At 37.2% G+C, this 72,089-nt stretch overlaps 3 protein-coding genes and 1 pseudogene across 3 annotated transcripts; 1 reads left to right on the top strand and 3 right to left on the bottom strand.

The window, feature by feature from the left end:
• The first annotated feature begins 28,421 nt into the window (after positions 1-28,421).
• Positions 28,422-29,387, top strand: LOC147525534 (uncharacterized). Its single transcript, XM_086579685.1, has 2 exons — positions 28,422-28,521; positions 28,654-29,387. The coding sequence occupies exons 1-2, from the start codon at positions 28,422-28,424 to the stop codon at positions 29,385-29,387; spliced, it is 834 nt and encodes a 277-aa protein (XP_086435811.1).
• Positions 29,388-32,579: 3,192 nt separating this feature from the next.
• LOC147525535 (uncharacterized) lies at positions 32,580-34,363 on the bottom strand. Its single transcript, XM_086579698.1, has 3 exons — positions 34,057-34,363; positions 32,907-33,076; positions 32,580-32,840 (listed from the first exon to the last, which is right to left on the bottom strand). Exons 1-3 carry the CDS (start codon positions 34,361-34,363, stop codon positions 32,580-32,582), a joined length of 738 nt encoding a protein of 245 aa, XP_086435824.1.
• A 139-nt stretch (positions 34,364-34,502) lies between these two features.
• LOC147525536 (uncharacterized) lies at positions 34,503-35,210 on the bottom strand (annotated as a pseudogene).
• Positions 35,211-36,662: 1,452 nt separating this feature from the next.
• LOC147525537 (secreted RxLR effector protein 161-like) lies at positions 36,663-37,247 on the bottom strand. Its single transcript, XM_086579709.1, has 2 exons — positions 36,974-37,247; positions 36,663-36,886 (listed from the first exon to the last, which is right to left on the bottom strand). Exons 1-2 carry the CDS (start codon positions 37,245-37,247, stop codon positions 36,663-36,665), a joined length of 498 nt encoding a protein of 165 aa, XP_086435835.1.
• Between the last annotated feature and the right edge of the window lie 34,842 nt (positions 37,248-72,089).

A 72,089-nucleotide genomic window follows, 5' to 3' on the forward strand; every position in this document is an offset into this window, starting at 1 on the left:
TTTATTTCCTCTTGTCTTTACTCACATGCTTTAACCAGGCCCAACCAGATTAGGGGAACTCATGCCACTGACATCCCGAATCTCGACAGTTTCCACACTTTTAATCATGTTAAGTCCAATTCCTGTAAAACCACCAAAAATACACTAACTAAATCAAACGAATAAATTAAACGAACTAACTAATATAAAATTGAGCGTGAATAATGTAATATTTATGCGCTTATCAGATGCCAGGCTGGTTCTTCGGTATCTGTCCTTTGTGATGTCGAGGCTAAGGAAGAAGAACTGGTTCTATCGTCAGACTCGATACCTTCACTTGACATATCGGTATCACTAGAAACAATAAATTTTTTATTAGAATAATATCCCTTATCGGTACTGCTATCATTATATTCTGTACAATTATATAGTATATTATTTATTTCACACATATCGGGATTTCGAGGTGACGGTGACGATGTTCGAGGTGATGTGTTTTGTCTCAAAAGCATATGTTCTTGACATCGAATCCAAGATTGTTTCGAAACGGTTTGCCTAAAATTTACACAAGTTTTTCTCCTAGGCATACTGAAAAAGATCAAAATATATATTCAAAAGTCTAACTAATACAATAGTAGTGAATATAAAATGTTTGAGTTCTAACCCTGGCCCTTTTATTTTAAAGAGAAGAGAAACAGACGCGATATTAGGGATGAACTGATAAAGTAAAAAGAAGTTTATAATAATGCATGACTAACCTGTTAATTTTGCAGGAGTTCTCAGGTACTTTGAGATTTCTCAGCGAGTAAATACAACCCAAAGCTTTTGGAAGATTAGTTAATGGCGGTGGGGTTTGGATGTTTTTAGGATTTGCAAATAATGGAAGAGAGAGAAAGGGACAGCGAGTTTTTATACTTACGATTTGGTCCCGATTTTTCATTATGTACAGTAATCATTTTGAGTTTTTGAATTTCAAAATTCAAATTTTGATTTTATCGCTATTGATTCTTGAAACATTCAAATTTTCGTGTTTGAAATTTGAAAGTTTCGAGAGGGGGCGACGTCGTGGGAAAATATCTTCAAACTGATATTTCAGCCCATGATTTCATAACTAATTCAAAATGTCTCTGTGATAGTTTCATATGTTGCAAGTTTGAGCGGGAGGAAAAGGAGGAAGAAGAAGATGGACATGCGCCATGATTTGATTGGGTAAAAGCTAACTAACAGCACTATATAAAGACTGGATGAGGAAGAAATGATTCATTCGAACATTTCGACAAAAATTATTGTAAATTGGAGAGAGAAAGAGAGAAAACAGAGCAATTGTAAAACACCATTGTTATCCAATAAAAAGCTTCAGTTTACTTCATCAATTCAATTTCATTCAAATCATAATCCAATCTCATCAATCCTAGTTAGTATCCACAGATCACTACTTAGAATACCACAAGAACACCATTAGATGTCAACTGAATTGTCGCTCCTCGCTCCACGAGCTTACCTTGGTTAGCAGTCCAAACAAAGGTTTTGATAGGTATTTTTGCATACCATATTGCTAACAAGAAGAGATCTTCTTGGGGATGGAAACCGAAGGAGAATTCACCGGAAGGTGATGTCTAGTATGGGTTTTTATCAAGGTTAGATAGAGAAGAACCCAAGGTTATGTTTCTATATGGTTGGGCTGGAATGAGAAGAGGGAGGCTCAGAACAAAAACACAAAAAAGATGGTGAAACGTAGAAGCCATGGCTTCTACTAGTTTAGCTAGGGTGCTATATATATATTAGCTTTAGTGTTTTTTGGGGGAAAAAAAAGCAATGACTTGTTTTTCAACATAAAGAGTATTCAAGGAGCCAATAGGGCATCCAGGAAATGGAAGGGTGCTGTAGTGTTGACTTAGTGTTTCACTAATTTTGTTGTTGAATGTAAATCAGTGGTCTTAGGCTCTTTGCAGTGGAAATAGCAGTTGGATAAAAAAAACTGGATTGAACGTGACTCCATGCAAGTGGTTCTAGCAGTAAAAGAGGGGAAGCTAGAACAATGGAGGATTTCCCATACGTTGAGGGAAGGAAACTTCAGTGCAGATGCTGCAACAAAGAAGGGTTCACACTTGAGTCCTGGGCAGGGCGGATGCAGGATTCTCCACAGGAGGAGGGGGGCTGCAAGCCTTAATTACCACTACTATTTGGTATTTGACTTTTTGTTTTTTTTGGGTAGGGGTGGGGGTGTATAATTCATGAATGTTGACCACGTACTATATATTATATTTTTGGGCAAAGTTACGGGGGCTATTGCCCCAGACAACCAACTCATAGATCTGCCTTTGAGTCCTGGTTCTATAATATTGAACAACACAAGGCCTTCCTTTTTCAATTGTTTAGAATGCCCATACAAGGCATACTATAGATTTGATTAGGATCACATGGTACTCCTATTGTTTTATATTTGAATTCTACTGAATGTAGAACTCATATCTTGCTATAGCATTCCTTATTCTTAATACAAAATCCGTACTTTTGTGCGGAAGGTCAATAAAGTGCGATTTTTTTTTTCGTTGTTGGAATTTATGTTTGAGATCATTTTGAAGGGAAAAACTTCGGTCCTCAGTGCTTAGGACCGAAGTGCATCCAAAGCGGTTTCGGATCATAAATTTGTTTTCCACACCAACAACTTCACAAAAAAAGTCTTCATCAAAATTTAAAAAAAAACAAAAAAAACCCAAATGTGTAGTCCGAAGCCGCTTTGGACGCACTTCAATCCTATGCACTGAGGACCGAAGTCTTTTCCTCATTTTGAAGGTGTTTTAACGCGTATGCTATTTTAAAACATCTTCTGTTCCTCGGCCATATCATTTATTTCCTCGTAGTTCTGCAAAATGAATCTTATATTCTTATTAAGCACATCTTTGTATATGTTACGTTCAATTTGAGACAACCCACATACCAAATGGTTTTTTAGTTACCCCCCCCCCCTATTTAACCAACGGAAAAACATATTGTTCCTGACCCCTTTAACTCTTTTAAGGTTCAGTTGTCCACGTATGTTCAAGCGTCAATGCAAAACACTAGTGTGTAAGTGTATTCAATCTTGATTCAATTAAGGCCTGTTAAATCAAATGTATACTAGATACCTATTTCATGGCCTTTTGTTTAATTTTAGCCTGTGGTGAATTTCAATTGTAGGAAATTTCCATGGAGAAAATTCCATTTTAATAGGGGTTTGGAACTTGTCACCACTAAGCAACATTAATCGTGAATTCGTGTGATTGTGTAAGAACATTTTGTGTGCTATGTAAGTGACATCCCACCAAGCACGTGATGCGCACAAGGCCCACATACAACGACTCCTCCAATATACAACTCCTTCAGCATAATTTGACCCCAGACACAGGAGTACTCGTCACGCGCCTTTAGCATACGACTCCAGGCACTCGCCATGTTCAAAGACTTACATACATATCAACACCAGCAACTTGTCACTCGGCTCCACATCGTGACGTCATCACTTGCCACTGTCATCATTACTACCATTATCCTTAAGCATCCTTCCTGCCGTAATACATGAACTATTACGGCCATCAACCATCATTATGGAGGGATCACCATCATTACACCCTAGGCAAACTTAGACAAGCCTAAACACCTATGGCTACCACCCATGTGCCTCTTGTAGAAATATACCCCTCATCTCGACTGCACATCTATACTCATCAGTGCACGTGTCGCATCCGATGTACACCCTCAATGACTATAAAAGCCATCCTCAAGAACTACGTGTGACTTGATTCCAGTCTAGTGATTGATCCTAATTTGAGTTACTAACTCATACTTCACTACTATTTTTTCAATATACAGACTGGATACGTATACATCTTCATCCTCATGAAGAGCAACCATTAACAACAATCAAAACCATCCCCTTTCTTCATATTAATTTAAGAGCTAAATCTTAACTTGGTGTAATGTCCTAATAATCCATCAGGATAATTTAGACATTTCCATTTGGCATCGTCTGTGGTTGATTCCTTGAGAATCCGATCACTCATCTAGCTTTACCTCCCCAGTGATCAACTTCTTCCCCCCACTTTCACATTGGAAGTTGAGCCACCTCCCCTCACCAACGCTGAGCTTGCTGATAAGCTACAATCACTACAGGAATACGATGCCTTTAGGGCTGCTCACCTTGATCCACCTGCCAATGGTTCTAAAGCAGATAATCAGGCTGAAGCTGCCACCTTAGCTGTAGCTCTGTGACTCCCCGCCATCACTGACCTGCATGGGAGTAAGGACATGTCTTAGGCCATTATGCAAACCTTTCAGAAATTTGACGATTCTCCCCTTACTAAAGAAATTCAAGAGACTGCTACCCCCTTACATTTCCAGCAACCCAAGTTCACGATGTACGATAGTTCCACTTGTCCCTTTGAGCATATCAAAACCTGCTTCCTTCAGCGTTTGACGATGTACACTCACATGGATTGATTAGTATGTCGCCTCTTCCCAACCACCTTCAAAGGTCCAGCTCTTAAATGGTTCTTTGACCTACCCCCCACCTCCATCGCCAATTTTTGCACCTTCAAAACCCTTTTCACCCAAGAATTCTATCACAACCAAGCCAAATAACCCACAATGGCTACCATCTTCAAAGCTCATCAGCGACCCTCTGAACCACTCGAATCCTACCTCCACCCCTTCAAGAAAGTTGTTTTGTCACTCGACCACTTGATCATACCCCAAACGTGTTTTTTATCCCTTTACATTACTGCATTACAACCATTCTTACGCATAATAAATAGACAACTCATAACTTTTACTACCTTTTGCAGGTTACATTACTTTTTAGACTACTTATCGTAAAAGATGCACTTTAGTGCCAAAAGGAGCTTTATTAACGCTACTTAGGAAGACTTGAGCTTATATGAGAAAGTGCTAAAAAGTCAAAGTCAACGGTTAAGGACTCAAACTTAAAAGACTGAAGATTATGTTCTTAGCTCAAAAGACTGAAAATGATGTCCTTATCTCAAAAGTAGTCTTGCTTAACCTTAGCTTGCTCAAGAAGAAAGCAAAAGGAAAAGTAAAAAGCAAACACCATGAGGTGTCCTACATCTAGAGGAGGAGGCCAAATCAGTAATTTGTAAAAGGAAAACTATATAACCTAAAAGTGTAGAGAGAGAGAAGAAACCTAGAGCTAGTCTAGTGTCATTAAGAGTAGAGTAATTTTCATTCAAGTCATTTTATTTAAAGTCTTTTATTTGCTTTATTTTAATTTCTAGTTCTTTTCCAATTAAGTCTTTTAAATTAAGTTATTTTATCAATCAAGTCTTCAATCAAGTTCATCTTACAATCTTCACTTACTCTTCAAGTCATTTAATGGGGTATTTACGTTTTGGTCCTATTTATAGTAACGATATTAGGCTTTGGTCAATTTATAGTTGGAAATTAGACTTTAGTCCAACTTTTGTTAGTCAAACTCATTGATTGTCTGTTGACTAATAGAAGTTGGACTAAAGTATAATTTCCAACTATAAATGGACCAAAGCCTAATATCGCTACTATAAATAGGACCAAAACCTAAATACCCCTTGATTGAATGAATGCATCTATGTGTGAGCTTGGATTAGAATAAATGCAAAATACTTGATTGATTGAATGAACACATCTACAACCGAGCTTGAATTAGAATGAATGCAAAATTGTTGATTCAATACATCTACGTGTGAGCTTGCATTAAAATGAATGCAAAACACTTGATTGATTGAATGAACGAATCTACAAGGGAGCTTGCATTAGAATGAATGCAGAACACTTGATTAAATATATCTACGTGTGAGCTTGCATTAGAATGAATACAAAACACTTGATTGATTGAATGAATACAGACCACTTGATTGATTGAATGAATGCATCTACAAGTGAGCTTGCATTAGAATGAATGCAAAACACTTAATATGTGTGAGCTTGCATTAGAATGAATGCAAAACATTTGATTGATTGAATGAATACAAAACACTTGATTGAATGCATTTACGTGTAATCTTGCATTACAATGAATGCAAAATACTTAATTAATTGAATGAACGCATCTACAACCGAGCTTGAATTAGAATGAATGAAAAACCGTTGATTCAATGCATCTACGTGTGAGCTTGCATTAGAATGAATACAAAATACTTGATGGATTGAATGAATGCAAAACACTTGATTGATTGAATGAACACATCTACAAGAAAGCTTGCATTAGAATGAATGCAGAACACTTGATTGAATGCATTTACATGTGAGCCTGCATTAAAATGAATGCAAAATACTTGATTGATTGAATGAATGCAGACCACTTGATTGATTGAATAAACATATCTACAAGCGAGCTTGCATTAGAATGAATGCAAAACACTTGATTGAATGCATCTATGTGTGAGCTTACATTAGAATGAATGAAAAACACTTGATTGATTGAATGAACGCAAAACACTTGATTGAATGCATCTACGAGTGAGCTTGCATTACAATGAATGCAAAACACTTGATTGATTGAATGAACGCATCTACAAGTAAGCTTGCGTTATAATGAATGCAAAACCGTTGATTCAATGCATCTACATGTGAGCTTTCATTAGAATGAATGCAAAACACTTAATTGATTGAATGAATGCAAAATTGTTGATTTAATGCATATGCATGTGAGCTTGCATTAGAATGAATGCAAAACACTTGATTGAATATATATTTAGGTTTTGATCCTATTTATAGTAGCGATATTAGGCTTTGGTCCATTTATAGTTGGAAATTAGACTTTAGCCCAACTTCTGTTAGTCAACAGACAATCAATGAGTTTGACTAACAGAAGTTGGACTAAAGTATAATTTCCAACTATAAATGGACCAAAGCCTAATATTGCTACTATAAATAGGACCGAAACCTAAATACCCCTCATTTAATTCTTCAACAAGTCCCTTTTTCATTTACACTTTAGGAAATTAGAAAAACATCAAACTTAAAAACTACACCTTCTCTTCTTCCTCTACCTCTTCCATTCAACCTTCTTATCATTCCAACGCGAACTTCAATACATACTCATCACTTACAATACTTCAAATGGCGCCGCCGTCATGGATTGATCAAGTTTTGATCAATGGTTGAGCACTCTAAGGATGGAAACATCCATATCCTACTTTCACTTTCTTTTTTCAATTTTTTGTCACTTTATTTTTGTGTTCTTCCTTACTGATATACTCTATTTCAAATCCAGGGCCATAGTTGAAGTGTTGGAAAGGAGTTGGACCTGTTGACGAAAACCAAAGCACGTTCGCCGAGACCCAAGGGTCGACCGCGCATCACCAAGCCCCCGCCCGCCCGTGCCATGTCATTAACAACAGTAAATCTTCCAGTCGGTCAAGTTGCCTCAACTTGGTTGTTCCAACTAAAGACTCCTATTTTGTAATATAGTAGTATAAATCAGTAGAGTTTAGTTTGAAATATCTTATATATAATGTGGATACTTGCTTTTTCAATTAGTTCCCGTATTCCCGGTTTTAGACCAAAGTTATTTTAAATCGAAAGGGTACCGAAAAGTTGGACAACCACTTTCTTTTTGCTCTTCGCTGAAAGGGTAAATTGGTAATTTAAAGCATTCCTAGGACTATAAAACTCAACGTCTTCAGAAAATAGAGACACCGCTTCCCGATTTCCCAATTAAAAAAAAAGTAAACCGTTCATTCGTCTTCTCCATTCCTGATATTCCTAATTAAAACCCGTTAAGTTCGAAAGTTCAAATGAAACACTTTGCAACCAACGAACATAAATTTAAACCCTGTTTTCCATTTTCAGAATCAAAGGTAATACTTTCTTTCATTTTCGTTTTCTAATATTCTTTAATCCTGTAATTTAAGTCTGCAATTTTCCTACAATTATGTCTAGCTTCTTGCCTTTTGATATGGTTGGAACAATTGCTTTGGGGATTGTTTTCGTTCTTTTTCGTTCAAAATTCAAAAGTATTTTTTTCTATCCCCTTTTGATTTTTTGGTGATCTCAACTTTTAGTTCCATGATACAATTGCATACAATTTGTTGATTTAGAGGAGATGTTTGATAGTGAGATGCTTATTAGAATAAGCACTTTCTGCCGTCACAACTTTACTGTCAAAATTGACCCAAGTTATTCAAGCATCTTAGTTCATTTCCTTTTTTTTTTGTTCTATCTGTGTTCTTCTCCACCCATTTTTTTTTTTTTTTAAGTACTCATACCTTTTTGCTTTCTATTCGAAGTTCCCTTGCAATTGAGGGAGTCATACAAAGCCATGGTTTGAAGGAACAAAGTATAATGAACATTCTAACACTTTGGTGTTATTATGTTAATCTACTTCAAACAATGACAAAAGGATTCTCTGTAGGGTCTAATTATCCTTTAACGTGCTATAAATGATTCTAAATGTGTTTGGCATGGGTTTCCTTAAGGATAACTTGAATATATTTTAGCCTTCTTCGAATGTGTTGGTTATTTTAGGAACCATTATTTCAGAATGACTATTTCTACAAACCGTGAATACCATGCGCAGCGAAATCAATGGGTGTCCACGATTTGTGATTGGAAAACATACCTTTGAGAATCGGTTTAGATAACTCTGAGAATCCAAGCTTTATGAAATACGAAATCAACCTCTTGATCTTCTGTTATATTCCTTTAGAATAGATTGGACGTTGTGTGGACAATGATCTACCAACCCCTTTCTTTCTCTCAAGATCATAAACGAATTCAGATATACTTTTCTTGCCTCTTTTTCAGAAAAATGAATAGTCAATTTTGGCCAGAGAGAGATTATTTTATTTATAGGCTACAATAGGGACCATGAGGAGAAATTAGGGTTGGGCCTCCTGACAGGCTTGGGTTTCCCATGTTCGCCCAGAACACACGCCCCAAGTCCGTCAACAAATGGCTTATTCCACTAAAGGCCATTGTTGCACTACCGCCCTAATCCCAAATTACGTGTCAGTGTTTATGGGCTCCGTATTATATGCTTGTGGATCTCCACGTGTTTAAGATATTGAATGTCTGTTGATTAAGTCAAGTTACTGACAACTACTTTAATCAACTTCTTATGTCCTTGAGTAGTACCACACAACCTCATTGTCATGTCAGAATAAATCCACCTGCAGGGTTTACATGACAATCTTTTTGAGCTTCTCAAGGGGACATCATCAACCCGACTTCCTGCGGGCCACAGATTCCTTCTATAATCAACAACACACCTTACATACAATGTCATTACCCAATTCATTGAGTTTGTTGATTCACAAATGAATCTCACTCATTGATGATTTAAAGTAATATACAATGCACATAAGTGCCCGTTATTATATCTAGATTAAGAGGACAAGCATCCATAATAACAGAGGTGTTTGTTCTCTTATATAGTCAATATAAGGAGAAACAACCTCACTTGGTCTTGTTCAATTCACACAAAGTGTACTAGTGTAATCCTATAGTCAAGATAGACTAATACCAGATTATACTACAACCGTACCAATGGTTTGTCCAAATCCATCTAGATTGTGAACGATTACTTATACTTTATAAGGTACCGATGATATGATCTTCTGTGTGTTCACACCATATCATCTACAACATAAAGTATTAGACACATGCATATAACTAATAACATATATAATATGCATAACAATTGCCCATATGATTCTCATTCAAAATATAAAAAATTAGAGTTAATACAAAAGTAATGCTTTTATTATATAACCCTATCAGTTTTAGTCAACATTTTTTGTTTATGGAAATGATTGTTGGCTTACTGTAACTTTACCTGATTCCAATGTATGTCTCTTGCAGGTAGCCTCACATTTTGAGACAATAGAGTTTCAACTACTACATTTGGGTACATCCCTTTCTCTTTCTCTCATATATTTATCGACTAATATCTTGGGCTCATCTATATGTTAGCTAAAACTATAAAAAAAAACTTTTAAATCATTCGTATACCCGATGTTAATCTATCAACTTTCATCTTCATTGATCAATGTTATAATTATTTTATATGAATTTCGTCAACAAAGTTATACTCTATCAGTTTATTCGTTTTGGTTTGGTGCTTGGTTTAATGTATTTACTACTCCCTTTTCCACAAGATCCCGTTAGTGATGGCAAACAAAGTTCAAGATATCACAAAAAAGGAATATGATATTAGCTTTGTCACTCTCAGGATTGCTATCTAAGGGGCTGTAACTTCTGCATGTAGGACTTATGCAAAGTTCAAGGTAATTATCTTGGATTCTTGGCAATTTTGTTGTATTTTATTTTGTACAACTTAGATACTCATGGCTGAAAGTTTCGTGCAAGATGACCTAGAATGCATACTCTGTCGTAGGCATTTAGAATTTTATTTATTGACTACATTTGCAATGCTTGCAAAGCCAAAAAGGTACAAAATTTTGGATTAGAACTTCTGTTCAAAGGACTATCTCATTGTTTTAGATTAGAAGGCCCCTTAACCAAATAGCGCCATCTTAGTGAAAATATTAATGAAAACTTTATATCTGGCCATTGCCATAGATTTTGACTACCATCATGATCTAAATTTATACTGAGCCGCTATCTGGATGTTTAAATAAGAAAACCCATTTATACTTGGTTGCCATTTGATAACCCGTAAAAACTCAATTAGATTGCTCTAACCTCATTCTTATGGTATCAATTATTTATTTCCTACTCTCACATATAGATTTATGCAATATATAGAGTACGAAATCGTTCCACTCCTAAACTACCAAGACATAATAGAAATCAATTGATCTACAGAAGGGAACAATGGTGAGAGCAATATTTATAGAGGTGAATTTATATTATGAAACTAAATATATGAATTTAACTTATACTAATTTAACTAAGCAATTGAATATGACTTGAATAAAATATGGAGAAGAATATGGAAAAGAGATTAGGGGGATTTGATTTCACTTAAATAAATTCATAATATGCTAGTGTAGATTATTGCAATCATAACCAATTAAGATTAATTGTGATCCCTAATTATTCATGACAATCTCTGCCAACTAATAATTAGCATGTGAGGAAGTTCAACCCATTCTCATGGCAAATCAACTAACCTACTAGAGTGAACTCTTAAATGCAATAATTCTAACTAACACATCAAGTTTTCATCAAGGCTTCATCAAACCCCTCTAATGGAGGTTTAGCCTTGATTCATTAAACTATCATTTCCATATGAATTAAAACCAGACATCATATAAAGATTCTAACTTTACTAATTTAACTAATCAATAGATTCAAATCTAAATTAACAACTAAGAAATGAAATTGATAACTAAATAATTAAAACTAGATTATGATTAACTAATTAGCAATTGAAGACAACTAATTTATGAAATTAACAATACTAAAACTAAATAAGAATTGAATCAATAAACTAAATCGGAATTAAAGATGAATACTTTATTATAAAACTAAATGTGATTCTAAATTAATCATTTACTTGTTCTAACTAATCTATTGCAAAGTAAAAACTAGATCTAAAACAATAATTGAAAACTAATTAATTGAATAAAACTCAAAACTAGATCTAGATTATTCTCTAATGGCTACCTTCTATCCTAAGCTAATTGATACTTAAGAGCTAAGTCTTGTGTATGGAAATGGAGGAGACCAGATCCACATTTTCGTGCATGGGCTGAGGGTCCATGTTTTGGGCCGGAAAATCGAGCCCAAAGCCCAATTTCTTCAGTACACAGGGCCTTTTTCAGCTGGCTTTAACTTCAATAGGCTTTTCATCCACTTTTGCTCCTCTGATTGGGTTAAGGTTTGGACCATTGGTAATCTCTTTCCGAGCCGGTCATTTTGACATAAGATGCATTGGTCGAGGGCACGAGTCCAAAGATACGGTCTCGGAAGGAAGTTAGTGACTTTTGTGTCTTTGTTTATGCCCGTCTTGGCCTTTAATCACAGAACTTCTTAGTAACCAACCCTTGCTCCTTTATATCACCAAAGTGGCACATTTCTACACATAATTGACTTCAATGCCTGAAATACATAAAAGCACGTAATTAATATTAACACTTATTTATTACTCGCATAATTGGTCTAAAAATATTATTGTTAAGGAGCTAAAACTACAGTTTTAGGCTCTTATCTGCTGGTTATTTGATGTTACTTATGTCCTCTATCCATATTTTATAGGCTAGGTAAGAGAATGCATGCATATTTTTAACCACATTCATTATCACATATCAGTGTTGATTGTTTGTGCCCATGAGTCTACGGTCACGCACACATTTTCCTTTAGCAGTACTTAATTGGTATGAGATGTGCATTAGATTATGTTAAGTTCTTCAGCAGCATGACATGTTTCCTTATCAAGATTTTACAACAAGTATCATGCTCTTTGCCCCTGCACTGCTTAGTGCATTAGACTACCAATGACAAGCCAATATGTTTCAATCCCTCAATCTCTTAATCATTGAAGCTCTCCCATCATCAATGAAATAGAGAATAAAACTTGGCATGAAAAGACCTCATCTGTTCCCACAAGTACACGGCTATGACTTATAGACTTACTACGACAAGCTAGAAAGGGAAGCACAAATGAACGACTTCTTGATGTTCCTCACGACCGCGTAAACTTAGGTGATATTTACTACTATCTTCATGGACATTTTTTTCTGAAAATTTTGGTTATTTATTATCACATTTAGCATGGAGAAGTTCTTAACTATATGTATGCATATGGTACAATATTTTACAATGGTAATCTATATAACACGTTAACATTCTTTACAAACTATTTGATGAACTATTCGACCAATTTATTTTTTAAGTACACCTTAACTTATTGTACATGTATCGATAAAGTACTGCGTGCCTGTGAATCTTTTTCATAGAAACCAGCATCAACGTTCTTCTCATTCTCAAAATTTATACGTAGTGAACTATAAGGTATGATGCATTCAGAGGAGATGAAGCATGTCTGACATGGAAATTTATTCATACAACTTTAACGAAACCATGCAAACTTCAGACAAGACTGTCGCATCTAAGAGAATCTGCAAACTTTACAAGGTTAGAAACTTTAGTTTAGTTACACTTACATATATTGTGATCTTTAGTTTTAATAAAAGTTTGATAAAAAAAAAATGTGGTTATAGGACTGGAGGTTGGAGATGGACTGGAGCATGTAGAAATTAGTAGGTATAGGTTCTTTTGCCTTTATCAATCTCTGAGCAAGGACTCGAATGAGTTCTTTAGTAATGAGGATCCTAGCAGTAGGCCCCTACCAGTATGTATTTTTAAGTTCTTTTTAACTTTAACTATGGTGAATTGTGTATTATTAATGATAGTGATAGGAGCTACTCATTTGGACTCTAACTTTATGATTATATTTGGTTATTAGATAATTTTTCATTGGCATAACTGTTAGAGCAGTATGTAGTGGGCAAATATCGTGCCCTTAAGTATTTTTATCTGATATTTCAAAACTCGAGATATTGACATGAGGGTCAATATCTCAGTATATTTCGTGGTTATTTCAAACATTTGCAGGTATTGAACGGGAAAAGAAGGAGGAAGACAATGGACACGTGTCATGAGTTGATTAAGTCAAAGCTAATTGAGGACACGATATAAAGACTGGATGAAGTGAAAGAAAGATTCATTCGATCATGATAGGGTTATATACTAAAAGCATTACTTTTGTATTAACTCTAATTCTTTATATTTTGAATGAGAATCATATGAGCAAATGTTATGCATATTATATATGTTATTAGTTATATGCATGTGTCTAATACTTTATGTTGTAGATGATATGGTGTGAACATACAGAAGATCATATCATCAGTACCTTATAAAGTATAAGTAATCGTTCACAACCTAGATGGATTTGGACAAACCATTGGTACGGTTGTAGTATAATCTGGTATTAGTTTATCTTGACTATAGGATTACACTAGTACACTTTGTGTGTATTGAATAGGACCAAGTGAGGTTGTTTCTCCTTATATTGACTATATAAGAGAACAAACACCTTTGTCATTATGGATGCGTGTTCTCTTAATCCGGATATAATAACGGGAACTTATGTGCATTGTATATTACTTGAAATCATCAATGAGTGAGATTCATTTGTGAATCAACAAACTCAATGAATTGGGTAATGACATTGTATGTAAGGTGTGTTGTTGATTATAGAAGGAATCGGTCCTTGAGAACTTCGGGTTGATGATGTCCCCTTGAGGAGCTCAAAAGGATTGTCATGTAAACCCTGCAGGTGGATTTATTCTGACATGACAATGAGGTTGAGTGGTACTACTCAAGAACATAAGAAGTTGATTAATGTAGTTGTTAGTAACTTGACTTAATCAACGGACATTCAATATCTTAAACATGGGGAGATCCACAAGCATATAATATGGAGCCTATAAACGCTGATACGTAATTTGGAATTAGGGCGGTAGTGCAACAATGGCCTTTAGTGGAATAAGCTATTTGTTGACGGACTTGGGCCGTGTGTTCTGGGCGAATATGGGAAGCCCAAGCCCATCAGGAGGCCCAACTCTAATCTATCCTCATGGTCCCTATTGTAGCCTATAAATAGAATAATCTCTCTCTGGCCGAAATTCACTATTCATTGTTCTGAAAAAGAGGCAAGAAAAATAGATCTGAATTCGTTTCTGATCTTGAGAGAAAAAAGGGGTTGGTAGATCGTTGTCCACACAACGTCCAATCTATTCTAAAGGAATACAACAGAAGATCAAGAGGTAGATTTCGGATTTCATAAAGCTTGGATTCTCAGAGTTATCTAAACTGATTCTCAAAGGTATATTTTCCAATCACAAATCATGGACACCCATTAATTCCGCTGCGTGTGGTGTTCACGGTTTGTAGAAATAGTCATTCTGAAATAATGGTTCCTATAGATCATTCCCACAAAAATTATTAGAAACAGGAGAGAGAAAGAGAGAATCAAAGTGATTGTAAAACCTTCATGAATATTAAATAAAAAAGCTTCATTTACTTCATATCTGATTCACAATCTCAATCAATTTCATTCAAATCATTCTTTAATCTTCGTGATCTTAGAACAATGAAGGAAGATTGTTCTTAGACATCACATTGGCGCCGTCTGTGCATCGAGAACAAGAAAATTTGAAGTTTTCTTCTTCTTCGATTTCGAATCCATAGTTTTGTTCTGAGTTTGAGTGAAAGAAGAGTGACAGAAGTTTAATAGTGAAGTGCGAATTGAATCATAATGGCTCTAAAGAAGAGAGCAAACAACAAGCGAGTGGATAATGATAATCAATCACAAACAAGAAATACAAGAGCTTCGGTAATTAGGAGATACCAGGAGGAAAACATTAAAGTAGAAGTTTCACTTCAAGAAGTCTTGATGAAGAGGTTAAGGGAATTGGAAAAGCAGAATGATATATTACTTAAGGAGAATCAAGAGATGAAGAAGGGAAGTCTGAGTCAGGTTGTAAAGGATCTCCATGGGGAAGAGGATTAGGCTTGTAGTTCAAAATCGGTTAGTCACTTTACGGAAAAGGCATCGGCAAGAAATGAAAGAATTGCAGAAGCATCGCCGATACCTGAAATTCCGATACCACAACCCATCACCAAAGAGATGATGCAAAAGCAGTTGGATAAACCAGCTTCTCATAAAAAATTCAGCTTCGATAAGAAGATTGGCAGACGATGTCAACAAAAATCCGATACATCAAAGTGTCGAGATGATGCCCATTCCACCGAAGTTCAAACTTCCTAAATACACTCAATACGATGGGATGTCGGATTCGATGGACCATCTATATGGATATCAACACTAGTTTTTGATATACAAAGGAACAGCCTATCTTGATTCATTATTATGCAAGTCCTTCTCTTCAAGCTTGAAGGGGAAGGTGTTGAAGTGGTTCTGTTCTTTACAGGAAGGGTCAATATCATGTTATAGAGAGTTTGAGGAGAAGTTTTTGACCAATTATGGTCATCAGTGAGTAAAACCAAAGCAAGTGTCAGTTCTGTTCTAGCTTAAGCAAAGAAAGAAGGAATCTCTGAAAACCTTCTTGTCGCGTTGTAAGGCAGAGGCACAGCTTGTAGAGCATTTAGATGAATCAGAAATGACAGTAGTGATGGCATTTCAGACAGGGCTTATTCCAGGTTCCGATATGCACAAGTATATGCTTTGAAAGTATATTAAAACTCTGAGAGAGTTGTATGATAAAACTGAAAAAGATGTGCAAGTTGAAGAAGGTATTTTGGCAGCATCGGTTCAACCAGTGTTACAGGTATTGGAATCAAATAAGTCTGCTAAGGAGGAGAACTATAGCAAATCCGATAAGAGGAAATCGGCTTATTCTTATCCAAAATTAGAAAACCAACCATCACAGAAAAAGAGGTTTGAAAGATCACTGAAAGAGGAGTTAGATCCAAGTAATTATATCGCCATTAATACCACAGTGGAGGACATTTTAAGAAGGGTGGGGAAAGAACCTTATTTCTAGCATTCGACTTACAAGCTTCGAGAAATAGCAGATAAACCCTTCTGCAATTTCCATAAGGTGAAGAATCATGAAACAAATAAGTGTCTGCAATTGCTCAGAGAAGTGGATAGATTAATGCGAGATGGAAAGCTTCAAGAGTTCAGAGCGGATGCTAGACCGGAAGTAACAGCTATGGTGAATATGATATATAATAGGGTTATCCCACAGAAAAAGATTATAAGGGATAAAATCCGAAAGATATCAACAGTGAAAGAGGTGCTAGAAGTGAACGTAGAGCCGATACCGGTGAACCCTTCATTAGTAGCGGCAAGCATACCTGGAGCTATTATGTTTGTTCCTGATGATCTATCAAAGGTAATGTTATCTCATGATAATGTTTTGTTGATTAAATTAAGGATATCAGGATATGATGTGCAAAAGGTACTGGTTGATTGTGGATGTTCAGTCAATATTCTATTTTGGAAAGCATATACGAGTATCAGGTTTGATGAGTCACATCTGAAAGAACCGCAGTTTAATCTGTTTGGTTTCAATGGAACTTCTACGAGGCTAGTTGGGGAAATTAAATTGCCAGTAAGGGCAGGTCCACAGTTAATTATGACTAAGTTTATAGTCATTAAGCATAATTCAAATCATAATGCTATTTTGGGAAGAAAGTGGATACATGCTATGAGAGCAGTTCCGAGTAATTTCTAACAGGTTATCAAATTTCGACTGCTTATGGGCCACATGAGATAAGAGGTGATCAGTCAGAATCCGAGAAATGCAATTTTGTTACTGTAAAGGGTATGATGAAAGAGAAAAAAGTAGACACTGGGGGTGTCTTGGAAGATACCAGATAGCAATTAGCAGAAGTTTTATATCCAAAGTCCGATACTAAGAAACATCAGGAGCATTTTAGGTTTACATCGGAAATGAAGACAAAGTTGGAAATGGTTCCAAGCAAAACAATGGAAGAAGTACAAAAAGTCAATATCGGTTAGGACAATGAAAGTTGCTTCACTTTTATCGGAACAGAGATGAGTGCAAATATCAGACAAGATTTGGTGGAATTCTTAAGGACAAATAAAGATGTATTCGCATGGTTGGTAGCTGATCTTTTAGGTATCGATCCTCTTATATGTTCTCATAAGCTGAATATACAAGAAGGAGCAATTCTAGTGCATCAGAAATATAGGAAGGTCAGGCCGATATACGCGAATGTGGTACAAAATGAAATTTAGAAGATGCTGAAATGTGGAATCATCAGGTAAATCGATAATTCAAAATGGGTAGCAAATATTGTTGTTGTCCCAATGAAGAATGGCAAGGTTATAATCTGTGTGGATTTCACAGATGTTAACAAGGAATGTCCCAAAGATTACTATCCGATGCCAAGAATTGATGAATTGGTTGATCGAATAGCTGGTTTCGAGTTGTTGAGTTTTTGTGATGGGCATTCAGGATATTTTCAAGTTATAATGGTAGTATTGGACCAACTGAAAACAACGTTCATTGTGGAAGGAGGTCTTTATTGTTTCATCAGAATGCCATTTGGTCTAAAAAATGCTAAAGCAACGTATCAGAGGTTGGTCGAGAAAATATTTAGACATTTAATTAAACAGATTATGGAAGTATATATCGATGATATGGTGATAAAATCGAAAAAAGCAGAGGATCATGTTAAAGACCTTGATATGGTGTTTCGAATATTCAGACAATTTAACATGAAGCTTAACCCTGAGAAATATACTTTTGGTGTAAGTTCAGGGAAATTTCTTGGGTATATAGTTACAAAGAGAGGTATCGATGTTAATCCAGACCAGATTCAAGCTATTCAGCAAATGCCTTCTCCAAGTTCTAGGAAGCATATACAAAAGCTAACAAGAAGAATTGCAGCTTTGAATAGGTTCATATCAAGAACTTCCGACCGATGTAAACCCTTATTCAAGTTGCTGAAAAAGAATACAAAGTTCATATGGGATGAAGAATGTGAATGGACATTCTCAAAATTAAAGAAGTATCTCCAAGAAGTGTCAACTTTGATAAAGCCAGAGGAAGGTGATACTTTATTTTTATATCTAGTAGTATCATAATTTTATATTAGTTCGATACTAGTAAAAGTGGAAAATGGAGTTAAGCGACCTATTTATTTTCAATCCAAAACCATGCTCGAGGCTGAAACTCGATATTCGATGCTAGAAAAATATGCATTAGCTCTACTTTATTCTACTCAAAGGTTGAAACCTTATTTCTAATCCCACTCAGTCATTGTCATGACGAATCTTTCGTTAAAGCAAACTTTAGCCAAGACAGCCAAGTCGGGAAGAATGGTGAAGTGGTCAGTACTTATTGATGAGTTTGGGATTAAATATAGGAATAGGGTTTCAGAAAAAAAATCAAGTATTGGCATATTTCTTAGCGAATTTTCCTGCTGAAGATGAAAATTGGAAGATTGAAGAAGATAGTTGCTTAAATTTGCAAGAACCTGATGATGTGATGGATGAAGATGATCCATGGGCTTGCACAAATGGGTGGAGGCTTTTTGTCGATGGATCATCAGGACAAAAGGTATCGGAGCTGTTCTGATAACCCCTAAAAATCAGAGATTGGAGTTAGCAATTACTTTTGGGTTTCATCCGTCCAATAATGAAGCAGAATATGAGGCATTGATTACAGGATTGGAAATGGCTAAATCGCTAAATGTCAAAGAATTATCTGTATTCAGTGATTCTCAATTAGTGGTAAGCCAAATCAATGGAGGATATTTAGCAAAATGCGATAACATGATTGATTATTTGAACTTCATTAGATTGAAGCTCAAAAACTTCAACAAAGTTAAATTTCAGCACCTCGATTGAGGAGAAAATCGACATGCAGATGCGCTGGCATATGTCGCAGCTATACTTGAAAATACAGAAGGAAGTCTGTTGCACGTTGGTGTTCAGCAAAACCCAAGTATCGATACGAAACATTTAGAGGTTATGGAAGTTGATATGCTGGGGGCGTCATGGTTAAGCAACTATGTTTCATTTTTGTCTGAAGGTGAATTACCAGAGGATAAAAACGAGGCTAGAAGGGTAAATGCAGGGGCGGAAAGATATCTATTAATTGATGATGAGTTGTATCAGAAAAATCTAGGTGGACCACATTTAAAATGTCTATCGCCGGCTGAGGCTATCCAAATTATTGCGGAGATGCATGAAGGGGAGTGTGGAAATCATTCAGCGGGGAGATCATTGGCTAACAAAATAGCGAGGCAAGGATACTTCTGGCCACAGATGTGAAGGGATTGTCTTCCATATACAAAGAAGTGTATCCAGTGTCAGAAGCATGGACATGCAATTCATGTTCCAGCAGAAGAGTTGCACTATGTATCAAACCCATGGCCATTTGCTTTATGGGGGATGGACATTGTTGGACCACTAATACAGGGAGAGGTAAGAAAAGATTCATGCTTGCTGTGACTGACTACTTTACTAAATGGGTAGATGCTATAGCTTTGCAACATATCAAAGAACAAGATATTATCAGCTTTCTGTTTGAAAGAGTGGTGTGTCGATACGGCCTACCATATGTCATCATACCAGATAACGGTCTTCAATTTATTGGAGGCAAGGTGAAAGATTTCCTAGAATAATATAAGATTAAACACTTCACATCGACACCTTATTATGCTCAGGGTAATGGGCAAGCTAAGGCGACAAATAAGACTATTATGGATTATATCAAAAAGGAGCTAGAGGACAAGAAATGCTTATGGGTTGACAAGCTAAACAGTGTGCTATAGGCAAACAAAACAACTCCAAGAGTATCTACAGGGGAGTCACCATTTACTTTGGCCTATGGTATGGAAGCAGTTACTCCAGCCGAGATAGTGGTATCGACATCCAGGATAATGCTTGTAGAAAAAGGGTTGAATGACCAAGGGATGCATACAGAGGCCCTAAACTTGGAAGAAAAAAGAGAACAAGCAAGAATAAAGCTTGATTCTTACCACAGATAGGTCAGAGAAGCATTTAATAAAAATATTAGAGGAAGAAGTTTCCAAGAAGGCAACCTAGTGCTAAAAGAGGTCACTCAAACGACAAAAGAAAAGGGAGCTGAAAAGTTATCGGCAAACTGGGAAGGCCCTTACATAATCCATAAGGTTGGAATAAATGGGGCATATTATTTGAAGAATTCTGATGGAGAGTTACTACCAAAACCTCAAAATGTCAATAATATGAAGGTATTCTATCAATAATGTATTTTTCAATTTTATTGAGTAATGAGCTATGTGGCAAGAATATTCAATTCAATAAAAAGTTTCAAATTCATAATGCAATGATGTTATAATATTATGAATAAAGTCCTGGTATCGACAGAAATGTTGGTATCAGGCATATCGCCAAAAGTCCTGTTATCAGAAATAGAGGCAAATATCAAGCATATAAAGTCCTAGTATCGACATAAATATTGGTATCAAGCATATCGCCAAAAGTCATGATATCATAAACAGAGGCAGATATCAGGCATATAAAGTCCTGGTATCGATAGAAATATTGGTATCAGGCATATCGCCAAAAGTCATGGTATCAGAAATAGTGGTAGATATCAGGCATATATAGTCCTGGTATCGACAGAAATATTGGTATCATGCATATTGTCAAAAGTCCTAGTATCAGAAAAACTGGCAGATACTAGGCACATAAAGTCCTGTTATCGATAGACGTGTTGATATCAGGCACATAAAGTCCTGTTATTAACAGACGTGTTGATATCAAGAACATAAAGCTCTGATATCGACAGAAATGTTGGTATTATGCATATTGTTAAAAGTCCTGGTATCAAAAACAGTGGTAGATACCAGGCACATAAAGCCCTAATATTGACAGAAATGTTGGTATTAGGCATATTGTCAAAAGTCCTGGTATCAAAAACAGTGGTAGATACCAGGCACATAAAGCCCTGATATCAGCAGAAATGTTAATATTAAGCATATCACCAAAGTCCTGATGTCAAAATCTGATACAAAGCGGGGGAACAAAAAGTTCAGATATAAAATATATCTACAAAGGCTGAGGTATCAGAGATTATTAAATGATTAAGGTGCATGTTTTCAGTTTTTATTTTTTATCAGCAATAGTTGCTATGTTTATGGGTATCAAAATTTTTTCATGATCAAAGGTACATGTCCCAAGTATAACTGAGATTATGTTTTTTGGTTTATGTTGGATTTTGAAAATATTACTTATTGCAAAATGAAAAATTCAAAATTTTAAAAAGCACAGATAATAGGGTAATAAAAAGTTTATTATTAACATTCATTTTCAAAACAGTTAAACATAGCATTGACAAGTAAATAACAAAAATAAGATGTCAATCTTCATCTTCATCCTCATCGTCATCTTCATCTTCATTCTCATCATCGCCATCATCACCATCTGTGGAAGATCCATCATTGCCTTTTTCATAATGATAAGAGCCCAAAACTGTAGTTTTAACCCTTTAACAATATTGCTATTAGACCAATTATGTGATTAATAATATAGGTTTATCACTAATTACGTGTTTTTGAGTATTTCAGGCTTTGGAGTTGAATAAATGTAAATTTGTTACTAATTAGGCGCTAAAAGGAGCTAAAGGGATTGCTATGAAAGTTCTATGAAGAAAGCCCAAGTTTCATGGAGAAAAAGCCCTTAAAAATCCCAAGTCAAAGCTGTTAAGTGAAAGTCAAACCGGATTAGAAAGCTGAAGAAAAGTCAATAGAACTTCAAAAGGCCATATCTTTGGACTCAGACCTCGGATTTGGGCCCATTTTATATCAAAATGACCGGATCGAATGCTCTTTCCAATGGTTTAGACCTTGAGTCGATCATAGTAGTATAAGTTGGTGTTATAAGTTGGTGAAAACTCACGCTACAGTAACACGACCAGAATAGGAAGTCTTAGATTCAACAAATTGGGTTTTGGGCTCGATTTTTTCGTCCCAAAACATGACTCCTCAGCCCATGCACGAATTTGGGGATCTAGCTCTTCTATATCAAGAGACAAAAACTTAGCTCTTAAGCTATCTAAATCTAAACCTAGTTCTAGTTCATAAAATTTAGTTTTGTAATATAGAATTAGTTTTAATTGATTAATCTAGTTAGTTGTCAATTTTATTAGTTATGAGAACAAGTTTTGAATTTTAGAATAAATTACTTAGTTATATTTCAATATTTAAATTCGAATTCAATCTTTCATTCATAGATTTAGTTGTTTTAAATTGCTAATTAGTATTCATAATCTTAGTTCTAAATTAGTTTAAATTTCAATTGTAATCCATGTTTGAATCTTAGACTATTGTTAATTTAGATTAAGAAAGTTTAATTAGTTATTCAGTAATGACTTGTTTTTACTGTTCTTGTGTTAGAAATGATAGTCTAATGGATTCTAGCTAAACCTCCATTAGAGGGGTTTGATGAAGCTTGGATGAAGACTTGATGTGTTAGTTAGAATTATTACATTTAAGAGTTCACTCTAGTAGGTTAGTTGATTTGCCATGAGAATGGGTTGAACTTCCTCACATGCTAATTATTAGTTGGCAGAGATTGCCATGAATAATTAGGGATCACAATTAATCTTAATTGGTTATGATTGCAATAATCTACACTAGTATATTAGGAATTTATTTAAGTGAAATCAAATCCCCCTAATCTCTTCTCCATATTCTTCTCCATATTTTATTCAAGTCATATTCAATTGCTTAGTTAAATTAGTATAAGTTAAATTCATATATTTAGTTTCATAATATAAATTCACCTCTATAAATATTGCTCTCACCATTGTTCCCTTGTGTTGATCAATTGATTTCTATTATGTCTTGGTAGTTTAGGAGTGGAACGATTCCGTACTCTATATATTGCATAAATCTATATGTGAGAGTAGAAAATAAATAATTGATACCGTAATAATAAGGTTAGAGTAATCTAGTTGAGTTTTTATGGGTTATCACATAACAATAAAGATCTCGGAGCCACTCATCTTCATACTCTTCTTCATCTTCATCATCTTCTTTTTCTTGTTGTTCTTCTTCTTCATCATCATCAGAGTACTCAGTGGTTGGGCAATCTGACTAGTAGGGCCATTATGGAAGGACCATTAAAATGGCAAGAATGGTAAGAAAATAGGAAAAATGAGACATGTTTTCTGTTTAAGTTCGTCATTTTTCAATAAAAAGATTTGTAAAAAGCAAGTTAGTTTCATGCTGTTGAAGGTTCATTTTATACAAGAAAGAAATGGTAAAAATAAGGAAAATAAATGGTGTTTAGCAGGAAAACGAGAAAATTTAAGGGTGATTAGCAAGAAAATGAGGAGTTTTAATGGAATCAGTTGAAAAAAGTAATTTTTTGGTTATCTGTTCAAGGGACGTTTCAGAAGTAGTAATTCATTTAATGATAATTCTGTAAAATTAAATAGGTTATTATTTCAATGCATGTTGGTTTTTGAATCAGGTTTCTGATTTCATTTATTAAAAATAATACAAAACTTTAGGTTTCAAAGTAGTGGGGCACAAGTAGGTGAGCATTACAGTAATGTAATGAGGGGAGATGTCGCAGTGCCTGTATTGCATGAAGAGAAGTTGGTTGTGTGAAGATGGACTAGATGTCTAAAACCTGAAATGTTGAAGAGTTGAGAGCACTAGAAAATGTCTACAGGCGCTTCTTTCAGGTTGTTCTACTAGTGGATTGACCTCGATTCTTCATTGTGATAGTGATATTATGTAAAATTGAATAGTTTTACTAATGAATAAAGCGATGAAACTCTAAACGAAAGTAAAACTAAAACTGCTTTGTTACTAGATTTATCAAAGATTTCTACTCTCAATCCTATTGAGATATAGTGGAGTAGATGATTCGTTCCACTCCTAGTTCTTTCACATGTAATGTTTTCTAAGTCTAATCAGTCTTAACTAAAGTCTAATGAGAGATTTACTTAATTATAAACTACGATACAACTACCTAGATAATGACTAATTAACTACGGAATGCTGCGTTGATTCTATGATAAGGAATTAGGGGGGATTGATTCCACCTTAACTCAACTTAACTTACTAACGACAAATCGTCGTAATCCGAATTGAACTGCTACGCAGAACAATTGGTTCTTCCTAATCCCTAATTACACATGGCACTTCTACCAATTCATAACTAGCATGTGAACGATTAAACCTATTCTCATGGTGAATTAATCGTTTCTAGAGTGGAATAGAAATTACGACGACTCTACGATAATCGGAATCAAGTTTTCATCAAGGCTTCTCAACCCCCTCTAATGGAGGGTTAGCCGAGAATCATTACGCAATCATTTTCGATATGAAATTGAATACGACATAATATAAAGATTCTAACTTTATGAATTTTAACTAAACAATAATCCAACCCGAAATCAATAACTACAAAATGAATAACAAACAATAAATGAAATTAGATCTAACAAATTTAAATGACAAAATCGAATTTGATCAATAATAAACTACTTTATTTATCTAATCAAGCAATAACAATATTTCAAAGGTTTAATCTAAAACAAGGAATGAAATGAAACTAAACTTAATTAACAACCATTAAAACTAGATCTAGAAGCTATTCTAATGGCTACTTTCTATCCTAAGCTACTAGATATCTTAAGAGTTAAGTCCTCTTTGTTGATAAGGAGGAAATCAGATCCAAAATCGTGCATGGGCTTGGAGCCATGTTTTGGGCCGGAAAATCGGGCCCAAAACCCAATTTCTTCAATCCAAAAAGGGCTCTTCAGCTGGATTAGGCTTCAACAGACTTTTAGTCCAGTTTTGCTCCTCTGATTGGGCCAAAGCTTGGACCATTGGAAAGCTCTTCCCGAGCCGGTCGTTTTGACATAAGGTAAGCCCAATTCCAAGGTTTGAGTCCAAAGATACGGTGTTCGGAAGTTCTACTGACTTTGTGCACTGTTTTTGCCCGCGTGGACTTTGACTTTTCAAGGTCTGAATAGGCTTTACAAAGGCTTTGTCTTCTTGAATCTTGGCCTTTAATCACAGAACTCCTTAGCAACCAACCATTGCTCTTTTATCTCATCAAAGTGGCATATTTCTGCACATAATTGACTTTGAAGCCTGAAACGCATAAAAACACGTAATCAGTATTAACTCTTAATTATTACTCACATAATTGGTCTAAAAGTATGATTGTTAAGGGGTTAAAACTACAGTTTTGGGCTCTTATCCGATAGCTTCTGTCACCTCCTACCTATGGGGACCAAAGTAAAATGCCTATCAGATGATGGTTATTTCATCAATGCGTAAGCTCATGACGAAGACCTTTGTTTTGAAAATAAATAAATAACTAAATAAATACTTGAACAACTATGAGAAAAAGAGTAAATTTGTTTGTCACCTGAAAATAACTACGACTCTATTGCATGACAGGAAGGATGTTTCTGGGATACAACACATAGAAGACTTCTATACTATGATGCACGGATACAGGTACGGGTACCGATACGGTGACACTGGTATGGGGTACGATACGGCTTTTTTGAAATATTAGGATACGAGTACGGCCTATGGGTACGGCTAATTAATATGAATATTTTAAAATATATGTGTATTCTAAAAATTAAGTTAGTAGTTCTTTGAGTAAAGTTAGTCAGGAACATGTGAAAAACGTCAATACAACTTGAAGCCTCAAGAACAATTTACATTTCAATGGAGTAGAGTAATCGGATCAACTCTATTTCAGGGATTCTAGTACCCTAGAAGTATCCTAAAAGTATCTAGTACCCGTATCGGTATCGTACCCGACCGATACGGGTGCAATGACATTTTAGAAGTATTCGTACATCATAGCTCTAAAGTGATATGGTGACAACACACGTATGTTTATCCATGTTAACAGGATTGCTTTCATGATCCTTTTTTATCTTGTCGGTGTTCCTTATCCTTTTCACATATCAATAATGATAAGTCCTCATTCACTTACAGTCGGACCCGAAATAATTGTTTCAGCTACTTTGGTTCCTATATCTTTACTTTCAACTCAATGACTTTTGATTTTCCAATACAATGTGATGGCATGATGACATTGCTCTACATTTTTTGTAGGGATCAAAGCAAAAAATTTGCCTGTTTCTTGTGCTGCAGGGGTCAAACCAAGTATGGTATGTGACTTCCTTGTAAAGCATTATAAAATTTACTTTTGTATTTTTACTTAATCTTTCTCTGTTAATGGAGTTGGGAAATAATTTTCATTTATTTGTTTATTTTGTGTTTATATGAATTATTAACAATCAATATATTGTTTAGGGCCTGGAAAAGCCCAAGGCCCAAGTCAATAGAAGGCCCAAGCACGACCTAACCTAATCTTCATCCTTTTTTTTAAAGAAGAATGAATCTTCAACCTTTCTTAGTGAGAGAAATCTTTTTCTAAGTGAGAGAGATTGTGAGAGAACTAAACCAAGAAGAAAAGATAGTGAACATTCTTTATGAGTGTGAGCGATACATTCTAAGTGAGTGTTGAGTGCTCCTCTTTATAATCTTGTATCTAGTACATCTAATCTATCAAAGGCTCATCGTGTGGACGTAGGCAAATTGCCAAACCACGTAAAACTTGGTCTTGTGTGAGTATGCTTTTATCTTCTCTATTTAGATTATATGCCTTGTGTTGATATTGTGTTGATCTTGGGTTGTTGCTTGGAGAGTTGTTGAATAGCCTTGTTGATAGTTGTTGTGATAGCTTCTACGTTAGTCGCAACAATTGGTATCAGAGCAGGGTATACGACCTAGCATTTTGAGTTTTGGTAAAGAACCATATTGCTTAAAATTTGTGTAGGCAAGGTGTTTGATAAAATTCCCAAGTGAAGTTTCTTGTGGGTTTCTTTGTGTGACTTGTGGAAATGGCTCCCAAGATGTTAAATGCAAGGTTTGAAGGAGAGAAGTTTGATAAAGAAGTAGAAGATAAGACGACGAGGGTGATGTCGAATGAGATGACTTCCACAAGCAAGTGGAAATGATAGTTCTAAGAAGCCTTTAAAATATGTGCGGTGCTACAATTGGAAGGAAAATGGGCATTATCTATGTGATTGCCCTAGCCTGAAAAAGAGTAACAAGATGAGTGGTAAGTTTGAGAATGAGGATGTTAGTGAAGCAAGTCTTGCTTCCAATTTTGATGGGGATGATGTAAGTCTTTCGGTGTCTACGCAAGACGACATATGACCGAAAAGTAGATTCTTGATTCCGGGTGTTCCTACCACATGTGTCCAAATAGGAAGTGGTTTGCTACCTATGAGAACTTGAGTGGAGGTTCTGTTTTGATGGGTAATGACGTTGCTTGTAAAACGGTGGGAATTGGAACTATACGGGTCAAGATGCATGATGGTGTAGTAAGGACTTTAACCGATGTGAGACATGTTCCTGAATTAAGGAAGAACCTCATTTCTCTTGGTCCCTTGGATTCCAAAGGCCACAAGATTGTGGGAAATGGTGGAGTCCTAAAGATCATTAGTGGCTCTTTAGTCATTATGAAGGGTCAAAGATATGAAAACTTGTATACTTTGTTGGGTAATACAGTGATAGGCAATGTAGCAGTGGGTACATATGGTGATAATTCTGAGTGCACAAAATTGTGGCATATACGCCTTGGGCATATGAGCCAAAGGGGATTGTCTGAGTTGTGCAAGCGAGGGCTACTGACAAACTTGGAGAAACCAAGTATGGAATTCTGTGAGCATTATGTCTATGGCAAGCAGTGTAGAGTCAAGTTCGGTACAAGCAAGCACAAAATGATAAGCATCCTGGATTATGTGCATTCGAATGTGTGGGGACCCTCTAGAGTGGCTTTTAAGGGAGGTAACTGATATTATGTCTCCTTCATCGATGATTATACATGATATGTGTGGGTATATATCTTGAAGTCTAAGGATGAAGTTTTCGAGACATTTAAAAGTTGGAAAGCAATGGTTGAGAAACACACAGAAAGAAAGGTGAAGACTTTAAGGTATGATAATGGTACTAAGTATACCTATGGTCCTTTCAAGGAGTTCTGTAAGCAACAGGGTATTGCTAGACACTAGACAGTGAGAGACACGCCGCAGTAGAATGGGATGGCAGAGAGGATGAATAGAACGTTGCTTGAAAGAGCGAGATGTTTGCTCTCCAATGCCAATCTTGGCAAAGAGTTCTGGGCAGATGCAGTGGCCATGGCTTGTTACTTGTATAATAGATCACCAGTTTCGGTGATAGACTGCAAGACACCTTATGAGGTGTGGACAGGGAAACCAGCTGATTATGATACTTTGTGTGTGTTTAGATCTAGTGCTTACTATCATATGAAGGATAGTAAGCTTGTTCTAAAGCTAAGAAAGCTATATTCATGTGTTATGCAAAGGGAGCAATTGTCATGTCTTGAGAACCATAAGTTCCTAGTCAGCAATGAGGTTACTTTTGATGAGACTTCGGTGCTATATTTAAGCAGGTCGGAGAAGGCTAGAAATAATGGTGATTCTATAGAATCTCAAGTGAATGAGATGGAAGAGTCAGAGGATGCTATAGAGAGTGAGGATCTTAATGAAATAACTATTCAACAAGAAGTAGAGCTACAACAACCTGAGCAGCAAGCTTTGGCTAAATCAAAGCCAAAGAGAAGCGTGAAACAAGTTACGAAGTATGGGCATGATAAGTCAGTGAAACATTATGGTCGACCGGACTTAGTTGCCTACACACTGAATATGGAGGGTGATGAACCAAACGACCTCGAAGAAGTTGTTAGAGATGGTCATTATAAAGATTGGTCAGTGGATATGCATGAAATGGTGGAAGCTCGTGACAAGTTTTGTACTTGGGAATTTGTTTCATTGCCTAAGGGCAAGATGGCTTTGGGTTGTAGAAGGTTCACTATGGAGTTAAGCTCCAACATTGGTTAGGGGTACTCCACAAATGGTGGAGGCTCATGCATTGTTGATTGATGCCTTTCGTAGGCATGGCCCTTCGTGGGCGTGATTGCTCTTTATGAGCATGACTCTCTGTGAAGATAGCTCTTTGTGGGTGGCTCTTCGTGGGCAAGACTCTTTGTGGGTATGGCTCTTTGTGGGCAAGGTCCTTTAGGACAATTGACGGCGAGTTCACGATGTGGTTTGACGACTTGTGATTCTTTGTGGATCTTGTGTTTGGCTCAGTTTTATGTGTTAAAACCTCACCGAGGTGGAGAATGTTGTTTTGGGCCTGAAAAAGCCCAAAGCCCAAGCATGACCTAACCTAATCTTCATTCCTTTTTTTTTTTTTTGAGAAGAATGAATCTTCAACCTTTCTTAGTGAGAGAAATCTTTTTCTAAGTGAGAGAGATTGTGAGAGAACTAAACCAAGAAGAAAAGAGAGTGAACATTCTTTGTGAGTGTGAGTGATACATTCTAAGTGAGTGTTGATTGATTCTCTTTGTAATCTTGTATCTAGTACATCTAATCTATCAAAAGCTTGTCGTGTGGACGTAGGCAAATTGCCGAACCATGTAAAACTTGGTCTTGTGTGAGTATGCTTTTATCTTCTCTATTTAGATTATGTGCCTTGTGTTGATATTGTGTTGATCTTGGGTTAGTTGTTGCTTGGAGAGTTGTTGAATAGTCTTGTTGGTAGTTGTTATGATAGCTTCCGCGTTAGTCGCAACACAATAATTATTATTTTCGTTTGTTGGGTAAACCTTACTAATAAAGTATTGATTATTTTCGAATTATACTATTGTTCTTTTTACTAATTTGTCGAAATATCATCACTAGTCACTTTAGTGCTAGCCTGGCTCCGCCACTGCCCATGTAAGATTTACTAAGTTCAAGAACTTGTGATATCCAAAGTAAGAACATTTTAGCTCCAGGAGTTGCCGATCCACATGGCTACTGGCACAGCTGCAAGCTTGATGTAACTAAATGTTCTCCCACTCAACTCAATACAATGCAAGGTGACTACTTTTATCTTTCCTTGAATCCTTGTCCCTCTGTATCCAGGAAACACGTTATTACTTATTGTGGCCCCACAATCTCCCTAGATAACGCATCTCCTTATTGACTTAACTATTTTCTTTCCTACTTACCTTTTTTCATAATGAAATTGATGGTTATTATTTACATTGCACACCCTCATTTTTCAACTAAAACAGGTAAACTTATACTCCACCAAAGGTTTAATGAAGAAGCATTAGCCATTAGTTTATAGCTTCTGAAAATTCACTTTTAGGACATCAATACCATGTTTGATCGTAGGAAAGGGCCATCCATGTAGAGCAAGTACTATACATAAGGAAAATTTGCTTTAACAATTTCAGTAATGCTATACGCTAGCTTCATGTAAACTCGCTATCCAAGTGGCATTTAGGGAATGATAAAAGGGAATTTTCTAGTAATTTGTTGTTGAGGGAATGATTAGGTACCACTACTAATGGTTTTCAGACAGGGGAAAAAAATATAATAATAAACTAGAATTAAGAGTAGATGGAAAAGATTGAATATATATTCAGTGATAGTTAGTTGTTACATTCAGAAAAGCTAATGTTTAAATAGGAGTGGCTGAGTACATAAATATGGAAAGATAGGTCAGAGAATTATACCTAAATCCTAGAGATAATATCCTACAATAATAGCCTATATCTAGACTATGCCGATACATTCCCATAGTACTCAACACTCCCCCTCAAGGTGGAGCGTATATATCATATATGCCCAACTTGACAAGGGAATCGGCAAATGCTGTGTTCGAGAGAGCTTTTGTTAACATATTGGCAAGCTGACCTTTAGTATTAACAAATGGCACTGTAATTTCCTTGTTCTCCAACTTCTCATAGATAAAGTTCCGGTCTATTTCCACATGCTTTGTTCGATCATGTTGTACTGGGTTTTCTGCAATCTTAATTGCAGACTGGTTATCGCAAAACAACTTCATAGGCTATTCAGAAGAGAAACCCAACTCCCCCATAAGCCTTTTTAACCAGAGTAATTTACAAATGCCTTTCACCATTGCTCAATACTCGGCCTCTGCACTGGACAAAGAAACAACCTTTTGTTTCTTGCTCTTCCAAGTAAGAAGATTACCTCCAACAAAGGTAAAATGACCCAATGTTGATCTTCTATCTCCTTTGCCAGTCCAATCTGAGTCTGAGTACCCAAGAATATCTGTATTGCCATTTTTTGAAAACAAAAGACCCTGTCCTGGTGCTGACTTCAAATACCTCAAGATCCGAACAACTCCATCCATATGTTGCTTACCCGGATTGTGCATGAATCTGCTTACCACACTTACGGCATATGCAATATCAGGTCTAGTATGGGACAAATAAATCAAGTGTCCAACTAACCTCTGGTATCGCCTTTTGTTACATGGTGTTTGGTCAGAACATTCCTCCAAGCCGTTATTCTTCTCCATAGGGGACTTGATTGGCTCACAGCCAAGCATTCCTGTCTCTTCTAGTAAGTCGAGCACATATTTACGTTGTGACAGAAAGATACCTTGGTTGGAACGGTTAGCCTCAATACCTAAGAAGTACTTTAATCCACCCAAATCCTTCATGTCAAACTCAGAAGACAAACAAGCCTTCAATTTACTCATCTTTGTGAGATCATTCCCTGTCACTATCATATCATCCACATATATAATAAGAGTTGTAATTTTATCACCCACTTTCTTCAAAAACAAAGTGTGATCTGCATTGCTCTACAAGTACCCGTACTTTTTCATAGCAAATCGAAATCTACCAAACTAGGCTCGCGGAGACTGCTTCAAACCATATAAGGCCTTCTTCAATCTACACACCATACTACTGGAATTATGAGGAGCATCATATCCTGGTGGTAATGACATATATACCTCTTCTTTTAGATCTCCATGAAGAAAAGCATTCTTCACATCATATTGTTATAAATGCCACTCAAGATTGGCAGCCAATGATAACAGAACTCGTATAGTATTGATTTTCACCATAGGAGCAAAGGTTTCCGCATAATCAACACCATACCTCTAAGTAAACCCTCGAGCTACAAGTCTAGCTTTGTACCTATCGATCGAACCATCTGGCTTTTGTTTTATGGTGTACACCCACCAACAACCAACAATTTTCTTCCCTTCTGGTAGTGATACTAGTTCCATGTCTTATTCTTCTGAAGCGCTGTCATTTCTTCTTCCATAGCTGCAGCCCATTTCGCATCCAACAATGCCTCACTTACTTTACTGGGAACATGCGTTGTAGACATATTGTTGACAAAGACTTTAGAAGACTCTGATAGTCTGTGAGTAGACACATAATGAACAATCAGATAGGTGGATTTTTTTACAGGTTTCTTTATAGGTTCTGGTGAAAATTTCTCCGCTGGTACTCCACGATTACTCCGTGGTGGAAGCTGATATTTGTCATCATCAATAGACTCAAAAATATTGTTAGTATTAATTATAGATTCTTTACTTACCTCAGAAATATCAGTTTGAGGAGGATTGGATATGGGAACTGTTGGTGATGAGAGAGAGGGTTCGTTAACAACATCAGTAACATCAGTAACATCAACATCACTATTCTGGTTCGGCTCCACAATTTGTATTGATTCAGATGCTACTGGAAGTATTTCCACTACCACATTATCTGGAAAAAATTTAATCTAATTCACTTCTTCAACACTGTTACTCTCCCCTGGAAGATGTGAATTTGATATGGAGGGAGCATAAAACAACTCTTGTTCAAAAAATGTAACATCCATGGAAACATAAAATTTACATGTAGTAGGATGATAACAATGGTATCCTTTATGAAAAGGATGATAACCCACAAAGACACACTTCAAGGCACAGGGATCAAGCTTAGTACGCAAATGTTTTTGTAAGTTTACAAATGCTACACATCCAAAAACAGGAGGAGGAATAATAAGATGAGAGGGAATAGCCACATACACTGCAAGTTTATCTGAAGGTGTTTGAAATTTAAGAACACTTGTGGGCATAGGATTGAGGAGATAAACATAAGTAGTAATGACTTCTTCCCACTAATGTGGCGTCATACTTGCACCTATCAGACTAGCACACATAATCTCAAGTAACTGTCTATTTTTCCTTTCGGCCACACCATTTTGTTATGGAGTATCAACATAAGTAGTCTCATGGAGAATGGCATGCTCCTTAAAATACCCCTGTAAATATTTGTTAACAAATTCTCCGCCATTATCAGACCAAAAGACTTGTAAGGAAGCCGAAAATTGTGTCTTAATCATATTGTGAAAATTGAGAAAATGGTCAGCTATGTCACTCTCATGTTTCATTAAATAAAGCCAAGTCATGCGGGTGCAATCATCAACAAATATAACAAACCATTGAAAACCCGAAGTAATTGCAATTGGGCTGGTCCCCAAACATCTGAATGAACCAATGAGAAAGGGACAAATTTTTTACTAGAACTAGGCAGATAATGGACACGGTGACTTTTTGCCAAAATGCAAGTTTCACATGGAAAATCTGAGGGTTTACATTTGGAAAATAAAGATGGAAACAAATGTGCTAAATAGCCGAAAGAGACATGACCCAACTGTCGATGCCACAACCAAACTTGATCTTGTCCAACACTAGATGCACCTCTTGCAGATAGAGAATGACTTGCACTAACATCATCAACATAGTACAAACCCTCTATCTTAGTACCACGCCCAATTATCTCCCCGCTGTTGATATCTTGAAGAAGAGAGAAATTGGGGTAGATTAATACTAAACAATTTAATTGTGAAGTTACTTGTAGTGCAGATAATAAATTACTAGAGAGGGCAGGAATCAACAAAGTGTGTTCCAATGATAAAGATGGAGTCAGATCAACTCGTCCTGCTCCAGTTACGGGATATGAAACACCATTAGCATTGGCAATAGTGATCACGTAAAATAGATGCATCGAAAGTCATATGATTTGTGGCACTGGAATCAAGAATCTAGCCATAATCCCTTGTTAAATTAGTAGCAATTAATGCTTTACCAATATTACCTGACTGTTGTAGAAGAGTAGAGTCTACCACAGAGTGAGAGGGTGCTATTCAGTCTGGCATCGAAATAGAGGCTGGTATCGAAGTGCACATAGCCGCTTTGCCTTTGCTTCTTCCCTTTAATCGTTCTTTATGATCATTCCACCATTCCGGATATCCATTTTTCTTGAAACATGATTCCTCAAGGTGTTTGTCACTTCCGCAATGAGAACACCATCCACCAACTATCTTTGTAGGACTATGTTGAGAAAAAGAAGATGGAAAAAATTTCATAGCCGCCATAGCAACTTGAGATATATCTCCTTGATTCAACATAGTATTCCGACGTTGCTTTTCACGTTGCACGATTGAGAAAATGATTTCAGTACTAGGAAGTGGATCAATGCGGAGAACTTCCCCTCGAATGGAATCATATATATCATCTAGATGAGCAAGAAACAAATAAACTCGTTCTTCTTTGATCTCTGCTGTCCGTACCTTGATAACATTTGCCTGCATAAAAGGGATAGGTTTACGATGATCAAGTTCCTACCAAATAAACTTCAGATCTGAAAAATATGTTGATATCGGCCTCCCCGCCTGTTTTGTTGCCATAGATTTACGAGATAAATCATAAAGTATTGATTTATCAACACCTTCATAGAAAGTGCGAGAAACAGCATCCCAAACATCTTTTGCAGTAGGTAGATGAATGAATAATAACATTACCTCCGCTTCCATAGAATTGATAAGCCATCCTTTCACAATAGCATCATCCATAACCCATTTATCGTAAGTGGCAACACCTATATCAGGTTTCGGAGTGGTACCGGTAAGATATCCCTTCTTGCATCTGCCAACAACGAACATAGTCACAAATTGTGACCAGACATCAAAGTTAGGGCCTTTCAACTTGATCCCACCAGGAATTGACATCGGTTCTGATGCCACCAACACATTTATCGTCGGCGGGACAACAAGAGCATCAGATGTTGCAGAGTTCACCATCGTATGAGATATGAAATAATAGGTTTCGTAGTATTAGTTTAAAGAGTATAGCAATAGGCTCTTAGGGTTTTGTAGAAAAGCTTGCTCTGATACCAACTAGAATTAAGAGTAGATGGAAAAATTGAATATATATTCAGGGATAGTTAGTTGTTACATTCATAAAAGCTAATGTTTAAATAGGAGTGGCTGAGTACATAAATATGGAAAGATAGGTCAGAGAATTATACCTAAATCATAGAGATAATATCTTACCATAATAACCTAGCTATATCTAGACTATGCCGATACATTCCCATAGTATTCAATAAATAATGTTGTAATTGGTGTATTACAGGCTACAGGTTGGAATTCCTGAATGCTTTAATCGGATTGCGAGGCTCAGCATCAAGATGCATGTTCAGCAACTCATGTTATGCTCATTGCCAATCGAAGATGCAAGAGACATGGTTAAGGGCAGAATCTCCTATTCTGAATAATATCGTAAGTGACTTCAACTTCTAATTTTTTTTTTGCCTCTCATTGTTCTTGCCAAGTTACCATTGTATAGTGACAACTCTAATTTGCGTTACTATCGTTCTTTTTAATTTTCTTTCCTTATGTTTGGCAGTGAATTGCTAAGGCAGTTGGAGACTGGTTTTATGACTGAAATCCTTTTTAGAAAATTGATTGTCCGTACCCTTGTGACAAATCCTGCCACAACCGTGTCTTTGATCAACAAGAACATCATGGCGTATAGTAGTATAGTTGATTCTTATATACCAGTCATTATTTTTTCATTAATCATTATTATGACATTGAACAATGTCAAATAAGAACCCAAAAGAGGAAATAAAAAGGAATTAATTATTATTGATCAAGTTATGAAATAAGTAAAGACCACGAAGCACTAAACTGATGTGCATTGTAATTGTGATGATTTTTCAAGTAATATGATTATATTATAGAGTCCCTAACTACTTTTGCTATAAGATGCTAGGAGAATCATAACAACATCATAGTACTAAAGGTCTACATGTATTTGATAAAGAAGGAGATTAATGGAGGCTAGAGAATTAGGGTTGTTCTTATTATCTATTACAGTACACCTCGTTACATATAAATAAGTCTAATACACTAAAATAGAAAAAACTCAATACGGTCAGTTTTGATAGACCGAACTGATAGGCGCACGCCTATAACTACCATACAGATGATAGACACACACCTGTATGCTTCAACACTCGTTCAAGCTAGAGCGTAGATATCACTCATGCCCAGCTTGCTGCAAAGACGAGTAGATACTAGACGAAACAGTGGCTTTGTGAAGATATTTGCCAACTGATTATTGGAAGTGACATGAGGAGTATGTTGTGTCTCCATAGTTTCAACTTTGTGCTGGACATAATGACAATCCACCTCGATGTCTTTTGTCCTCTCATGAAATAATGGGTTAGAGGCAATATGAATGGCTGCCTAATTATCACAATAGAGTGTTATAGGCAACTTAACTGAGAAGCCCAACTCATGTAACAGATTACGTATGCACATTAATTCACCAGTGCCTTGAGCCATAGCCCTATACTCGGCCTCTGCACTAGATTTGGCAACAACAGTTTTCTTTTTGCTCTTCCAAGTGACCAAATTACCTCCTAGAAAGGTACAATACCCAGTAGTAGATCTTCTATCAGAAGCTGAACTTGCATAATCAGCATCGGCATATCCAATAACATCAAGATTACCATTTGAACAATAGACAAGTCCACGTCCTGGAGAACCTTTCAAGTGTCGCACAATGCGAATAACAGCCTGAAAATGAGGAACTCTGGGCATATGCATAAATTGAGATACTACACAGACAGCCAAAGAAATATCTAGACGAGTGGTAGTGGCATAGATTAGTTTGCCCACTAATCGACGATATTGATAAACGGTAAAATGATAGGTTTTCCTACGCATAAGTGATTAAACTCAACGCAAGTAAAACTAAAACTTTTCTCGTGTCTAATTTATCAAAGATTTCTACTCTCGATTCTATCGAAATAGAGTTGGAGTAAAAGATTCGTTCCACTCCTAGTTCTTTAGAATTCGCGTTTTCTAAGATTATCAATCTATCCAAAGTTAATGAGAGTATGATAGAATTTTATACTACGATGGAAATTTAACTAACAAGATATGATTTTATAGGACTACGAAATACTAAATTGATTCTATGATAAGGAATTAGGGGGGATTGATTCCACCTTAACTCAACTTAATCAACTAACAAAGAAATGTTGCAATCCAAATCGAAATGCTTTCGCATAACAAATTGGTAATTCTAATCCCTAATTATTCGTGGCAATCTCTACCAAATAATAACTAGCATGTGAAGCAATCAAACCCATTCTCATGGTGAACTAATTACTCTCTAGAATTGAATAGATTATCACGACGATTTCTAAGTTAACAAAGATCAAGCTTCATCAAGGCTTCTTCAACCCCCTTTAATAGAGGTTTAGCCTAGAATCATTATACTATCATTTCTCAATGAATTTAACCAAGACATGGTATAAAGTTTATAACTTTGCTTATTCAACTAGAATGGAAATCTAAATTTGCTAGATTTAATTGAAACTAATAATGATAAATAACTAAATCTATGAATTGAAACTATAATGATTTAATAAAAATGAAACTAGATTATCAAGAACTAATTAACTTTATTGATCTAATGAATAGCAATAACAATAATTCAATAATTGAATTTAAAACAAGATAAAAAACTAATTAATTAAATGGAGACTAAATCTAGATCTAAAACTATTCTCTAATGGCTACTTGCTACCTAAAACTAAGGATCGCTTAAGAGTTAAGTCTTGTGTGTTGAAATGGAGGAAACCAAATCCACATTTTCGTGCATGGGCTGAGGAGCCATGTTTTGGGCCGACAAATTGAGCTCAAAACCCAATTTCTTCAATCCACAGAGGCCTTTTCAGCTGGATTTTTCTTCAACAGACTTTTCGTCCACTTTTGCTCCTCCGATTGGGTTAAAGCTTAGACAATTAGAAAGCTCTTTCCGAGCCGGTCGTTTTGACATAAGATAGGTCCAAGTCCAAGTTCTAAGCCCAAAGATACGGTCTTTGAAAGTTCTATTGACTTTTGTGTGCTGTTTCTGCCCGCGTTGATTTTGACTTTTCAGCTTTTACCGGGCTTTACAAAGGCTTTTTCTCCTTGAATTTTGGCTTTTAATCACAGAACTTCTTAGCAACTAACCCTTGCTCCTTTATCTCGCCAAAGCGACACATTTCTGCACATAATTGACTTCAATGCCTGAAATACATAAAACATGTAATCAACATTAACTTTTATTAATTACTCGCATAATTGGTCTAAAATTATTATTGTTAAGGGGTTAAAACTACAGTTTTGGGCTCTTATCAAACCACCCCCAAACAGCATTTTGCTTGTCCTCAAGCAAATATGAGAAATTAGAATAAGTGACCAAAAATTGAGTTCTAACTACTCTCGTTTCGCCGAGTGCGATTGCATTGACCATAGGCAACAAGGCCTTAAACCACTAGGAATTCCCTAGTGGACGAGTTATAGCCTCGTGAGAGTTTTCCAGTGAAGGTGCTCACAAACTGCATCTATACTACAATGACTAAGAAATAAAACTATTGTTTCCTTATTTATGCTCCCAATTGTCTATATATCTCACTAGCAATGAATAAAGAATAATCAAGTCGAAACCTAAGATAATATATGCATAATAATCAATCATCTACGAATAAACATATATACAATGAGTAATACTATGAAATGCACTAGCAGGTCCGTTTATGAAAACTTGGAATAGCGTCCTTAAGTAGGTTCTCACATAAATGTCAAGACAAAAACCTCTCTGATTTTTCTGCTCAAGTTTCGCTACTCCAGTGTGCAATGGGCACACTTATCCTTACAATCTCAATGACACACAAGGAAGCCAGAGTCGATCAAACACATCTGCCACTTACTATCACACTAACCTATTCCTAATTGAGCTAGAGGTCTTTATTAGGTGTTGCGAGAATTATGAGATGGTTTAAGAAGGAAGGAAATGGATATTCAAAAAGGACAAGTCTGAGATAATAGAGTCTTCATATTATGTAACTAGAGAAAACCTTGTTCTTTACTTTTGCTTCTACACTTTATTTCCATCCTTAGCCATATTTTTCTTTTTCTTTGGCTTTTGACTCCTTTGATTCTATTTTCGGAGTTCTAACTCTTTATTTTCTTTTATTTATTTATTATTATTTTTTTATTTGGATGGAAACTTTCTTTTCTTATTTGGGCGACTAACAATTCTTGATTTCGAAGGTCTTTCTCTTTTCTATTCTTCATCTCTATTATTAGACTCATTCAAAGAATGGGTAGACTGATTTTTTTTATTTTTTTATTTATTTATTTATTTTATTTTGTTTTGTAAAAGGTTAAAGGATTTGCGGTTTATAAAAGGCTAAAGAAAGGCTCAGAGGGGCGACTAGCGGAAAATAATTTTATAAGGTTTGAATTTCTGGCTATATTTTTGAAATTTTTGAATTTTTATATTTTTGAAATTTTTGAATTTTTTCTAGAAAACAAGTGCAAATTGTATTATCTATATCCTAACAGATGCTTGAATTACACGTGTTTATATGCCACCCCCAAACAAGAAGCATGCTTTGTCCTCAAAGTATTTAAATAAAAAGGGTAGAAAAATACCATGGAAATGCGTGAAATTTTAGAGCATCTGTAAAACAAGGTTAAAACATACTAATATAGAAAATCAAAAACTGTCGCAACTCTATAGGAGTTCCACCCGTTATGGGGTTATAAGAAGTAAATTGCTTGGGACATAAGCAGACACGAACTGAAACTAAAAGTCATCAACCTCTTTTATAAAGAAATGAGGTTCCTTCGCATCCTGCCATGCCATGATGATTTGCCAGGCTTCACACCATTTATCATCTACTATAGCTAACCTATCAAGCGCCACTTGGTCAAATGGGGTGTAAGGAGCAACCTGATAAGGTTGTATCCTCCACCCTGGCCAAGTCATTGCACGGAAAGATCTAATAATACAATTGGTGGGTCTCACAATGTCGACACCAACCCAATCCGTGAAGCGGGCATAAAAAATAGGGAAGAAACATAGCATAATACGACAAACTAAAACAGGCATAAGAAGGTACTTATGCCTCATGCTATGGGCTTGGGCTAAACTAGACATCAGGGTCTGGGGAATATCATAGAGTGTACGTCCCCCAGCTAAAGCAAGGAAAATAACACAAGTTTCGTCATTCACAGAAGAATAACGACATTCCCCTCTAATGTTTAGCATGATCCAAAACATACTAGTGCCCACATTCATAGACAGGCTACCAAGGGCAACGTTATATTCCCATTGGTCCTCTATCCTAAAGATTCCTTCCCCATAATGCTCATGCAAATCCTTATAGTTATACATGTACATATTATCTACCAAATAAGCCCATGAGTCTTTTATTTTAGTAGGCATAGCAAGTCCAAGAACAAAGGCTAACAAGAACTTGGAAATTTCCATCGGTTCATCCCTAATGGTGATGGAGATCACTTGTTCTCCATCTGGTCTATCAAAGAACTTAAAATTATCATAAAAATAAGATGTAAGTGCAGGAGAATACAGATCATCAGGTCTTACCATTAGCGTTTCCCAGCCTACGTGTATGATCACTTTGCGAAACCAAGATCCGTATGTGTCGCTCGAGAACAAATCTTTGAAAGACTACTCAGGTATGAGTGTAGGAGATTTCATTACAAAACTACTCTCTAGAACAGCTACAAATGATCCTACAACAACCCACAAAAAATTAAAAAAAATCGTGCTTAAGGAAGTCAGGGCGCGGGGTGCGCTCAAATTTGGTCTGGGTAGGGCGCGGGTCGCGCTCAGGTGAATTTCGAGTTATAGGTGGTTCAAGCGCAGGTGACGCTCAACTAAGGCACAGGCGCGCTCCGTGCAGCTTAAGTGCTGAAGTGAAGAAAAAAAAAAAAGAAGGAAACTTGGGAGTGAAAGGTGAGAGATGAAAGTGAGATGTAGTGTGGGTTGTAAGTGTAGAATGAAGGAAGTTTATATAGGTTTTGAGTTTCCAAAACAAATTGCCAAGTTGCCAAAAAGTTTTAAGGCAATTACCGGAAACAAAATATTTCCAAAACCGAAAACGGAAACAACCCCTATTCTCTATTCCAAAACAAACCTAATATCTTTTAGGTTGAATTTAGGATAGTAACTGCCTAACTCATTTAGATTTCATCCTACCACAATATTTACTCATAGCCATGCCAATATCGACAACATTCCCAACAATCATCGTAAAATTTTAAATTTTGAATCATATAAAAAACCATGCTAAAAGAAATAATGCCACCCCCAAACAATTCGGGAAGGTGGGATTAAAACTAAAATCAACGCATAATTTGAAAAGAACCAAATTATATTCAAAATCAAATTCAAATACAATTAACAACCGAATTCAAATTTAACTACTGAATTCAAAATTAACATCCGAACTAATAAAAACAATAAAAACACATCAATCAATAAACTCCCTAAATGCATAATTCACACCATAGAAAAACATGACTCCAAAATCGAGAAAACATGCAAGAGTGGAAAACGTGAATTATATTAACCGTGGACTTAGGATCCGATACTTACAACCACACACTCCAAAGGGAGGGCCCGGTTACCTGAATGGCGCACTTACCAATATATGGAAGTGAAAGGAAGTACACCGAAGAATAAAATGAGTCTTTTATAGTCAGATACTCAAGACTTTATCTAACACATATGTATATAATGAACATATAGTTTATCATATATCAATAACCTAAAGAGTTGTGGGTCTTTCCATAAATAAATAACATGGAATGCACCCCCAAACAGAATCAAGCACCAAGATTTTCGACGACGCAACTTAGTGAAATGAAAGCAAAGTCTAATAGATCTAAAACGTAACCGAGCATACACCTTCTTTTCCCTCCAACGAAAAGGTGGTCAAGTGAATAAGTGTGAAAAAATGGATGGTTGTGGAAGATATGGTGGATATGGATGAATTTTAGAAGTAAGGAATTGGAAAAATGAGAATGTGGGTTTAGCATAAAACTCATTTGTGGCATGGGTTGGTATAATCACACGACTGAAAATGAAAGTGTCAGGTGGCTCTTTAGGTAGTATTTTCTTAACAGGAGAGTTTAGAAAATCATGAAGCACAGGAGAAACAAGAGGATCAAGTGCAAACTCTAAGTTCCTTTGAAAGGGTGGAAGGAGGGGAATCGAGGCGGATGGTGCACAAGGTAGTTCTTGATAGGGTGAATCATCACCTGCTCTAAGAAACTCGTCAAATTCCTCATCCAGCTTGGTCACATCCACATTACTATGGTATTCCTCTGTATCTTTGAGAAAGTCATCAATCTCGTCCGCATCCATAAGATGGGTATCGACTAGTGTAGGGACAAAAATGTTAGAGTCTGAACTTCCAAAGGAAAGAAATTTAGGCATCTGATTATCAAGAAACGTGTTGTCGAAATAATCTCGAGCGAAGCTCTCGATCATGTTAACCTCTCCATCGACAGTCGTGTCTGGGTACTATTGAATTGTCTTAAAAACATTTACTTCAATAGAAAGATGGCCAAAGGATAAGGACATCGAACCATCGCAGCAGTTTATGAGTGCGTTGGCAGTAGCCAAGAAGGGACACCCTAAAATGATAGGTACAGAGTCGTTAGCTACTTCTGTGTCGAGGATAATGAAGTCGGCTGGGTAGTAAAAATTTTGAACTTTAACTAGCACGTTTTCAACCACACCCTTAGGATACTTAATAGAACGATCCGCTAATTCAACATCATTTTCGTTGGTTGCATCTTTTGTAGACCGATTTGTTTATATAAATAATAAGAGAGTAAGTTAACACTAGCCCCCAGGTCTAATAGAGCAGTTGTCATGTGATTATCCCCCAAGGTGCATTGTACAGTAGGATGATGATAAGTGCTCAAAAAGTGCTATTTAACCCTCGATTATGCCTCTTGTTTAGCCATCTTAGTGGACTAATAGTGTTTATAAGTTGTGTTTTAAGATTCTACAGGTGAAAAAGAGAGTTTTGTAGAATATTAGAGAAAATGGAGTAAAACGAAGCAATTCGGAGCATTAATGATCACATGGGAGGTCCGTGGACAATCATAGAGAAGGCCAAGGAATTGGAGCTATTAAATATGCGACTTGGACCTATTTTAAAGTCTATTTGGAAGCCTAAGGCCAAAGGATTCGTTGCTTGGACCAAAGCCCGCAAAAGAGGATAGAAGGATAGAAGCGTAAGAGAGAAAATCGGTTTATCGCGTGCGGGGGACGATGGATCGAAAGGCCCAGACGATTGATGCGTCACGGGGACGATAGATCGTGAGTCCAGATGCATTACTTGAGTCTGAGACGATGGATAATGCGCCCGCACGCATGAATCGACATTAATCGTAGCCAATTCCTTCTCGGTTTTGAAGACGAAGTCGGACTCTGAAAAGAAACCTATTTGTATTAGGAAACAAATGACGGTTTGGAATGCTTCTAGAACTCATTGTAACCCCTATAAATAGAGGACCTAAGTGCCTCATGTAATTGGCCAATTCACTTATATTCTTGTCCTTAACTTGAGGAGAGTCTTAATAAATTAGTCTTTCTAGTCTTATGTTCTTCAACTATTCTTCTTCTCGCTCTTCGTGTTCTTCCTTCTTTATGGAAGGCTAATCTAATCTCTCCTTCAAAGGGAGGAGATGAAGCCGATCTTAAGGGTTAATGATTCTTCCGGTTCATGGTGTTCTTCAATCAAAGTTAGTTCTTTATGTTTTTAGTTATTAGTTCCATTGCCCACACGGGGGATGGAAGTATAGATTAAGGTTTTTATTTATTACAATTGAATATCATGCTAGTTTAGGGTTTTATTTATTGCAATTGAATATTTGCTAGTAACATGCTTTTATTTATTGCAATTGAATATAATGCTAGAATAGAGTTTTATTTATTGTAATTGAATATTATACTATTACTCTCTACTTTTCTTCTAATTGTGTAGTGTTTTAGAGTAAGGGAAGTATTCCTTGTGTTTGCCTTAGATGGTGATTCATTGAATAGCTGCCCAAGCTCACATAAAAGGAAAGAAGATACTAGTAACATGAACATAGGAACAACCTTAAGTAGAGTTAATTGTTTAACGATGTTTCACCCAAAAAGGCATCAACACTTGCTTGATTGCCCGATTGTAGTCTACTTGGAGAACAACATGAAGCAAAAGGTCATTGAATCAAAAGCATTGGTGGATTCTAATCTCTTGAATTCCCTCTCTTATAAATTCTCAATAGTTTAGTTAGTTTAACTTAGTTTAGTATCTACAATCTCTACAATATTAGTTTTTAATCCCTCAAACCCCCTTTCAAGTCCTGTTCTTCACATAACATACACTTAAAAGTGGAACGATACCCTACTCATCCTTTACTTATTGAGGGATAATTAGGTTTTGATACGCTTCTTTTTGTTCAACGACCATCAACTATCTAAATCATCCATATACCACATCTACACACACAAAAAGAGGCAGTGTCAAATGGCGCCGCTGCCAGGGATATAATTAATTGTAGCCCTGAAAGAGGTTGGTCAAATGGCGCCGCTGCCGTTTTAAGTTGTTTATGTTTAACGTTTTCTTTCAAGATTAGAATTTTGGATCTTGAGGTAATTTTAGCCACATCATCCATCCTTTTGAAAAAGAAAGAAGCTTGAAGGACATCTCGAAGACAAGATCTACCATCCAGGTTAGTCGAATCTTCATTCTATTTATTTTTCTTAGTATAGTTGCATCGTAGTTTAGTTTTATTGCTTTCTTACTATAGTTGCATCATAGTTTTATTGCTTTCTAGTATAATTGCATTTAGGACCTTTTCAACAATTGAAGTTGTAAGCCAACACAGCGAAACATCAAACTCTAGTGTTTCTTGTCTGAATCTTGACAAACAGACTATCGTCTGTAGGACGTGGTACTTAAGCAATCCAAGTGATTCACCATAACCCTAGAAGAGCGACTTTTAGACAACGGGCTGAGATACTAGCTGTAAAAGCCCAACCCAGTTGAAGGAAAGTAGTTTTGCATATTAGTATAATTTAGAATAGTTGCATATTAGTTTAATTGCATTCAAGCATAGTAGGATAGTTTTCATCATCTTCGCATAGCAAGAATGCTAGATAGGATTGATATAATAGCCGCACACAATGATGGAGGTGTTATGGACACCAATAATCCTGAAGCTATCACACCCATGCAAGCACAGCAGAGGAAGAAGATGAGCGATTTTTATTCGCCAATCATCGGAGACCCACCCAAAGAAAAGTATTGTTTTTCCGTAAACGAAGCTAACCCGGTTTGAGCTTAGAGCATCAGTAATCTCAATGCTTCCAAAGTTCAATGGTTCAGACAATGTTCAGCCATATGTTCACATGAACAGATTTCTATCAGTCCTCAGAACTTTCAAGAACCAGAATATCAAAGATGAGAGTATCAAGTTGATTCTTTTTCCGCTCTCACTTGAAGGTAAAGCCTCCGAATGGTTAACTGCACAGCCGATCAATTCAATCAACAACTGGGAGAAGTTGAGAACAAAGTTTATGAACAAGTTCTACCCACCCCAGAAGACAGATGCCATGCAGCAAGCCATTAGCAATTTCAAAGGAAAAGTGAGTGAAGAATATCATCAAAGTTGGGAGAAATTTAATAATCTGCTAGTCTCATGTCCACATCATGGTTATGATAAGAGCACACTTTCTCTCATTTTTCTATCGAGGACTCTCGATGATGATGAAAAGCAGATGATCTGATCAATGGCAAAGGCAAGTTTACATCGATGAATGGAGAGGAAGCTTACAACTTTTCGAAAATTTAGTGAAGAAACACAATGATGGACTACTAGCAGCGTGGATGTCGCTAGCATGGAGGGGAGCCAAAGCAATTTGGTTACCAAGCACATGAACAAAGCAGATCAAGAATTGAAGTCTACATTGCCAAAGATGGCCACCAAAGATTGAAACTTTGAGTAAGAAATTCAATCGGTTCTCCATGAATCCCTCCAAGATCAACAAGTCTCAAGCTAAATCTTTCCCGGTCATGCAAGCTAGCCAATCTTTGCGAAGTCCGTTCGCATTAACTTCTCATGCAACTCTAGAATGTCCGGTTACTATCAACATGCATCGGTTGGAGAGTACAATGTGAACTCATTTCAGAGGCCCAACCAAGGTGGTAATAACTTTCAAGGTAATTATTATTGGAGGCGAGTAACTGGACCCCCGTGTTCTCAAGATCAAAGTTATATTCCACGGACAAGTCAAGCTTCACAGGTTGGTTCCTCAACAACAGCTTATACTCCCAAAGAAAAATTCCAATACAAGTGGAGAGTTAGTGCCCGATCCTAGGAGAAATTATGCCGCGACCCGCCAACCGGAGAATGCAATTACTTTGCTATCACAGAAAAATCAGAAGTTTGAAAGTGTTCTAGAGCTTCTTGCACAGTCTCAGCTCAATCTCCAGCAATCTCAGGCAAGTCAATGTTCTAGAATGGAGTCTCTAGATGCTAAGGTCGACCAACTCACCACTGCTTTGTCTATAAAGACATAAGCCACTCAACCTAGCTTATTGGAACCAATATTGAAGAGTGAAGATGTATGCCACATTGGGACAACTTCTAGTACTGATCACCTCCATAATCATGTTAGCACAGTTACTACTCTTAGATCAGGATTGAAGATAGACAACAAGGTTGACTTACCTTCTCATGATGACATTGCTACAGAGCAATTGGTCAAGATTTCAAATGAAGTTCAAAAGGAAGTGGGGAAATCCTTTCCACTCCCATTTGTCAAGACAACCAAGACAAGATATGCAAGAATGCCAAAAGAAAGAAGAGCGCATACACGTCGATGTGTTTGTACCGGAAGGCACCTTTTCCTATATTTTTGCTCAAAGCAAAAAGGACAAGCAATTTTCAGAGATAAAGGAGGCATTTGAGAAAGATAACATCAATATCCCTTTCTCAAAGCGATCAAGCAGCGGTTGCCATCATATGCCAAATTCTTGAAGGATGCATGCAACATAAAGAGAAGTACTCATGTTCCAAAGCGGCGTTTCTAATTTGGACAAACAACATCTATTATCCATCAACAAGCTCGGTCAAGCTCAAAGATCCAGGAAGTCCTACAATATCATGCAAGATAGGAGAAAAATTCACGGGTAATGCTCTCTTAGACCTTGGTGCTAGTGTTAATCTCTTGCCATATCATTTGTACCAAGCGTTGGGCTGGAGAACCTAAAGCCTACACAAGTCAAAATTGAAGTTAGTGACCGTTCTACCAAGATTCCAAGAGGCATAGTTGAGGATGTTCTTGTTCAAGTAGCCGATTTCTACTATCCAGTGGATTTCATTGTGATAGACACCCAGGAAGCCTTTGATAAAATACCAATTATTCTAGGCCGACCTTTTCTCCTACCATAAAAAGCTTTGATAAATTGTCACAACGGTGAAATGAAGATCAACTTTGGTAAGATGTCCATGGATATAAATATCTTTCACCTGTTGCATAAGGATTGTGATGAAGCCGGAGGTGGAGAGGTGTACTTCCTTGATAGTATGATACAAAAATTCGTCCCATTCAAAGATACAATTGAAAGTGCTCAATCTACAGAAAACTGTGATGAACCTGAGAACCCCACCACAGAGGCGTTGCTAGCCATGTTCTTGGAATCTCTGCAGAAAATTCAGAATTTAAGTGAGCAGAATGGAAAATTGACAGAGAGAGTATCATATCTTGAGAAGATGAACTTTACATTTCGGGATGAACAAACGGACTTACGCTTGGAAAAATGGGTTACTAGAAAATCGGCTTTAAAGAAATTTTGGAAAAACAACGTAATCTAGAAACCTGAAATGAGTCTTCTAAAGCGAGAAAGTGAACCATATTGATAAGGAGAATTGCCTTTGTTGAAGCTTCTTCTACACCATCATTGTCGAACAAGAGAAGTATGTAAACCGGTCTACGCCCACCTTTGAAATCGGCCCGGACATCCATTATCATTACTGTGGTGGTAAAGGACACATCAGATACTATTATCCTGTTAGAAAGAAAGATTTTCATCAATGTTCTACACAGAGGAACCACAAGGCCTATCACACAATCGTCAGACCTAAAATAATTCAAGGTAGAGAAGCAACTTCACCAACAATCTTTCCAGCATATCAAGGAGTATTTTTGATGACCCACAAGGTGAGACCTCTTCGTCCTCCAAACATTCGTCAGATTTGGGTGAGAAAATATGATCTCTTCCTCCAAATTGATAATGCATGATATAAAGTCTTGAGAATCTGACTTTAAAAGACTCACATTACGTCTTGGGGATCGACGAAAAAGACCTAAAATTTGTTTCTTGAACTAATTCGATATTACGCATCAATGGTAATATCCTACATTTTTTCTCATCCATTTCATTTACTTCTTTATACATTGAGGTCAATGCATGCATAAGTAGGGGGGGGTGTACTTGAGAAGTACTTGAGAAATGAATTTGAAAATTAGTTTTCAAAACAAAAATATTTTTGTTTCTATATCAGTTGCATGAGAAAAATGAATTTTAATGATGAGTCTAGGATATATATTCTATACTGCTTAGTGTTGAGTTTGATAGATAGTTGATATTATTGATTTCATTACCGCTTAGACTATTTATTATGCTCGGACATAGTTCTTGTTGATAGAATTCTTTATTAAGGCACCACTATAATACTTGATCAGTTTTGTATACTTTTGCTAGAAGAGAGATTTAAACCCCTAGTAAACTGGAAGTAGAATATTTAGACTTAGCCCGTGAGACTTGAGCTTTATACCCATTCTTTGGAGAGTTAATTCTTACGAAAAATCCGAGTCTTAGTGACTCAACATCTTTCAGTTCTTTATGTCGTTGTAATATAGTCTCATTATTTTGTTGATTTGGTTAATCACGAAGTGACATCAACTGGGGAGATAGCCATTAGGTCTTGTAGTCTATTCAAACAAGTATCATCTTGATAAGCCAAGTAGTGAACCCATTCAGCCTTTATCCCACCTAGTAGGACCATCATGTTAAACCCTTTTTGCTTTACAATAAGCCATTTTTCTTTCATAAAACCCTTACCCTTTACCCAACTCGGACAAGAAGTATAGTCAAAATCTTTTATCACCCATACCCATATGTTTCGAGAATACGAGGGGCACAAGGAGGAAGAAAGACCAAAAAGGAAGATTACAAGGAAATACCGAGAGATACAATGAATCCCATCATTACATTCAAAGTGAAAGAAGCTAGTGGAAAACAAGCATATCCGATTACTAATCAAGGATATACCGAAAAAAAAAAAAAAAAAAAAAAAAAAAAGAGTTGAACATAATGGATGGAAAAGCTAAGATAAAGGAAGAATTTTCTCGCAATACGAATTTGAAGAAATATTCCAAAGAAAGAAGCAAAACCTTTAGTGTTTTCGGAAATAACCTTAGAATCCTTTTTTTACCTTTCCTTCATAAACCAATACCCAAGCCAAGTTACAACCCATGACTTATCATTACAGTATGGTACGAAGTCTAGAATAGGTGAGAGGATGCTAAAGTGAAGGACCCGACACTTCATATGTGATTGACATTCTTTCCATGAGACTAATTTTATTCAAGAAGTCGTTTTTCAAGGTAGTATGTGGGATGTTAGTATGCATTATTCTTTTCCCCCCACATACATGAGGTAAAATAGTAAACCATCTTCTGAAAGATTCTTTTCTGAGAGTATGACCGGTGAGGATTGAAAGTCGAGATTATCTACCTATGGTAAACTAGGGATTCCGTTTCTTGGATAGGAGAGTATAGGAGATTGACTAAGTACACACATAAGCCTTGATTGAGAATTTTGTCAATTTTTACTATCTCCCATCATAATCTTTGAGTCTTTGCAGAAATGTAGTTAGCAATGGAGACTGTCTATTGGGGTAAGCACTAAGTAGGTAAGGAATTTCTCTCTCTGAAAAATACTATCATTCTTGAACATGCTATTGATTGATTTTGTGGGTATATCACCTGAAAACCCTCACGAAACTATAACTCGTCCTTTTTGGGGAACTTAAAGGTTTAAAGCCTTGTTGCATATCGTAAATGCAATCGCGATGCCTGCGAAAGTGAGTTAGGATTTTATTTTTGTTATTAGGATATGATTTTGATCACTTATCTATTTTTTATCTTATTTGCTAAGAGACTAGCAAAAGGCTAGTTGGGAGTTGTGATAAGTGCTCAAAAAGTGCTATTTAACCCTCGATTATGCCTCTTGTTTAGCCATCTTAGTGGACTAATAGTGTTTATAAGTTGTGTTTTAAGATTCTAGGAAAAAAAAGAGAGTTTTGTAGAATATTAGAGAAAATGGGGTAAAAGCGAAGCAATTCGAGCATTAATGATCCTTGGGAGGTCCGTGGACAATCATAGAAGGCCAAGGAATTGGAGCTATTAAATACGCGACTTGGACCTATTTTAAAGTCTATTTGGAAGCCCAAGGCCAAAGGATTCGTTGTTTGGACCAAAGCCCTAAAAAAGAGGATAGAAGGATAGAAGCGTAAGAGAGAAATCGGTTTATGCATCTGGGACGCATGGATCGAGCGTCCAGACGCATTGACTGCATCTGGGACGCATAGATCGAGCGTCCAGATGCATTGATTAAGTCTGGGACGCATGAATCGACACTGTAGCCAATTCCTTCTCAGTTTTGAAGACGAAGTCGGACTCTGGAAAGAAACCTATTTGTATTAGGAAACAAATGACGGTTTGGAATGCTTCTAGAACTCATTGTAACCCCTATAAATAGAGGACCTAAGTGCCTCATGTAATTGGCCAATTCACTTATATTCTTGTCTCTAGAACTTGAGGTAGAGAGTCTTAATAAATTAGTCTTTCTAGTCTTATGTTCTTCAACTCTTCTTCTTCTCGTTCTTCATGTTCTTCCTTCTTTATGGAAGGCTAATCTTCTCCTTCAAGGGAGGAGATGAAGCCAGTGCTTAAGGGTTAATGATTCTTCGGTTCATGGTGTTCTTCAATCAGGTTAGTTCTTTATGTTTTAGTTATTAGTTCCATTGCCCACACCGGGGATGGAAGTATAGATTAAGGGTTTTTATTTATTACAATTGAATATCATGCTAGTTTAGGGTTTTATTTATTTCAATTGAATATTTGCTAGTAACATGCTTTTATTTATTGCAATTGAATATAATGCTAGAATAGAGTTTTATTTATTGTAATTGAATATTATACTATTACTCTCTACTTTTCTTCTAATTGTGTAGTGTTTTAGAGTAAGGGAAGTATTCCTTGTGTTTGCCTTAGATGGTGATTCATTGAATAGCTGCCCAAGCTCACATAAAAGGAAAGAAGATACTAGTAACATGAACATAGGAACAACCTTAAGTAGAGTTAATTGTTTAATGATGTTTCACCCAAAAAGGCATCAACACTTGCTTGATTGCCCGATTGTAGTCTACTTGGAGAACAACATGAAGCAAAAGGTCATTGAATCAAAAGCATTGGTGGATTCTAATCTCTTGAATTCCCTCTCTTATAAATTCTCAATAGTTTAGTTAGTTTAACTTAGTTTAGTATCTACAATCTCTACAATATTAGTTTTTAATCCCTCAAACCCCCTTTCCAGTCCTGTTCTTCACATAACATACACTTAAAAGTGGAACGATACCCTACTCATCCTTTACTTATTGAGGGATAATTAGGTTTTGATACGCTTCTTTTTGTTCAACGACCATCAACTATCTACATCATCCATATACCACATCTACACACACAAAAAGAGGCAGTGTTAAATGACCAGGGTCCTTGTACTTAACGATTCTATTATTTTCAGATAGAGTTGGGAACTGTTCAGTTAAAAAGGCGTCTTTAGGAATATTTGTCTTACACCTAGTAGTGCACAACTCTTTAAGAAACTTAGCATGGTGAGGTAACTTTTTTATCGCTTCAAGAAAAGGAAGGCTTATCGTTAGATTTTTGAAAACTTCCCTAATCTCATCGAAATTCGTATCCTTTGTTAACATTGCTAATCTCTGGGGAAACGGTGGTTTATCTCTATATTTAGCATAAGGATCGACAGGATGTTTAACCTTGGCTTTTTGTTTCTTAGGTTGTAGTTTAACTGGTACCTCTATAGGGGTAGGATCTTCAGTTTCCAGTTCGGTATCTAGTAGAATATCAGGTGTAGGGACCACTAGTGGGGTAACCACAGGCATACTTACGGCGTTATGAACCACTCTGCCAGAATGGAGAGTGGTGATAGCATTTAACTAACCTACGTTTCCATTTTCATTACTAGTATTACCGATTACCTCAAAGGCTGTATTTGGTGTTTTAGGATTAGGTAACGCTTGACCTGGAAACACGCCTTTTGGTTGGGCTAACTGTTGGGTTAAATGATTAATGGATTGTAAAATCAATTGGTTAGATTGAGCCATGGATTAGAAAAGTTGTTGGTTAGATTGAGCCATGGTTTGGAAAAGTTGTTGGCTAACCTGTATGAATGCGTCAAGACGATCCGGTTGTGTAGGTGATAAGAGCCCAAAACTGTAGTTTTAACCCTGTAACAGTCATACTTTTAGACCAATTATGTGAGTAATAATTAAGAGTTAATACTGATTACGTATTTTTATGCATTTCAGGCTTCAAAGTCCATTATGTGCAGAAATGTGCCACTTTAGCAAGATAAAGGAGCAAAGGTCGGTTGCTAAGGAGTTCTGTGATTAAAGGCCAAGATTCAAGAAGACAAAGCCTTTCTAAAGCCCGGTCAAAAGCTGAAAAGTCGACGCGGGCAGAAACAACACTCAAAGATAGCAGAACTTCCAAAGGCCGTATCTTTGGACTCAGACCTCGGAATTGGGCCTACCTTATATCAAAACGACCGGCTCGGAAAGAGCTTTCCAATGGTCTAAGCCTTAACTCAATCAGAGGAGCAGAATTGTATGAAAAGTCTGTTGAAGCCAACTGCAGCTGAAGAGGCCTTTTTGGACTGAAAGAATTGGGTTTTGGGCCTAATTCTCTAGCCCAAAACATGGCTCCAAGCCCATGCACGATTTTTGGATCTGAACATATAAAAAAAAAAGCTTAGCTTTTTGTTAATGGTAGCTAGTTAGACCTAAAACAATAGATAATTCTAGATCTAGTTTTCATTAAATAAAATTAAGTTTAGTTTAAATTCAATTCTTGTTTTAGATTAAACTTTTAGAATCATTGTTCTATATTAGTATTGATAAATAAAATAGCTAGTTTGTTAATTTCGATTTTTGTCATTTCAATTTATAGATCTAATTTTAATTCTTGTTGAGTATCATTTCTGAGTTGTTAAATTAGATTGAAGTATTGTTAGTTAAATTAGCCAAGTAGAATTTTGGTATGATGTTTAGTTTTAAATCAATGGGAAATGATAGTGGTATGAATCAAGGCTAAACCTCAATTAGAGGGGTTGAAGAAGCCTTGATGACGCTTGATCTTTGTTAAACTTAGAAATCGTCGTGATAATTATTCCACTCTAGAAATGATTAATTCACCATGAGAATGGGTTTAATCGCTCACATGCTAGTTATGAATTGGTAGAAATGCCATGTATAATTAGGGATTAGAATTACTATTTTTGATATGCTAAGCATTCAATTTGGATCACGACGAGTCTTTGTTAGTAGGATTAAGTCGAGTTAAGGTGGATTCAATTCCCTTTAATTCTTTATCTAGATTCAAACCCTTAGCATTCTCTCTTTTCGTTATTCGTAACTTGTTAATTTAATTCACCTCGTAGTATAGAATTCCCCTCGTAAACCTCTCATTAGACTTAAGACCGATTAGTTAACTATGAAATCATTCCATGCTAGAGAACTAGGAGTGGAACGAATTTGTTACTCCACTCTATTTTGATAGAATTGAGAGTAGAAAACTTGATAAATATAGACTCGTAATAAGTTTTAGTTTACTTACGTTTTGAGTTTCATCGTTCATTTCGTAGGTAAACTATCATTTTTATCATTTATCAAATGGCGCCGCTGCCATCTTAGTTACCTTTAGCATTGTTTTCATAGTATAATTAGTCATTTTTAAGTCCCATTAAACCCACCCTTGTTTGATTCATATTGTGGTTGTCCGTTTCAGCATTGAAAAGTTCCGCGAAAAATTACACTGAGCGCGACCTACGCCCAAACGCCTGGAACCTTAAGTGCGACCCGCGCCTAAAGTGAGCGCGACCCGCCCTAAAACACTGTAACTTGAAGTTACACTGAGCGCGACCCGCGCCCAAAGTGAGCGCACCCGTGCCCTAAGCTGAATTTTGCCGGATTTCCACAGGTTTGTTTCGAACTTCGAGTTTTTAAGTTTTTCAGTGTTCTAACTTGTTATATACACTGAACACGCGTAAACAAGACGCTATTCATAAGCGAAGCAAGGATGCAATTAGGTATTCCTTTCTTCCATACCTCGCATCTCCAGTTAGAGGTTTATACTGATATATCAAGATTGTTTGAAGGGTTGTCGTGTTTAGACTTAGACTTGCATGAGATTAAGGTTTGGTCGGAGAAAAACACCGAACGTAATTAACCGTCAACGTCAACAAACAAGTCTATCGAGTATACCAATCACTACACCTCTAGCTATTATCCCACCCACTACACCTGACATAATGGTTGAAGAAAGAGAGACTCCTCTCTCCGACTTTTACAAAGCCTTGAGCGATAGCCCTAAATCTTGCATTCTCTAGCGGACCGATTGGGGATTTTCGAATTCCCCCAAACATATTTAATTTGTTACCCGTTTTCCATGGGTTAGACCATGAAAAACCTTATCAACACATGCGTAGGATTGAACAAGTCTTACAACATTCCATCATCCTACGGTTGGTGCGGAACAAATTAAACTGAGGGTATTTCCCTTCACCTTAGCCGATAAGGCAGCGTCTTGGTTAACTGCCCAAGCGCCTAACTCTATGGACTCATGGGCTAAACTTGTTCAGCTGTTTATGGAACATTTTTACCCACCCCTAAAGACAGATGAGATGCTTTCCAAGATTCATTTTTTTCGACAAAATCCTCATGAATCATTTTCTGAGGCTTGGAATCATTTCACCGATCTGCTTATAGAGTGTCCACACCATAACCTAGCAAAAGACACGTTAGTTCGTGCCTTTTTCAAAGGACTTCTATATCACCATAAAGAAGTCCTTGACATAATGAATGGGGGTAGTTTCCTAAGTAAAGGAGCCTCGGAGGCTTACAAATTTTTAGAAGATCAAACTAAACACAATAATAATTGGGGGGGTAGTGATGATATCCCCGCTCTGCTAGTTCTTCTTCTTGATTTAAGGCGGTATGTTTGAGATGAAACCCGATCCGAACTTAAAAATTTAATCGAATCTCTAACTAAAAAGGTTGAGGCTATTTCTGTTCAACAAAAGCCTATCCCCGTCATGAATGTAAACTCCAACCCAAGTAATTTCTGTTTGAGTCCTGAGCACCCTGACTCCTATTGTCCTCTCACCTATGAACAACAGCAATTAGAGCAAGATAATGTTTGCTCCATTAATAGCTATCCTATTCCTAATGCCCCATGGAGACAATATCCCAACTTTAGTTGGCGAAACAATCAACAAGTTACACCTCCAGGGTTTAATAACCAAAATGTTAGGCAAGCAAACAACTATAACCAAGCTCCACCTAGACAAGGACAAGCTCAGGGGAATTATAATAATTATAACAACCAAGCGCAACCACGACAAGGTCTAGCACAAGGTCAGGGTAATTATAATAGTTATAATACCAATAGAGGTATCATTCCGGTTAACAATAGTAACTATCACAACCCACCCATAAATAATCAACGTGAGATAGTTCCAGTCGCACCACCTGTGACTACTACACCTACACAATCGGATCGTATCGACGCCTTTATACAAGTTACCCAACAACTTTTCCAAACAATGACTCAATCAAACCAATAGATCTTACAATCCATAAATCAGGGCATACAACAATTAGCCCAAGAGAAAGCCCAACCAAAAGGTGTGTTTCCAGGACAAGCGATACTAAACCCTAAAATAGCAAACACAGCCTTTGAGGTAAACGGTAATACTAGTACGGAAACTACAATCATAGGTGACCTAAATGCCATCACCACTCTCCGTTCTGGAAGAGTGGTTGATAACAAAGTAACTATACCTATAGTTACCCCATCAGTACTCCCTACACCGGATATCAAACTAGATACCGAAATAGAAATTGAAGAGCCTACCACTGTAGAGGTACCAGTTAAACAACAAACTAAGAAACAGAAAGCCAAGGTTACACATCAAGTCGAGCCATACGCTAAATATAGAGCGAAACCACCGTTCCCTCAGAAATTAGCCATGCTAACCAGGGATACAAACTTTGAGGAGATTAGGAACGTTTTCAAGAATCTAACGATAAACCTTCCTTTTTCGGAAGCTATTAAAAGCTCCCTAACCACGCTTAAGTTTCTTAAAGAGTTGTGCACTACTAGGCATAAGACCAACATACCTAAAGACGCCTTTCTAACTGAATAGTTCCCAACTTTATCCGAAAATAATGGAATTGTTAAGTACAAGGACCCTAGTCGTCCTATTGTAAAATGCACCTTAGGAGATTCCCACACGACGACATCGCTTTATTAGACACGGGGAAAGTGTTAACTTACTCCCGTATTATTTGTATAAACAAATAGGTCTACAGGAAATGCAACCTACAAGAATAACGTTGCAGTTAGCGGACATGTCAATTAAGTATCCTAAGGGTGTAGTGGAAAACGTGCTTGTTAAGGTTCAGGATTTCTACTATCCTGCTGATTTTGTTATCCTCGATACAGAAGTCGCTAACGACTTTGTACCAATCATCTTAGGGCGCCCCTTTCTGGCAACTGCAAACGTGCTTCTTAATTGCCGCGATGGTAAGATGTCCTTATCTTTTGTCCATCTTTCTGTTGAAGTAAATGTTTTTAAAATGATGAAATAGTTACCAGAATCGTCTATAGATGGGGAGGTTAGTATGATTGAGAGCTTAGCTCAAGATTATTTTAACAACACTTTTCCCGAAAACAATATGTATAAATTCCTTTCTTTTGGAACTTCAGATTTTGTAAATGACTCCTACTTAGAGGAAGTCAACACCATCCTTGAGTCCACACCAATTGTAGACCCTTCGGTTGCTCCATATACTGAGTATGAACACTTGCTACCTAAGCAAGTATTCATTATGCAAAATGGGGACCCTGATGAAACATCTATTGACATTCCTTCAACCCCAGTGCTTAAACCTCTTCCCCCAGAGTTAAAATATATTCAACTTGATCCGGATGGTAGTCATCCGGTAATTATATCTTCTTAGTTAACTAAGGGTGAAGAGACACATTTAATCCGGGTGATTAGGGAACATCGGTCTGCAATTGGTTGGTCCCTAGCCAACATTAAGGGAATTGACCCTAATGTTTGCACTCATCGCATCCATTTGGAGGATAACGCGAAGACTTCTCGTGAAACCAAAGATCGTCGAACCACGCCATGGAAGAGGTGGTTAGGGAAGAAGTCTTACGATTACTCGATGCGGGTATCATATACCCAATCTCTGATAGCGAATGGGTAAGCCTCATTCATGTAGTTCCTAAGAAATCGGGAGTTACCATGGTGCGAAGCTAAAAGGGTGACTATGTTGTCACACAAGGTCCTATGAAATGGAGAATCAGTATTGATTACAGACGTTTAAATGCTATGACATGAAAGGATCACTTTCCTTTACCTTTTATAGATCGGATGCTTTCGAGCGCCCTAGCTGGTCATGCTTTTTATTGTTTTCCGGATGGCTACTCGGGCTATTTTCATATTATTATTGATATTGATGACCAAGAAAAGACTACCTTCACATGTCTCTTTGGAACGTATGCCTATAAACGAATGCCTTTTGGCCTTTGTAATGCTCCTGGTACCTTCCAGCGGTGTATGCTTCATATATTTAGTGACATGGTAGAGCGCTTTGTGGAAGTTTTCATGGATGATTTTTCTATCTATGGAGACTCCTTCACAGACTGCTTGTCTAACCTGTCTAAGGTTTTGACACGGTGTGAAGAAAAGAGCCTCGTTTTAAACTGGGAAAAGTGTTATTTCATGGTGAAAAAAGGAATAGTACTAGGTCACATTGTATCTAGTGATGGCATCGAAGTAGATAAGGCCAAACTAGATAAGATAGCGACTTTACCTAAACCATGGACTGTCCGTGATATTAGAGCCTTTCGGGCCATGCGAGGGTTTTATAGGCGATTTATTAAAGATTTCTAAAATAGCTAGGCCTTTAACTAATCTGCTTTTAAAGGATGCAATCTTTGATTTTAATTTTAACCGTAAGCAGGCTTTTGAAATTTTAAAAGCCAGCCTCTAACCTCTGCACCCATTATACACCTCCCGATTGGTCTAAACCTTTCGAACTCATGTGTGGTGCTAGTGATTATGCGGTTTGGTGATCTTTGGGACAAAAACTAGATAATAAGTCCATTGTTATTTATTATGCTAGTAAAACCTTAAATGATGCTCAACGGAATTATTCAACTACCGAAAAAAAGAATTCTTAGCTGTCATTTATGCTTTAGATAAGTTTAAAGTCGTTATTTGGTTGGTTCTAAAACTTTAGTTACACACGGACCATGCAGACCTTTAAGTACCTTCTTGCAAAGAAGGATGCTAAGCAGAGATTAATCCGATGGATCCGTCTCCTGCAAGAGTTCACATTAGAAATAAAGGACAAAAGAGGGGTCGAAAACGTAGTTGCCGACCACTTATCTAGACTTACAAACGACGATAATAGTGATTCTGAGTCCATACCGAACTCCTTTCCTGATTAGCATCTCAGATGCTATTTTTTCAAGCACCATGGTATCTTTCGACATTGTAAATTATTTAGCGGCTGATGTTATGCCTTATAATTGGTCAAGAAATGAACGTAAGAAGTTCTTGGCCGAGTTAAGGTATACTCTTTGGGATGAGCCCTACCTTTTAAGTATTGTGCGGATCAGATTATTCGCCGTTGCATTCCCCAATGGGAATATAATGAAGTTCTATCGTTTACGCCATGACAAAGAGTGTGGTGGCCATTTTAGTGGAATGAAAACAGCCGCTAAAGTTCTTCAATGTGGTTTTTATTGGCCTACCCTTTTTAAGGATGCCCAAGTACATTGCAAGGCGTGCATTCGATTTGCCAACAACTTGGGCTTAATCAAGGCGTAATATGATGCCATTAAATCCAATCTTGATAGTAGAAATTTTTGACGTTTGGGGCATTGATTTCATGGGTCCCTTCCCTATTTCCCACGGTTTCATTTATATTCTAGTTTGCCGTGGACTACGGTCTAAATGGATAGAGGCCCGGCTTGCCGTAGCAATGACCATAAGGCAGTTGTATTTTTTATTAAGGAATATATTTTCTGTCGGTTTGGCATTCCTAAAGCCATCATTAGTGATGGTGGAACACATTTTGCAAAGAGTTGTTGCATCCCTAGTGAAAAAGTATGGAGTTACACACAAAGTAGCAACTCCTTATCATCCACAAACTAGCGGACAAGTAGAAGTTTCTAATAGGGAAATCAAAAAGATTTTAGAAACAATTGTAAATACGATAGGAAAGATCGGGAAAGCGTCTATCGGATGCCTTATGGGCGTATAGGACGACTTTTAAAACTCCTATAGGTATGTCTCCCTTTAGACTTGTATTTGGGAAACCATGTCATTTGCCCGTTGAATTAGAGCACCGTGCTCTGTGTGCTATAAAAAGCCTTAACTTCAATATTGATGAGGCGGGTGTCAAACGCAAGTTGCAATTGAATGAGCTTGAAGAAATCCGTAGCGATTCTTACGATCTCGCGAAGGATTATAAAGCTAATATGAAACGTGTTCATAATAAGCAAATCTTGCGCAAAGAGTTTGTGGTTGGTCAAAATGTTTTGCTTTACAACTCCCGTCTACATATTTTCCCAGGGAAACTAAAAACCCGTTAGTCTGGTCCTTTTCTGGTTACTGAAGTCACCTCTTACGGGGCAATCACCTTGGTAAATCCCAAAGACAACAGTACCTTTCAAGTTAATGGTCAACAGTTAAAACATTTTCACGAACTTCTGTCCCCTGATGTAGAGGAAGTCCTTTTACAGGACCCTGTCTATGAGGATTGACCCTTGTCATTTGGTGTACTTCCTTTCACTTCCATATAGTGGTAAGTGCACCATTCAGGTAACCGGGCCCTCCCTATGGAGTGTGTGGCTGTAAGTACCGGATCCTAAGTCCACGGTTAACATAATTCACGTTTTCCACTTTTGCATGTTTTCTCGATTTTTGAGTCATGTTCCTCTATGGGGTGAATTATGTATTTATTGTTTTTCGTTTTTCTTATAATAAACTAATAAAATATATATAAAAATAAAAAAAATTCTAAAATCATAGAAATAGCAATCCAACAAGTCTTGGGAATCTGACTTTAAACGACCCACGTTAAAACAAATTTTGTGTTTAAAAATTTTTTTGGGGGTGGGCAGTCGGTCTTTCCATCCGGATTGCTCGAACTTTCCATTTGTGTTACTTAGGCCCATTAGTTGTAGTTCATTTGGGTTGACGTTATCTAAAACTTAGATTTCCTTCGTTCGCATAACTTACGTCACACACGCACTTCGAGGCATTTTTCCACCTTCTTATACGTCACCCATGGTTGGAATTGAGTGTTTTATGGATCATTGGATTGGAAATTCTCTACTGATCATTTCCATAACTCATTCACCAAAATCGGACCAGTAATGAAGTGGCAAATTGAATTTGAAATTGCGCGAAATATCGAAAAAGTTCGGAATTCAAATTGGGCTTGGGCCCAAACTTCGCTAAGACCGGTAGCAAGACCGCTCCCCCTTTGTTTCCACCTAACGCGATCGCTCTAATCCCACCACCGCGCCATTAACAAAGTTTTCAACCTAAAAAAAAAAAAAGAAAGAAAACCTAACTACACCCACGCCAAGCAGTTAAACCAAACTGAAATCTTCTCCAAACCATTACTACCACCAACCCCAACAATTTTAAAACTCCGAAAACAGCCACCAATTCAAGCTTCAACCTGCCACCATACCCACCATCGCCATCACCATTGTTTTTAGTTGTTTTACATCAAACTCGCCTCCTTCACCCGCCTACAAAACCATTGGTTGTTTCAAAACTTCAATGGCGCTTACGACGAAGAATTGTCGGAGCACGCATTTCATGTCGACCGCCGCAGCGCCATTTTATGACGCGGAGATGATTAGGAGAAATTGGAATGGACTGTGGTACTCGACTGAGGAGTTCTATCACTACGATTTGGTAGAACAGTTTTATAAGAAGCGAGAATTGGAGGGGATAGGATTTTCATTAAGGTAGTAGGAACGAGGAGGAGGAAGTGCGAGGCGGTTGTTGGCCGAATTTGTTAGGAATTACGCTGAAAGCAACCTAGAAATAACCATTCAGGAATCGATTATCTTTGGAGTTCTGCTTTGATGAAAGATCTTTGTCGTGGAGGGTGAATACAATACGAAGTTCTCATTGCGTTAGCCCGATCGACCCGATAACCAATCAACCGGTTTGTAGCTCGGTGGATTGGTAGGAACGATCCCGGGAAAGACAAAGTCGATTGATATCGGGTCCGCAATGTCCGCGACGTTTCTCGGATTTTGCAAAGCGAATAAGTATAATTTCTGCTTCCTCGATTTAATTTTTAATGTGATTAGAGGAGTGGGAAAAGAGCATGGCCTCTTCCCGTATTGATCACTAAGATCATGCTCTCATTTAGATTTGTCACAAAATCTGCTCCTATTAAGATCAAATTGCATTCTAATGCAAGTATCTATCTGGATTGCATCCAAGAGACTTGGCCGTTATGCGAAGGAAATGTGGTTGAGTCGGAGGATGAAAGGGAGGATATGACATGTCCGGATGACGATGCATTAGATAGTTGTAGTTCTAATTTAGAGCGATGCAAGTGTTGCAAACCGGCTTTGCGCTGGCGTTTATGGTATTTGTGAAGATATCCGAGATAGACAGATTGTAGTTCGAAATAAGCAAACGAACCTTCAGACGAGACTTGAAATGCTCGGAAGGGGTCAGGACGATATCTTGTCTAACCTGGAGACTATCCACCAGCATCACCAAGCCCAGTATGCAGTACTTATGACTGAGATGGAAGCACAACGCTTGTTCCGAATAGAGATGCTACGACGCATGCCACCCATGGAGGATTCTGTTTCAGCCAAGTCTGAGAGGCATGAGTGATAAAACATAAAATGAATATAGTCTACCTACGAAATAAGTGATGTAACTTACAAACGCAAGTAAAACTAAAACTATCTTATGTGCCTAATTTATCAAAGATTCTACTCTCAATCCTATGAGATATAGTGGAGTAGAGTGATTCGTTCCACTCCTAGTCCTTCCGTATGCTATGTTCTCAAGTGTAAGTACTCTACTTAAAGTCAATGAGAGATTTACGAATGAGGCAACTAGACTACGATGCAACTACCCACGAAATGCAACTAGTCGACGATGGGAATAACTAAGGGAATGCTACGTTGATTCTATGATAAGGAGTTAGAGGGGGATTGATTCCACCTTAACTCGACTTAATCCTATTAACGACGAATCATCGTAATCCGAATTGAACTGCTTCGCAGAACAATTGGTTCTTCCTAATCCCTAATTACACATGGCATTCCTACCAATTCATAACTAGCATGTGAACGATTAAACCCATTCTCATGGTGAACTAATGCGTTTTCTAGAGTGGAAAGGAAATTACGACGATTCTACGATATTCGAATCAAGCTTTCATCAAGGCTTCTCAACCCCCTCTAATGGAGGTTTAGCCGAGAATCATTCTATAATCATTTCGATTACATTTAAACTAAACATGATATAAAGAATTGAAATTTACTTAATTAAACAATAATGAAATCTAATTTAATGACTCAAATGAAATAAAGACATGAATTGAAATTAGATCTAGGAATGGAAATGACAAAATCGAAATTGATAAAAATACTACTTTATTGATCTAATCAAAATGAAGAACAAGATTCAAAGGTTTAATCTAATACAATAATTGAAATGGAACTAAACTTAATTAATCTACATGAAAAACTAGATCTAGAATTCATTAATGGAGGCTAACTAATCTAACTCTAATCTAGGTCTCCCTATCTACCATTAACAAAGAGCTAAGCTTTTGTTTTTATACATTCAGATCCAAAAATCATGCATGGGCTTGGAGCCATGTTTTGGGCTAGAGAATCAGGCCCAAAACCCAATTCTTTCAGTCCAAAAAGGCCTCTTCAGCTGCAGTTGGTTTCCACAGACTTTTCGTCCACTTTTGCTCCTCTGATTGGGTCAAGGCCTGGACCATTGGAAATCTCTTTCCGAGCCGGTCGTTTTGACATAAAGTAGGCCCCATTCCGAGGTCTGAGTCCAAAGATATGGCCTTCGGAAGTTCTGCTGACTTTGAGTGATGTTTCTGCCCGCGTTGACTTTGACTTTTCAGCTTTGACCGGGCTTTAGAAAGGCTTTGTCTTCTTGAATCTTGGCCTTTAATCATAGAACTCCTTAGCAACCAGCCATTGCTCCTTTATCTCGCTAAAGTGGCACATTTCTGCAAATAATGGACTTTGCAACCTGAAATGCATAAAACACGAATCGGTGCTAACTCTTAATTATTACTCACATAATTGGTCTAAAAGTATGTCATTCTGAGGGTTAAAACTACAGTTTTGGACTCTTATCAAACCACCCCCAAACAGCATTTTGCTTGTCCTCACGCATAAAGATGAGAAATTAGAATAAGTGACCAAAATGGAGTTCTAACTACTCTCGTTTATTTGAAATGCGATTGCATTGACCATATGCGACAAGGCCTTAAACCACTAAGAATTCCCTAGTGGACGAGTTATAGCCTAGTGAGAGTTTTCCAGTGAAGGTACTCACAAACTTCATCTATACTACAACGACTAAGAAATAAAACTATTGTTTCCTTATTCATGCTCCAAACTATCTATACATCTCACTAGCTATGAACAAGAATAACCAAGTCACAAACCTAAGCTAATATATGCATAATACTCAATCATCTATAATAAACATATATACAATGAGTAATACTATGAAATGTCTAGCAGATCCGTTTCTGAAACTCGGAATATGGTCCTTAAGTAGGTTCTCACAATAATAGTCAAGATACAACACTCTAATTTTTCCACTCAAGTTCCGCTACTCTAGTGCGCAGTGGGCACACTTTACCTTACAATCTCAATGACACACAAGGAAGTCGGAGTCGATCAAACACATCTGCCACTTACTATCACACTAACATATTCCTAATTGAGCTAGAGGTCTTTATTAGGTGTTTCGGGGATTAGGAGATGGTTTAAGAAGGAAGGAAATGGATATTCAAAAAGGACAAGTCTGAGATAATAGAGTCTTCATATTATGTAACTAGAGAAAACCTTGTTATTTACTTCTGCTTCTACACTTTGTTTCCATCCTTAGCCATATTTTTTTTTTTTTTTTTTTTTTTTTCTTTGGCTTTTGACTCCCTTTTATTCTATTTTTGGAGTTTTTATTTTATTTCTATTTTTATTTTTCTTTTCCTTGGATGGAAACTTCTTTCCTTCATTTTCTGAAGCAATTAACTAACTTTTGTTTACACAGGTTTTTCTCTTCTTCTTTCTTCCTCATTCTATTCTCAAACTTATTCTAAATTGGGTAGGTTGATTTTTTTTTTTTTTTTTTTTATTTTGTTTTTGTTTTTGTAACAGGGTAAAGGGATTGTGGTTTATGAAAGGCTAAAGAAAGGCTCAGAGGGGCTTAATTAGCGGGGAAATAATTCCTAGGTTTGAATTTTTGGCTATATCGATCCAAAAGGGCCTAAATTCTCGCTTAGGATATGGCATAGTGATCAAGCAAGTGGGCGTGTGATTTCTCTATCCGGATTTTACTTCTCCTTTGTGTCATTTCTCAAATGTTTATTTCATATAAGGCTTTAGGCTATATTCTCACAGGATTTGTAGAATAAGTACTCTAGCCTAGATTTCAGAAACTTACTGCTAACAATCATAGATACTCATGTAATATATTTATAGATAGATGCAAAGATTATTACCTACATATTAACCTAAGTTTCTAACAATTATTATAATGCAAAAGCTACGTGAGCCTTCTAGATTGTTAAGAGCATAGAGAAGGAAAACAATACCAATATTCCTAAGTGTATAGCATAACTTTTTTTTTTTTTTTTTTTGAATTTTTGAAATTTTAACTAGAAACAAATGCATATTATACCTATCTATATCCTAACAGATGCCTTAATTACACATGTTTCTATGCCCCCCCCCCCCAAACAAAAAGCATGCTTTGTCCTCAAAGCATTTAAATAAAGAGGGTAGGAAAGATACCATTGAAACGTGTGAAATTCAGGAACATCTGCAAAACAACGTTAGAACGTACTAATATAGGAAATAAAACTAACGCAACTCTATACGAGTTCTACCCATTATGGGGTTAACAAGAATGAAATTGCTTGGGACATAAGCAGACACTAACTAGAATGAAAACTTACCTCATCTCCCGCATTACTCATCATCTTCGTCATCCTCTTCTTCTATAAAGAAGTGAGGTTCTTTCTCGTCCTGCCATGCCATGATAATTTGCCAGGCTTCCCGCCATTTATCATCTATTATTGCTAACCTATTAAGAGCCACTTGGTCTGACGAGGTGTAGGGTGTAACCAGATGAGGTTGTATCCTCCACCCTTGCCAGGTCATTGCACGGAAAGATCGAATAATACTATTGGTGGGTCGTACAGTGTCGACCGTAATCCAATTCGTGAAGCGTGTACAAAAAACAGGAAAGAAACATAGCATAATACGAGAAACTAGAACGGGCATAAGAAGGTACTTATGCCTCATGCTATGGGATCGAGCTAAACTAGACATCAAGGTTGGGGAAGGTCATGACACATACGTCCCCGTGGCTAAAGCAAGGAAGGCGGCTGCAAGTGGCATCATTCATCAAGAAAAACGCCATTCCCCCTAAAATGTTTAGCATGATCCAAAACATAACAGTTCCTATGTTCATGGACGGGCTACCAAAGGCGACGTTATATTCCCCTTGGTCCTCAATACGGAAAATGCCCGCCATACGACTCATGCAAAAACTCATAAGTGTAGACATACATATTATCTAACCTAATAGCACCATGGGTCTTGTATTTCAATGGGCATAGTCACCCAAGAACAAATGCTAGCAAGAACACGGTAATTTCCATTGGTTCATTATCAATATTGATGGAGAACACTTGTTCTCCATCCGGTCTTTCAAAGAAAATGCAGTTATCGTAAAAATAAGATGCTAGAGTCGGAGAATAAAGTGCATCCGGTCTTACCATAAAAGCTCCCACAAAATAACGAATGTGATCGCTTAAAACGAAACCAAGCACCATAAGTAGTGCTTTGGAACAAATCTTGAAAAGACTGTTCGGTATCAATGTTGGAGATGTCATCTCAAAATTACGCTTTGGAATAGCTGCGAATGATCCGGATACTCACGCGGGAAAAGCTGGAAATTTTCTGGTCCACGGAAGTCGTATGGTGAAGTCGCTCTCGATAGAAGCGTGATCGCGCTGAAGAAATTGAAATTTCCAGTGTTTGGCTGGTCGGCGCTTCAGGCTTGAATGGCCTCGACAAAAACTCAGAAAAAATATACTGAGAGATTGAGTCTTTCGAGTTCTGTAAACTTCGAGAAAATGAGCGAAACGAGGGAATCGCGGGGAGTGAAAGGTGAGTGATGGAGTTTAGGTGTAGTGTGAGTTGTGAGGATAGATTGTATCAAGTTTATATAGGTTTAAAGTTGCTAAAATGGATCGGGGAAGTTGCCAAAACTAATTACGACGGTTTCCGGAAATCCTAAAATTTCCAAACCCAAAACGGAAACAACTCATATCCTTGATTCTAATTCAAACCCAATTATCTTTTAGGTTGATTTTATGATAGAATGTACCTATTTAATCTAGATTTTATCCTACAATGATACTCAATCATAGATATGCCTAAACGGCCAAATTTTCACCTTGACTCCGCAATAAATTCTAACACGAGGGTTATAAAAATAATGCTTGAATTGATAAAACCACCCCCAAACAAGTTGGGAAGGTGGGATCAATATGAAACAACCACGCATACTGAAAATAACCCCTTATATTAAAATTTTCATTCGGAGTACATTACACTACCAAATTCAAATTACGGAAATAAACTTGCAATAAAATAAATAACAATAATAAAATTACAAATAAAACATAAAACATCAAACTATACTATCCCTAGCTACTCCAGAACTGGTGGCGGAGGGAACATGCTCCTGAGCTCCTGAAGAGCTAGTACCATTAGATCCCTTCGACGGCGACCTTCGTGCTGGATGGTGTGTCCTCGGAAGGAGAGTCCCCCGTGAGGTGGGAATCGAAGATCTCGCATCGAATCGGGCCGAGCTTCTAGCTCGGGCTCATCTGTTCCACCTCTCGCCCTCTCTCGCATAACGGAGCTTCGAAGTTGTGATGCATCGTTGCTGCCGAAGTCCGGAGGTCTTCACAGATAGTGTTAAGTTTAACGCGATGCCTCGATGGATAACAGCCATGCGTCGCATCCTGTCCAACACCTCTCCAAGGCATCCACGTCAAAACAGGTCAAATCCTCCTCATCCTCGGAGGCATCCTGATGTCCCCCAGCCTCGTCGGCATTCTCAGCTCCTCCATCCTCTTCTTCTTCTTCTCTATCCTCAACCAACTTCCAAACCCGTTGGACACACTCCTTATAGATGCGAGGGTTACGGTGGAGAGTGATGTATGTCCGATCAGTCGCCTGAGCTGCTCTCAACTTGAGCATGATCTTTGTTATCAACACAGGAAGAGGGGCAACAATCCTCCCTACTCCCCTAATCATGCTCAACAAAAACTCTAAAATACAGAACTCATACTTCCGCTCCTGGAGTATCCATAAGATGTGGAGGCAGTTCAGGCCGATATCGGTGACCTTCCCTTCCCGGATGTTCCGACCAATCCACCGAAGCCGGTGGTTGGTTGGAAAATCCGTCGAACACAATCGCGATCTCGCATTGTAGTCCCCTCCAATGACTGTCTCGTGCATCAATGGCTCTACCCCATTATGTTGGGACTCCTACAACGCGTGACATCAAATGGATTCTAGGCGGAATGCCTAGAATCTCAATAACAACCGGTCGTCACTTCCTTCCGCCCTCTTCTCTACAACAACAAAATCCTAGTCCCTTCCAACTCCTCAGTATCATAGAACCGTCTGACTAAATCCTGCGTGGTAATAGGCTTCAGTCGAAAGTACCACAAGCTATTCCGATCTCGTGATCATTTTCATCACCGTGAACGACGACAAGTGGTCGCCGGTAAAAGCTTGCTCCGGTAAAATTCGGCGTTGTTGTTGAGCCATGGAAAGTTTGGAATGTAGTGGGGGTTTAAATGTGATGTGGTGGTGGGATTTAAATAGACCGGTTGAAACAACATGGTGGTGGTGGTGCAGTGGTGGTGGTGGCAGCAGCAAAAATTTTTAATTTTGGAGGTTTTGAGTGATGGAAATCGGTGGTGGTTGTGGTCGGTGGTGTTTGTGATCGATTTGGGATGGAAATTTATTTTGGGCGTGGGTTAATTGTTGGTTTCATTTTATTTTGATTTTTTGTTTTGTTTTTTTTAAGCTTGGCGTTAATGGCGGAATGGAGGAAGAAGAAACGCCGTTTGTTGGTGGAGGTAAAAAGGGGCGTGCTACTGTCCGTGGGCTGGTTGGGCCCAAGCCCAAAATAGAAATTTTGTGGATTTTTTCGATTTTTTGCGAACTTCAAATCAAAATTGGTAACCGTTACCGGTCCGATTTTTGCGAATGAGATATGGAAATGATCGGAGAGAATTTCCAATCCACTGATCCATAAAACACTATTCACCGTGGATGACATATAAGATAGTGGATAACGCCAAGTATGCGTGCATGATGTACGTTATGCTTAACAATTGAACTCTAAATTCATGGATTATGTCAACCGAATCATAATACAATACAACGCCTAAGCAACTCTAATGGGACATAAATATTTAGTATGGAAACATTTAACACCCCACCCCAAACAAATTTTTACAACGGCTTAGAAAATTTGTTTTAGCAATAGAGGTCTTTTTTAAAATCAGATTCCCGAGACTTTCTAGGTTACTATGCTTAGTCTTTAATATATATATATATATCTTTATTTTTAATTTTAAAAAGAAAACAATAAACAAGATGGACATAATTCACCCCATAGAGAAACATGACTCAAAAATCCGAGAAAACATGCAAGAGTGGAAAACGTGAATTATGTTTAAACGTGGACTTAGGATCCGGTACTTACAGCCACACACTCCATGGGGAGGGCCCGGTTACCTTAATGGTGCACTCACCAATATATGGAAATGAGAGGAAGTGCACCAAATACAAAAGTTGAGTCGTTTATAGTCAGATACTCGATACTTTATCTAAACATATGTGTGAATATGCAGTTTATCATATATCAACAACCGAAATAGTTGTGGATCATTCCATAAATAAATATCACATAAAACATATTCAAACACAATCAAGCACCAAGATTTCCTATGACGCAACCTAGTAAAATGAAAGCGAAGTCGGATAACCCTATTACTTAACCTAGCATGCACCTTCTTTTTCATTTTTGAATGAGTGGATGTTCTAGTAAATAAGTGTGGAAAAATGAATGGTTGTGGAGAATATGGTGGATATGGATAAGTTGTAGAAAGACAGCCTGTAAACAATGAGGATGTGGTTTTAGCACAAAACTCATTCATTGTGTGTGTAGGGACTATCTCAAGTCTAAAAATGAAGGTGTCAAATGGTTTGTCCTTCTGTAGTATTTGTTTACTATGTGGATTTAAAAAATTATGAAGCACAGAAGAAACCACAGGATCGAGTGCAAACTCGAGATTCCTTTGAAAGGGTGGAAGGAGGGGAATCGAGGTGGATGTTGTGCAAGGTAGTTCTTGATAGGGTGAATCGTCACCTGCTCTAAGAAACTCATTGAATTGCTCATCTAGATTGGTCATATCCTCGTTACTATTATAGTTCTCTACATCTTTGAGAAAGTCATCTATCTCATCCTCATCCGTAATATGTGTATCGACTAGTGTAGGGATGGAAATGTTGGAGTCTGAACTTCCAAAGGAAAGAAATTTGGGCATATGATTATCAAGGAACGTGTTGTTGAAATAATCTCGAGCAAAGCTCTCGATCATGCTAACCTCTCCATCCATAGACGAATCGGGTAATCGTGGTCTTTGTTTTAAAAACATTGACTTCAATGACAAGATGGCCAAAAGACATGGACATTGAACCATCGCGGCAATTAATGAGCGCATTGGCGGTTGTTTAAAAGGGCGCCCTAAGATGATCGGGACAGAGTCGCTAAGCGACTTACGCGGTCGAGGATGACAAAATCAACCGGATAGTAAAAAATCCTGAATTTTTACCAAAACATTTTCGGCGACACCCTTAGGATACTTAATAGATCGATCGACTAATTGCAGCGTCATTTTAGTGGGTTGCATCTCGCCTAGACCTATTTGTCTATACAAATAAAATGGGAGTAAGTTGACACTAGCCCCCAAGTCTAATAACGGTGGGTCGTCGTATAGGAATCTCCTAAGGTGCATTGTGACAATGGGGCGACCGAGGTCCTTGTACTTAACAATTCCATTATGTTGGATAGAGTTGGGAATTGTTCTGTAAGAAAGCGCGTCTTTTGGTATATTGGCCTTACGCTAGATTACACAACTCCTTAAGAAACTTAGCATGGTGTGGTAGCTTTTTTATAGCTTCGAGGAAGGGAAGGTTTATAGTTAGATTCTTGAAAACATCCCTAATCTCCTCGTAATTTGTATCCCTAGTTAACATGGCTAATTTTTGTGGAAACGGTGGTTTCTGTCTATATGTAGCAATGGTATTACCTGGATGTTTAACCGTGGCCTCCTGTTTCTTAGGTTGTGTTGTAACTGGTACCTCTACAGTGGTAGGCTCTTTAGTTTCTATTTCTGTATCTAGTAATATAGCAGGTGTAGGGAGACTCTTGGTGGGGTAACTATAGGCATAGTTACTTTGTTATCAACCACTCTACCGTAAGCGGAGGGTGGTGATGGCCTTTAGCTCCCTACATTTTCATACTCATTACTAGTATTATCGGTTACCTCAAAGGCTGTATTTGTTGTTTTAGGATTAGGTATTTGCACTGGAAACACACCTTTGGGTTGGGCTTTATCTTGAGCCAACTGTTTGGTTAAATTATTAACGGATTGTAGAAGCTGTTGGTTAGATTGAGCCATGGTTTGGAAAAGTTTTTGGCTCACTTGTATGAAGGTGTCAAGACGATCCGGTTGTGTGGGTGTAGTAGTCATGGGTGGTGTGACTGGAAC

Source organism: Coptis chinensis, chromosome 1, assembly GCF_015680905.1.
Source record: "Coptis chinensis isolate HL-2020 chromosome 1, ASM1568090v1, whole genome shotgun sequence".
NCBI classification, from domain to species: domain Eukaryota; kingdom Viridiplantae; phylum Streptophyta; class Magnoliopsida; order Ranunculales; family Ranunculaceae; genus Coptis; species Coptis chinensis.

Excerpts from the sequence above, each read along its gene's own strand:
- LOC147525537 (XM_086579709.1), bottom strand. The coding sequence starts at position 37,247 with ATGCCCAGAGTTCCTCATTTTCAGGCTGTTATTCGCATTGTGCGACAC. Across the intron at positions 36,887-36,973 it reads GGCTATGGCTCAAGGCACTG|CCATTCATATTGCCTCTAAC; the intron begins GTGAATTAATGT and ends ATAATTAGGCAG.
- LOC147525535 (XM_086579698.1), bottom strand. The coding sequence starts at position 34,363 with ATGCATCTATTTTACGTGATCACTATTGCCAATGCTAATGGTGTTTCA. Across the intron at positions 33,077-34,056 it reads TCATTCTCTATCTGCAAGAG|ATAATGTGGTAGTGGAAATA; the intron begins GTGCATCTAGTG and ends AATTTTTTCCAG. Across the intron at positions 32,841-32,906 it reads CTCAAACTGATATTTCTGAG|CTTCCACCACGGAGTAATCG; the intron begins GTAAGTAAAGAA and ends GACAAATATCAG.
- LOC147525534 (XM_086579685.1), top strand. The coding sequence starts at position 28,422 with ATGGTTGAGAAACACACAGAAAGAAAGGTGAAGACTTTAAGGTATGAT. Across the intron at positions 28,522-28,653 it reads GGAGTTCTGTAAGCAACAGG|ATGCAGTGGCCATGGCTTGT; the intron begins GTATTGCTAGAC and ends AGTTCTGGGCAG.